This window comes from Tasmannia lanceolata, unplaced genomic scaffold, assembly GCF_043159265.1.
Source record: "Tasmannia lanceolata isolate RefF3 unplaced genomic scaffold, GAP_Taslan_0.1 ptg000009l, whole genome shotgun sequence".
Taxonomy (NCBI): Eukaryota; Viridiplantae; Streptophyta; class Magnoliopsida; order Canellales; family Winteraceae; genus Tasmannia; species Tasmannia lanceolata.
Genome location: NW_027518686.1, coordinates 1 through 68,102, shown reverse-complemented (window position 1 = coordinate 68,102; position 68,102 = coordinate 1). Strand labels below are relative to the sequence as shown.

General features: G+C 40.3%; 2 protein-coding genes and 2 pseudogenes across 2 annotated transcripts; 2 read left to right on the top strand and 2 right to left on the bottom strand.

Annotated features, from left to right (window-relative positions):
• The first annotated feature begins 16,628 nt into the window (after positions 1-16,628).
• On the top strand, positions 16,629-17,381 carry LOC143885759 (uncharacterized). Its single transcript, XM_077389830.1, has one exon. The coding sequence runs from the start codon at positions 16,629-16,631 to the stop codon at positions 17,379-17,381; it is 753 nt and encodes a 250-aa protein (XP_077245945.1).
• A 107-nt stretch (positions 17,382-17,488) lies between these two features.
• On the top strand, positions 17,489-22,267 carry LOC143885758 (malonyl-coenzyme:anthocyanin 5-O-glucoside-6'''-O-malonyltransferase-like). The gene is made up of 3 exons (XM_077389829.1): positions 17,489-17,542; positions 19,273-19,453; positions 21,198-22,267. Exons 1-3 carry the CDS (start codon positions 17,489-17,491, stop codon positions 22,265-22,267), a joined length of 1,305 nt encoding a protein of 434 aa, XP_077245944.1.
• A 3,556-nt stretch (positions 22,268-25,823) lies between these two features.
• Positions 25,824-37,150, bottom strand: LOC143885757 (uncharacterized; annotated as a pseudogene).
• Positions 37,151-41,793: 4,643 nt separating this feature from the next.
• LOC143885756 ((S)-canadine synthase pseudogene) lies at positions 41,794-43,268 on the bottom strand (annotated as a pseudogene).
• Positions 43,269-68,102: the final 24,834 nt, after the last annotated feature.

The window sequence follows — 68,102 nt, the reverse complement described above, 5'->3', positions numbered from 1 at the left end:
CCGGTTATTTGGTTATAACCGAATTGTTAATCGGTTCAGTTTTAGGAATTTCGGTTCGGTTTCGGTTATCGAAATTTGATAACCGAAATTATTTCGGTTATCAAATTTTGGTTTATTCGGTTCAGTTATAACCGAATAACCACCCCTAGTCGGGTCGGGTCAACCCACGTGTTTTTGGATTTATTTAGGGCGATGATATTGTCACCCCCCCTAAATTACGCATTCGCTCCCCTTTTGGCTTGATTTGACGTCAAAAAGCTTTAATAAGGGGGGCGAATGCGTACGCAGGGGGGGTGACAATATCATCGCCCTTTATTTAACGTTTTTTAATTTTAAAAGAGAAAATGAGTGTAAGGATGCCTTTTTTTCACGTTTGAACTCATCTGACAAGTCAAATAAAGAATGCCCTTATTTCCTTCATATTTACAACATCTGCCTCATTTAAGTATGAGAATATACTTGAATACCTCCATATTTATAAATGCATGCCATTGAGCCCTAAAACGAGCTCTTCTTCTTTCCACTGTATTTTTTCCCCAAAATTTCCAAGAACCCATTTTTCCCTCAAATTCCTTCCGCAAATGGCCGAATCTCGCCAAAGACCCCAAATCCCTTGTCACCCCTCAAGAAATATCATATTTACAACCTGATTTTCCATAAAAGAAAACCCAAAATCCCCTTTGATTGATACGCCCTAACGTCTATTTTTCCTTCTCTATAAAAACCAACCTAAGCAATCCTCCAGGGACATCAAATGGACGGTTTGGATCATCCTATGGTGTACTATGTACCGTCCATTTTGAAAATTAGGGGGTGAATTCATACTTTTGGAAAAATATTGTTTTAGAAAATATTGCGGGTCAACCCGTGGGTCGACCCGACCCACCCGCACTGGGTACGGGTCACCGGCTGCTGACCCGTAGGAATGCGGGTCATTTTGACCCGCAAACCTGCGGGTCAACCCGACCCAACCCACCCGTTTGCCAGGTCTACATGCTGGGCTACTTTATTCTCACATCTTCCATTTTCCAAGTGGTTATCATCCACCTTCCCACGATTGGCACCTGTAGTGCCACATCCTTGAATCAGTCCAACCATATGGTATTTTGATAATTCGGTCCCACTCCACCGATTGACTTTAAAAATAAGCATGCTCTGATGGGAAAATCTTCAAAAGCTGCCCACCCTTCTAGGCTTCAGTATATCCATGTTGCTCTTCACGTCCATCAAATGCCAGCGTGGCAGATAGTTTCGTTGACCAAGTCCAAATGATCTGATAGTCAATAACTCGGTCTTTCTATGACCGACTAAACCCAAAATTGAGTGTAAAGACTACAAGAGGAAATCAAGAAGGGGTTGTGGAAAGATTTACAAGGAGAATAGACTAGTGTCACGGGAAAACAGTTGAAGCCACAATCGGTATTAAAATCCAAACTTACCTTGTCTCGTTGTGTTTTGGGAAGTCGTCATTTACAACACCTTTGGTTGCCACTGGTGGTTGAGAGGGTTGTTTGGCCAAACTCTATAGGGAGAGTTGGCCCCGTGACCTGTTGACTCCTCCCCCGTTAGCCCTAGAAGGTGTGGGCCGGAACCTTAGCGGTTTGCCTATGGGTTGCAAGAGGACTTGTTTGTGCATGGACGCACACAGCAGGAAATCATACTTCAACTCGTAGGCGTGCCCTAAGGGAGCTTTGGGTGCGGACTGCGAGCTATCTACAGGGATGCTCCAGTTTCTTTGGTCGAGGATGAGGGTCAAAGACAGTGCATGTTGAGTTGGGTTTCCACATGCATTGCGCGTACGGACCGGTGCAAGGGGCTAGCTATACTGTTTGCCTCCTACACCGCGGTACGTCTTGTGGGCAGGCCAATCTCTGGGCCTTTTATGAGTTCGTGCCGGGGTGACCTTGGTTGTCCTCGCGAGATGTACACCTTGTGGATCAGTCCATGGGGCATCTTGCTCCTTGGATGACCAAGCCCCAGCGCTTGGCGGATTGGTGCGTGGCATCGTCATGCCTCGTACTCGATGGACTTTGCATTGGGCTCCAAAGCCTTATATTTGATGTACTCGTGATGCAGGCTGATCATGAGTGTGGGTATCTAGAAGCGCATGTCAAGATCTGAGCCAAGTAGCCTGTTAAATAGCTTAGAGTTAGTGTGCACAGTCGAAACATCAAGGGGTGTTGGCGTGTAAGGCCTTTAAAGCCTTTCAAGATTGAAGGCTTGCCTTAGCATTCGTGAATGTTGGGGCGCCGCATGGGTTATTCCGCTGCTCAAACATTTGGCCCGTGACAGTTGATATCAGATGGTATCAAGTGTCAGATCAGAGCAGGTTGTGAATGCAAGTGTTTGTCAAGGAGCTATGATACAGTTGGTGTCTGTGCTGGCATAGTTGCAGCAAGTTGCAGTGTTCGCGGCTATGATTAATGCATCTCTAGTGCATGTTACTTTGCACAAAGGAACGGAAAATGCTTTCAGTTGTGGCAGAGTTGGAAGGAGCTTGAATGTTAGCACACCAAGTTGCAAGTGCTAAATCACGGATGTCTTTGAATCTAACACTCTGAAAGTCCATTAGTCAGCCGAAGAAGAGCTAAAATTGTGTGGGTATGTTCCTTTCTGTGAACTCTCCCCTATTGAAATTCCAAGGGTGGTCCCGAGTACGGCAACTATGAGGAGTGAAAATTATTAGGTTGCTAGCAAGTTTTAGCCTTTTGAAAAACTCAAACCTAAATTGGAAATTAAGAGATCATTAATGAAATTCAAGCACACAAGTTAAATCTAAAGGTGCAATGCAAAATAAAGAGCTAGAGTTCGAGAGAGAGTGCACCCGAGATTTAAAGTGATTCGGTCCTCAAAACGCGAGGCCTACTCCACTCCACCAACCAAACCCGTTGATGGCTTCACTATGTGATCTTCTTAACTTCGGCGAAGATCAATGCCGATTACAAATCCGATTCTCTTTAACCTTGGTGGCAATCTTCACCACGGAGAGTGGGCTACGCTTCTCCGAACACTCACCCAATACAAGTTCTTTGAGTAAGAAAGAAAGAACAAAAAATTCCTCACAAGGGTTTACAACTTTGTAGAAGATGTACAAATAGAGCTTATGATCCAAATCCTAATCTTGGATGATGAGAGGCATAAATAAGCTTTTGATTCACTCTTAGGATGTTCAAGTAGAGTTTAAGAGTGTTAGGATTGATAGTCTTGAAGTTTAGAATGCCCATATTTATAGAAAAACCCAAATATGACCGTTCAGGGGCATTGTGGTAATTCCTGCGAAAATTCCCAACGGCTATAATTCTGGCCGTTATAGTGTTCTCGGAGTTCCAAGAATATTTCTCGGAGTTCGGAGAAATTCTCGGAGTTCCAAGAAAAAATCTCGGAGCTCCGAGATCCGAGAAGCCTATCAGCAGCAGATTTTCAACTCTTGTTTCTGGGCTTCCAATATTTCACCAACTTGGGATTGTTATGAGGGTTCCAAAGTGTTGGAACACCACAAGTACAATCACTTATACATTTTAGGGGTGTGTGAGATTACTAATTTATGCCTCTAAAATCTAATTTAAGATTGGATATTTTACAATCTAAATTAACTTCGATCTTCAATGCAATTCTTCAAGTCTTCATTCGTCTTGGACTTCGATGACTTTGGCCTTCATGATGTGGTCCAATGAGATCTTCTTAGCCCCAATCCAAGCAATGTTGTCTTAGCACAATTAAGATCTACAACTTAAACAATCAAACACATTAGTGATCTTAAATCACTTGTGTATTGGAATCATCAAAATAAGATTGGAATGCCAAGGTGGGAACCATTGGGCTTACACCTATTCTACTTGAGTCGCGCAACAGAGGCGCGATGGTTTGGAAAGATACGTAACATCAGTGTCTGGTTAAGCATTGCTCAATGGATTTGCTCGAAGCTTGATACAGTGTCAGAGCAGCAACCGTCAGCAAACAGGTTGACATCATTCAGTGACCCACCGATGTGTGAGATCGGAAGTGGCAGTTAGGGAGTTGTGAATGCTCCATTGCAGTGTTGGCTAAACATCGATGTGTTTGCATATGGCCTCAAGGGCTTGCTATGACAAAGGGTTGGCTTACTGGTAGAACCCTTCCCCTACCAGATGAGGTGCTGAATGTGTCGGCACCAAAGCGCTCACCGAAGTGAAATTGCTTACTCAGTGTGATGGCATAACCAGTTTGACGAACTAGCAGTATGCTTTCAGGTGAAGAGGAAGCACCGACGAACCCGGGTCAAGATAGCACCCGCGAGAAGGGTGTCCATACTGGGGGCCAGCAGGGTGAAGGTGTTTGTGACCTCGACGAACTAGCAGACATGCTCAGGGTGAAAAGTTGGTCAATGACTAAAGTACTTGGATGGCAGTTCACAATCACAATCGAGCATGCGTGATGCTCATCTCAGAAAGACCTTGGAACGGACGCCAAGGCCGCTTAGATCGACAGTGGGTTTGCTAAGCTGATATGGGACAGTGTGGTGAGCTCAGATGACATATAGGTAGACTGTGTTAGTATGGGACGACATGGTATGCTTGTGTGTTTCTTGGTGCTTTAGAATCTCTGTATTTGTCGAAATTGAAAGGACAACTCAATCTGAATGATGGAAGATTTGGGTGGTTAGCAGTGTGAGTACTAGCCGCGAGTGCCCAAGGAGACCATTTGTGGCATAAGGGTTGATTGTTCAAATCAAGTACTATGGCGTTGAACCGAAGCAAGCAAGACTAAGCGTCACAGTTGGGGATGTGGTTGGTTCCCCCTAAGATATTTGCACCTAGAGAAGTAGCGGGTGCGTTGTGCTGATCGATCCCACCAGGGATGTGTAGACACCCCATTTTGACTATGCCCTAAACCTTCCCGGCTCGTGCCAAATCCATCTGAATCTCAGCATTAGGGTCCCGAACTTCACCCTAGGCTGGATGAGGGTCTTTTCTACCCCCCTGCAAAATTTCATTGAGATCGGAGCTCGTTTGCCCAGTAAATGGACCGAAATAGTGTGTGTAGTGCAAATGAGGGGGTGGCCCACTAGGTTTTTCATTTTACCCTAAAATCCGTGTATTTGAAAGAAAATTCCAGTCATCCAAAGATCCTAAGTGCCATGAATACATTTTTAGAAGCCTTAAGACCCCAGAAAAATCCCTGCAAAATTCCAGAAAGATCCGACGAAAAAATTCGAAAAAGACAAGTGGAGTTAGTGCAGTTATCAAGCGTGGGGAGGGTGATTTAGCTAGTCAGGATCGCGCATGTGTGCGCTTATCAAATGGGAGTGCCGATATCATCACCCCAAATTCCCTTTAAATACCAACTTAAGCTTTGTTTTTAAAAAAAAAAAGAAAAAAAATCGCAGAGAGAGAGATTAGCGAGAGAAACCCAAACCCTTTTTCTTCCGATCTTCTCCGATCAACCTATTCTTCTCCGGCGAATCCTTGCCAGAAGTCATCCATCTCTTTCAACCTCCATCATTTTCTCTACTAGATCATAGATCACAGATCGCGGATCCTTCAGATCTCGTTTTACCCTAACCATCTTTTTCCCGATCGTCTTCTCCGACAGATCTCCAGCAGATCCACCAGTGCTCTGGCTAGATCTGTAACTTCCGATCGTATTCTTCATCTCTTCTTCTTTCAGCCTCACCTACTCTTATCCCTGCTGTCCCAAACAAGAGCTTGCATCCTTTATTCAAACTAAAACCGAGTTCATCTTCTCCGATCGGATCTACCGGAGCTCCGACTACCTTTCAATTGCTTGCTACGGCTATTTTTTCTTTTAGCCTTGATATACCTCTTGAAACCCTAACTTAGGGCCTGATAGATTGGATCTGTGATTCAAAAGAAAAAAAAAGATAGAAATTCCAGCGAGAGAGAGTTTTTCTTCCTCATTTTTCCCCAAATTTCTTCCCCAATTCCATTTGCTATCCTCTGCGGTTAGAATTCTAGTTCGATCTCTTGCCAGAATTTTACTTATCTCTTATCCTAGTTTTACAGTCGTCTTCTCCGATTATCTCCGGTGGAATTCCGATCAAATTCTGAGCACATAGATCTTCACAGATCTGGATGCTCTGTGTAATTGACGGAAATTTTAGAGAATATTGAAGATCTAATTTTGATTAAAAAAAAGAAAAAAAAGAGAAGGAAGATCTTTTAAGCTCTGTTTTGTTAGCAAATCAGGTATTTTATTTTTCAGAGTGTGAATGTGCTTGTGCTTGTGTGCTTGTTAAAATTTTGAGTTTCTTTTCTTTTCTCATGTTTACATTCATTTCCTGAGGATTACATGTTTGTGCGTAGAAGAGACTTTATGCTGGAATCAAATAGACCGACTCATTTTCATTTTTATTTTTTATTTTTATTAAATTTGTGACTACTTGAAATGATATTTGATGAATATTGTTTGAACATGTATGGATAGTTCAATTTGTTTTCTTCTAGGTTGATGGACTCATAGTGTTTTGTTGATAATTTCTGTCATATCCATCAGACTACTCTGGATTTGCATGAGTTGAGCTAAAAGATAGTGGATATGTGTTTGGTTTAATGCTTGCACGGTTATACTTGATCTGTATTTCCTACTAGAAGAGAATTGAGCTTTGTAGTTTTTTTTTATTTATTTTTTTTTATTTTTAAATCGTCAAGAAGATCCAATTCTCAGATTTTTGTGAATAATTTGTGTTAAATCTTGATTCTCTCAGCTCCCTGTTAATAAATATGTCGCAAGTCTTGTTGTCATATGTGTACATAACAAAATCTGTACATGAAATATAGTAATGCACCACAGCAGCTCCTATCCCATTTTCTGCACAATTTCTGCACTATATTGACACTAGTTTGGATTATTTTCTGCACATTTTTGCCCTGTGTTACCATTGGTTTGGCTCTTTTTCTGCACACAGCAGCCCCTATTCCATTTGTATATGCGCAGCCTTCATACCTTTTGATGATAGCAGCCCTCACATCCCATTTGATATGCACAGCAGCCATCCCATTTGATATTAACAAGCCTTCATACTCTCATTTGTAAATGCACAGCCCATATTCATTTATAAATACATAGCCCTTACTTCTTTTGTAAATGGCTCAGAACCTGTTGACTCTTGTCACTAGTTTGAATATATTAGTAAATAAAATATATGATGACTATTGGTTGGAAATATGAGATGTGTAATGTGGAAATGTTGATGTTGTTTCTCTTTTAAATATTTCAATTCCTCGTAATGCAAATCTAACAACTAGTTTGTTGTTCTTTATTATAATCTGTTGCACATCAATTACATGTCTGTTGCACATCAATTGATATCTGTTGCTATCTGTTGCACATTAATTGCTATTTGTTGCACATTTGTTGCACATCAATTGCTAACTGTTGCATATCTGTTGCACATCAATTGCATATTTATTAAATAGCCTGTTCGTGTGGGTTATAGAAATTTAGTTAGTTTTCTTCTTTAAATATTATACCCAATTTATGGAATCAAATTTACTTAAGGTTCTCAAATTAAATATTATCAAATCTTTTCTAGCTTTTCTTTTTAGTCCTTTAAGATTGATTTAATTTCATTGGTCACATCTTCTTATGGTTTCCATTTTACTAGAAATTAGAATTCCATTTTCATATGTTTAATAGGAAGAAGGAGATCAGATGACTACTCTATTCGATATTATCGACATGAGTACTGTCTGATCTCAAGGCGGGATTAGAAATATTATCATGTGTATTTGATATCAGATGATTACTTTGGCATCATCTGATTTCATTGGAGTCCCCGTATTGGGGTTTGTGGTTGGTTTTGAAGTGTTTGATATTGTTTTTTTACTTTATTAGGCTATCCAGCGGCTGGTCTGGACTAATTAATGTTGTTTATCATTTTATAATTGCTATAGATCGTATATTTTTTTTTTTATTGAAAATTCTTCTTTGCTTAGCACTTGATTTATTTTTATAAGAATAGAGTGGAATTTGCGATTATCTGGTAGCCTTTTCTTCTCTCTTTGATAGACTAACACAGTCTTATAGATTGCTGCTAATTTTCTTTAGATACTAGAATCCCCTTTTCTTGTAGGGCGATGAAGGTGATAGCCCAAGCCCATCCTAAGAGACTTGCCCAGTCTTGCTAGCATTTTTCTCTATCTCATCTCTGTGCCTAGGAGACTTGCCTAGTCTTGTTAGCATTTTTCTCTATCCTACCTCTGTGTCTAAGAGACTTACCCAGTCTCATTCTCTTACTAAACCTTCTCTTTGTGCGTCTTTTGGTTTTGGGAGAACACCCTACTCGGCTTGGCATCATACCCTTACCCTTATGGGTATTGGGTTGCACATTTGTTGCACCCTAGGGCTAGGTAGCTGTCCGGCCCAGCTGGGTGTTTTACCTTTGCCAAATATGCACAAGGTCTCTTTTTTCCTTGTTAGCATTTTTCTCTATCTCATTCTCTTACTAAACCTCCTCTTTGTGCGTCTTTTGGTTTTGAGAGAACACCCTACTCGGCTTGGCATCTTACCCCTACCCTTATGGGTATTGGGTTGCACATTTGTTGCACCCTAGGGCTAGGTAGCTGTCCGGCCCGGCTGGGTGTTTTACCTTTGCCAAATATGCACAAGGTCTCTTTTTCCTTATTACTTGTGAGCTTTATCTTAGTTTGATAGTCCACTAGCATAGGAATCCGTCCTTAGTCTAGAGAGTCAGTCCTCTTGTTCAAGAATCAAATTCTATCATCATAGGGGTTAGGATTTTATCCAACCTTTCATCAGATCATGTTCTTCTATCCGCTCTTGTAAGGTATAGGATGCTGTCCAACCCTTGCAGAGTCGTGTTTCTGTTCATTCCCCCCGCAAAGCATAGGATGCTGTCCAACCTTTGCGGGATATCAGGAGTCTATCTTCCCCTTATGATGATAGGATTCAGTCCTCTCGTGTCAAAAACATCTAAAAAACCAAAAATCTCAAAAATCTTGAGTCATTAGGAGAGTAGTTAGGAATTCTGTTCCGAACTACGTTGGCTTGATCCCTTTCAACAGGGTACGTAGTGCAGCTTGGGATCCACATCCCAAGTCCAGCCAAACCTTTAAAAATAAGCATTTTAAATCTTTCAAAATTACAAAAATCTTTCAAAATATTGTTTTTCGAAAGGATCTTCCTCTAGAGTTAGGAGGTTGTCCTAGTTAGAGAGTTTTTGAGTCGGGAGTTGCTCCCTCGTTCGTTGTTTGTTTGTTGTGTGTTTTATTTGTTTGTGTTAGAGTTAGGAATGAGTCCTAGCTAGGAGTTTTACGCCTCCGTCCAGTCAGTTGACGATCCACATCGCCAATTGATGACTAGGTCTAAGATGCGATAGATCCTACTGTTTTCCTTAGGATATACAGCCTAGCTACACATAGATTATAGGAACCACCTGCATTAGCTTAGGGCTAACCTGCATTTAGTTAGGGCATATAGGGTGTCCTAAAATCTACAATCCATTGGAATTTAAATAATCACACAAGAAGCTTTAAGAACTAGTCCGGTCTTTTAGATCAAGTCTAGGATAGAGGTCTAGATGTCTTAGGCATCATAGATTAGAATAGGTGCGAAGAACTACGTTGCCTTGATTCTCGTGGAGGCGGGGATACGTAGGCTTCTTTGGATGAACATCAGATCATCTAAAGACTCGGGCCTAGGTATAGATTAGAGTCATAGGGTTATATGGTATCGAGTCATTTTCTATGTTTTGCAGTGTTTTCTTAATTTATTGCGCAGACCTTATGCTTTTAGCTGTAGCATGCATGTGTTTGCACACCAGAACTTAGACACCAATTTAGGATTGACATTCATAACCTAGTTATTCTCAGGTGACACTTTTATTTCTTTTATGTGTGTTTATTATTCCTCCGAGACATGCATGATTAGATAGACGTCTTCTCGGAGATTTGTGTTCCCATTTCATATGATTTTCGCCCAAAACTCTTCAAAATTATTAAGTAAATGGCATAAGAGACCAGGTGTTTGCACTTGGGCGGATGAGGTGCTCTTTAGACCTTCCGAATTCGTAACCAGGCACGAACCTTTTTTTATAATCTCTGGTTATCCGTTGCAACAGAGCATAGCTACTTCCCTGGATGGCGACTCTTCTTTGTATAAGGTACGCCTCGAATTTGGGCTAGTCCCCGAATCGAGAGGTATCTCACATTTGTATCGCCACTCATGCTGTGAGAGGCATTTCTTCTTTCGAGAGTTATTTGGTAGAGCTCTCCATTCACGTGGATGATCCATATGAGACTGCTGTAGCGCGTGGGGCTCGTCCCTCACCGCCGCCCCTCTCTCGGATCGGGGTCCACAGGATGCTTTGCCTCACCAGGAGGCGGGACCTATGATGGTCCCTCACCCAGGAACATAAGCTACTCCTGGAGCTCATCATGCTTGACCAACCAGTGGCAAGCGTCGTGCCGGGAGTGATGGCACTCTCTCAGCGTTTGTATGTATCGATACAAAACCTTCCGCAGCGTTTGTAGGCACCGTCAGAAAACCTTCGCTAGTTTGATGGAGTCCAAGAAAAGCATCGTTGTTGAAGATAACTCCAGCAGAGCTACAAAGTAGTGGTTGGCAGAACTTGAGGCAGTGTGGTATGCAGTAGAAGTCAGAATGTACTGATTGTTGAAGTACTAGTGGTAGCTGTTTTCAAGATTGAGAAGTCATTGTTATTGTGGAACTGAGCTTCACAGAGCGCTCAGTGTCGACGAGGGTGTCGACGTTATCAGGTAGGGGAGTGTCACGGGAAAACAGTTCAGGACACAGTCGATATTAAAATCCAAACTTACCTCGTCTCGTTGCGTCTTGAGAAGTCGTCATTTACAGCACCTTTGGTTGCCACTGGTGGTTGAGAGGGTTGGTTGGCCAAACTCTATAGGGAGAGTTGGCCCCGTGACCTGTTGACTCCTCCCCCGTTAGGCCTAGCAGGTGTGGGCCGGAACCTTGGCGGTTTGCACATGGGTTACAAGAGGACTTGCTTGTGCATGGACGCACACAACAGGAAATCATACTTCAACTCGTAGGCATGCCCTAAGGGAGCTTTGGGTGTGGACTGCGAGCTATCCACAGTGATGCTCCAGTTTCTTTGGTCGAGGATGGAGGCCAAAGACAGTGCAAGTTGGGCTGGGTTCCCACATGCATTGCGCGTATGGACTAGTGCAAGGGGTTAGCTATACCATTTGCCTCCTACACTGCGGTACGTCTTGTGGGCAGGCCAATCTCTGGGCCTTCCATGAGTTCGTGCCGGGGCGACCTTGGTTGCCCTCGCAAGGTGTACACCTTGCGGATCAGTCCATGGGGTATCTTGCTCCTTGGATGACCAACTCCAATGCTTGGCTGATTGGTGCGTGGCATCGTCATGCCTCGTACTCGATGGACTTTGCATTGGGCCCCAAGGCCTTATGTTCGATGTACTCGTGATGCAAGCTGATCATGAGAGTGGGTATCTAGAAGCGCATGTCAAGATCTAAGCCAAGTAGCCTGTTGAACAGCTTAGAGTTTGTGTGCAAATTCGAAGCATCAAGGGGTGTTGGGGTGTAGGGCCTTTAAAGCCTTGCACGATTGAAGGTTTGCCCTAGAATTCGTGCATGTTGGGACGTCGCACGGGTTATTCCGCTGCTCCAACATTTTGCCCGTGACACTAGTCTTTCGTTCTTTTCACTTCCTCCTCTGTTCTTGTCTTTTGGGTTACCACCTAAAATATTCTGAATGGGCCCCATATCTTGGAAAACTAAAGTCCTCAATTTCTTTACAACTAAAACCTCCTTCCTTCTGTCACATCAAAACACAACCAAGTTTCCTAATCTCATATCCCCCCCACCCACCCACCCACCCAATTCGTTTTATATGGATATAATTTAGTTGAAGGATTTTAAAAATATTCTAATTGGAGGAAACTTCTCAAAAGCTTAAATCCTTGCTACTTATCTCCAAAAGCCCAAAGTAATCTAAGGTCTTTTTTATAATAACACCCCATACAAGTTTTATAAACTTAAGCTTAGTTTGATAATGGCACTCTATACACAGTTTTTAAATTTTATTCCCATTTTTTTTATAAGGACACCCATTTAGAGAAAAAAAACTTCCCAGTGGTAGGGCTGGGTATTACAGCCCATGATGAGCTCCCTGATTCTCATGTCCTCCATTTTTCACTTGGTTATCATCCACCTTCCCACGATTGGCACTTATAGTGCCGCATTCTTGAATCAGTCCAATCAGATGGTGTCTTGATAATTCGGTCATCTTGATAATTTGGTCTAACTCGATTGATTAGAATTAAAGATAAACATGCTCTGATGGGAAAATCTTCAATAACTGCCCATCCTTTTAGGCTCCAGTATATGCACGTTGCTCTACACGTCCATCAAATGCTAGCATGACATATAGTTTTGTTGACCAAGTCCAAGTGATCTGATACTCAACAACTCAGTCTTTTATGACCGACTAAACCCAAAAGTGGGTGTAAACACTACAAGAGAGGAAATCAAGAAGGGGTTGTTGAAATGGTTGTAAGGAAATGATTTGGAGGATCAAGTGTTGGATCGATTGAGGTGCCTATTGTAATCTTTACTTCTTGATAAGTGAAATATGTATCTGGATCTCCCCTGGATATAGGACTTTATGTCAGATCACGTAAATCGAATGTGTGTTCTTTGTGGGTTACTATTGTGTGCTTGTTTTACTCTGCTCTTGATTTCGGGTTTTGGTCGAACCTTTGTTCGTCAATTTTCTAAAAGATGCAATTATTTGCTGATTCAAATCAACTTTTTCTGATTAAAACCATTTTCATAAATAATTAAAATCATATTTTTTTCAATATAAACTTCCACAATTATTTTAGTTTAATATGATTATTTAGGGTTTAAACCTAAATGGATAAAATCCCCACCTTCAACGGTTTGACGGCTTCTGTGAGAATGGTTCACTGCTTGAGCATAAATTCACCCCCTTTTTCTCTGCCTTTAAAACTTAATGGATAAAGTTAAAGGGGGGAATTTTATCTGTCAGAAGGGGGGCGCGGGGAATATCACTTCCCTTTTTTTCCAAATAAAAGTTAATGAAGGCTCCGCCTTTCGAAGACAAGGACCAATTCACCAATCCTTGAGTAGAATCGACCTTGAAATTATAAAAGTTCACGAAGGTCCTCTTTTTCTTCGTGGGATCACCCATCTGTAGTCTTAAAGTGTAGTCATAAATACACTAAAGTGGGGCTTACCCAAGGAAGAAAAGGGGGACAAAAATATGACGTCAAGGACCGCGTCCTTGGTCCCCTAGTTCACATTATCCTCCCACCAAAGGAACAGGTTACTAAGACAAAAAAATTCAAAGGGCCGACTAAGCAGTCCCCAAGTGCCAACTAAGCGGTGTAAGACCAAAAATTCAAAGGGCCGACTAAGCAGTCCCCAAGTGCCAAAAAAGCGGTGTCATCCTACGCCGAAGCACTCTCTACTTATAAATACCCCTCATTACCCCATTCCAATAGCTCGCTCTCCAACATAAGAATACCTCACTCTCTCCAACACAGGAAAGAAAGAGAGCAATGAGGAAAGGAAAAGGCAAATCAAAATCAACCACCAAAAGGCTCAAAAGATCAGAATCTTCAGAAACACAAGGGGAAACATCATACTCTCGCTTTCCAATCTCCAGCGAGCGTGAAGCAGAGATCATGGTATCTGCCTTCACCCGGGTAATCTCCGACGGAGATAATGCCGGAAGATCTACTAGTCTTTTGCCATTTTCCGGCATAGCCGAGACTTGTGAACAATGTGGTATAAATGGTTGCTTGGGGTGCCATCTGTTCACAGCCCAAGCGGAAAATAAGAAGAAGTATCGGGGCGTTCGACAGAGGCCGTGGGGCAAATGGGCTGCCGAGATTAGAGACCCCCGAAGAGCGGTACGAGTCTGGTTGGGCACATTTGACACCGCAGAAGATGCCGCTAGGGCTTATGACAATGCCGCGATTGAATTCCGTGGGCCACGTGCAAAGCTCAATTTTCCTTTCCCTGAAAACCCACCACAAGAATTGTATAATCAGACATTGCCTAATGAACATCCAAATATTGAAGTATCTTTTCCTTTTCAGATTGACTTTCCGGTGCCAGAACCAGTGGTGCCGGCACCGGTAATACTTGAAAGCCAGATAGAAAATGAGTTTCCTGAGAGAGATGAATTTGAGGATTGGATGAGAACGGAAGTGGACGAATTTCTTATATTCACTACTACTGCTACTGCTACTACTACTTTTACTACTGCAACTAGTGTAACAACTACTAGTTCTAGTTGTAGTACTGGAATGGTCTTTCCACCTCCATGACAGAGCTTCCATTTTTAAATTTCTTAACGGTCCATCATCCTCCGTGAGATGCCATTTATTTATTTATTTTAGCCCGCATGAGAACTGTTTCACTTATGGGAACATAGTTCCATTCATTTGATTTTTTCTGAATGTTGCAATGCGTTTCTGAATACGTAATAAAGAGAATAAGTTTTTTTTCTTTTCTTGTCTTTTTGGGTCTTGAGTATAAATTCGCACCCCCTTTTACCAGTAAAAAAGGGTCAAAGTTCCCATTAAAAGGGGTGTAAATCATCCTACAGACGTACGGGAGTGCGAATTTATCGTCACCCTAAGTAAATATTTTTTTGAAGGAATGATAGAATGAAGAGCGCCCTTGCAAAAATAGCTTCAAGGGTGCCCCTATTGCTTAATTTCTACAAAAGTGCATTTATGGTGGCGCCTAAAAACACGGAAACCGAGTTGACTTTGCCGAAATTAACCAACAGAAGCGCCCTTGAAACTGATTTTTGAAAGGGCGCCCTTCATTCTGTCATTCCTCCTTTTTCGCACTTCAAAAACAGTTTCTTTGACATTTATCTATGGTCTTCTCTTCCTTTTTTTTTTTTGGAATGAAGTCAACAAATGTTAGGAAGATAATTAACTTTCTAAAGACAATTAAATATTAACCTTCCTCGTCATAAATTAGGGATTTAATATTATTAGCCAAAGGGTTCATGCCATCAGTGGACATAAAACAGAAAAGACAAGATAAGTTTGTGCACTTATCAAAACATGGTAGGGCCAATATCTTTAGCCAAAGCTTGTATGCCAACAGTGGTTGTAAAGCTGTAATTTTTTATGAAACGGTATTTTCGTCATTATAAGATATGTAAATAATCTATTATAAAATGATGAAGCAGAACACAATTAACAATTATAAGGAAAACGATTGTGAGCTTGAAGCTCATATAGCTTATATGAGCTTGAAGCTCATATAGCTTATATGAGCTTGAGGGCCCAAACACATGGGTCCCACATTTTTTGTGGTGATCCAAACCATTCATTTACAAGACCCCATCATAGATAGGGTGTGAACAAAAAATCAGCTCTATTGGATCATCCTAACCTCTCCAAAAGCGGAGGGCAAAAATGGGCAAATTTGTGGCAAACGGTGTCTGTCCATTTTGCCCTCCACTTTTGGATGGGTTAGGATGATCCAATAGAGCTGATTTTTTGTACACATCCTATCTATGTAAGGGCCTTTCAAATGAAAGCTTTGGATCATCCTAACAATGTGGGGCTACATGTGTTTGGGCCCTCAAGCTCATATAGCTTATATGAGCTTCAAGCTCACAATCATATTCCTCTTATGCTATAATAGATTATTTTTATAATTAGAGATTGTCACAATCAGTTGCACTAATTGCAATCAGCTGTCCAATAATCTTAAACGAACAGGGCCTTAGAAAACTGTCGGTAATTAAACAGTTTTAGTGACGTTCACGGAACATTGGTAAAATACCCGAGGCATATTCTTTTTGGGCGGGGCCCGGGAATAATTCGTCACTGTCGTTCCATGTACGAACGTCTGTGCATATAACCGTTTTTTCTAAAACGCCGGAATAAGAACGTAGGTAATAGTGCTTTTCCTCGTAGTGTGTAGGATGACACTCCTTATAATAAATTCACCCCCTTTTTCTCTGCTTTTAAAACTTAATGGATAAAGTTAGAATTTTATTTGTCATGGGGGGGGGGGGGGGGGGGAGGGGGCAGAGAATATCACTTCCCTTTTTTTCCAAATAAAAGTTAAAGAAGGCTCTGCCTTTCGAAAACAAGGACCAGTCCACCAATCCTTGAGTACAATTGACCTTGAAATTATAAAAGTTCACGAAGGTCCCCTTTTTCTTCTTCGGATCACCCATCTGTAGTCTTAAAGTGTAGTCATAAATACACTGAAGTGGGGCTTACCCAGGGAAGAAGAGGGGGACAAAAATATGACGTCAAGGACCACGTCCTTGGTCCCCTGTTCACATAATCCTCCCACCAAAGGAACAGGTTACTAAGACAAAGAATTCAAAGGGCCAACTAAGCAGTCCCCAAGTGCCAACTAAGCGGTGTAAGACCAAAAATTCAAAGGGCCAAGTAAGCAGTCCCCAAGTGCCAACTAAGCGGTGTAAGACCAAAAATTCAAAGGGCCAAGTAAGCAGTCCCCAAGTGCCAACTAAGCGGTGTCATCCTACGCCGAAGCACTCTCTACTTATAAATACCCCTCATTATCCCACCCCAATACCTCGCTCTCCAACATAAGAACACCTCACTCTCTCCAACATAAAAAAGAAAGAGAGCAATGAGGGAAGTAAAAGGCAAAGCAAAATCAGCCTCCAAAAGGCTCAAAAGATCAAAATCTTCAGAAACACAAGGGGAAACATCAAACTCCCCCTTTCCAATCTCCAGCAAGCGTGAAGCAGAGATCATGGTATCTGCCTTCACCCGGGTCATCTCCGGCGCCAATAATGCCGGAAGTTCTACTTGTCTTTTGCCACTTCCCGTCGTAGCCAAGACATGTGAACAATGTGGTATAAATGGTTGCTTGGGGTGCCATCTTTTCACAGCCCAAGAGGAAAATAAGAAGAAGAAGTATCGGGGCGTTCGACGGAGGCCGTGGGGCAAATGGGCTGCCGAGATTAGAGACCCCCGAAGAGCAGTGGGAGTTTGGTTGGGCACATTTGACACCGCAGAAGATGCCGCTAGGGCTTATGACAATGCCGCGATTGAATTCCGTAGGCCACATGCAAAGCTCAATTTTCCTTTCCCTGAAAACCCACCACAAGAATTGTATAATCAGACATTGCCTAATGAACATCCAAATCTTGAAGTATCTTTTCCTATTCAAATTGACTTTCCGGTGCCAGAACCAGTGGCGCCGGCACCAGTAATACTTGAAAGCCAAATAGAAAATGAGTTTCCTGAGAGAGATGAATTTGAGGATTGGATGAGAACAGAAGTGGACAAATTTCTTATATTCACTACTACTACTACTTTTACTACTGCAACAACAACTACTAGTTGTAGTACTGGAATGGGCTTTCCACCCCCATGACAGAGCTTCCATTTTTTAATTTCTCAACGGTCCATCACCCTCCATGACAAGTTGTTTACTTGTTTATTTTAGACTGCATGTAGATAAAGATTCCAAACTCTTACGCTATGCGGGTAGTCTTGGACTTTAGTGCAGAGTACGAACAAATCTTGAAAAATGAGGTAGAAAAACCTTTTTGCCCTTTCTGACACCAGTGTCTCTGTATCAATAAGAAATTTCGGTTGTGATTGGGTCATGGATCTCGTTGTGACCCCACAAATTAAAATAGAACAAACAAAGTCCAAAAACCCACTTTATTGAACGAATGGAAGCCAGAAATATCTCAAAACTACTTAGAAAGATATTGCGTGTACTTTCGTGGTCGTGTAAAGGTTATATAAATTATTTTTGGTCCACGGTGTAATTATGTGGTTTAAAACTTATACTCCCTTGCTAGAACTACTGTACGGCCTCCACCATAGGATGATCCAAACCGTCCATTTGATGGGCCATAATATAAATAGGTTGTTCCAAAATAAATATTTCCAAAAGATGATCATAGCCCTTCGATCTATTAGAGGAAATGCATATTGTGTAAACCTCCAAAGGCAGGGAATTATCATGCGTAAATATATTTTTTTGGTACAACTTAAAAAAAAAACAAAAAAAACCAATTCATTCATTACGAGAAAGAAAATGATTGCGCGGTGAATTCATTGCCGAGTCAAAAAGAAAAATTATAAAAATACTGCAGATATGATCTTTTATCATGTAAATATATTAATTATGAGGATAGGAAGGCCCATCGAATGGACGGTTTGGATCATCCAATGGTGAAGGCCGTACAGTACTTTTAAAAAAATACGGAACTATAAGGGCTTAAACCATATAAAATCTCATGATTTAGAAGCAGATAATGTTTAAAAAGAGTTTATTTCTTTTCTTTTTTTTCAAATCAAGGATAAATCAGTCTTTTTTTGTGCTTTAAAAAGAGTTTCTTTGACAATTATTCATGGTTGGAGTCACAGCTCGCTTCTTCTCTACTCTTTTATTTGTTTCAAGTCAAGTTTCTAGATGAAGTCAACAAAGTATAGGAAGAAAATTAACTTTCTGAAGAAAAAGGGGATTTCTTTCGAATGAAAGGAACCTAAGAATCTGGATCATGGGTGTGATCCCTCTCCTTAGTTTTACCCAAAAATTTATTTCCACAGGATGATCATAGCACTTCGATCTATAGAGGAAATGCATATTATGTAAACCTCCATATGGCAGGGTTGAAATTATCATGCGTAAATATTTTTTTAGCCTCCAAGCGTAAAAAAACTCCGGCATCCAAACAGAGCAGGCTCAAAAGGTCAGAAGCTTCACAAACACAAGGAGAGACATCAAGCACTCCTTTTCCGCTCTCCGGTGAGCAAGAGGCGGAGATCATGGTATCCGCCTTCACCCACGTCATCTCCGGCCGTGACATCACCAAAAACACCCCATTCCAATTCCAATTCCAATTCCAATTCCGTCCGAAGGAGAATGGCTTGAGCTGTACTTTAAAAGAAACTAGTCTTTCATCTATTCCTACTTGTCAATATTGTGGTATCAATGGTTGTTTGGGGTGCAATTGTTTCATGTCCAAAGCGGAAAATAGTAGGACCATGGCGAATAAGAAGTATAGGGGTGTCCGATAGAGGCCGTGGGGTACATGGGCTGCCGAGATTAGGGACCCCCGTTGAGCGGTTCGAATCTGGTTAGGCACATTTGACACCGTGGAAGATGCCGCTCGGGCTTATGACAAAAAAGCAATTGAATTCCGTGGACCTCGTGCGAAGCTCAATTTTCCTTTCCCTCAAAACCCACCACTAGAACATATAATCAACAATATAGACACCCAAATCTTGCAGTTTCATTTCCCTCTCAGATTGATTTGGTGGCACCCGTGGTACTTGAATACCAACAAGAGAATGATCCCTTTGATTTGGTCGGGATAGAAGAATTTAAGGATTGGATGGGAATAGACTTAGACCAATTTCCTATATTCACTTCAACAGCTACTACTATAATTACAACAGCTACTACTATAATTGCTCTTCTGCACCGCGGTACGTCTGGTGGGTAGGCCATTCTCTAGGTCTTCCATTGGTTCGTGCCGGGGCAACTTCGGTTGCCTTCGCGAGGTGTACACCTTGTAGATCAGTCCATGGGGCATCTTGCTCCTTGGATGACCAAGCCCCAGCGCTTGGCGGATTGGTGCGTGGCATCGTCATGCCTCGTACTCGATGGACTTTGCATTAGGCCCCAAGGCCTTATGTTTGATGTACTCGTGATGCAGGCTGATCATGAGTGTGGGTATCTAGAAGCGCATGTCAAGATCTGAGCCAAGTAGCCTGTTGAACAGCTTAGAGTTTGTGTGCACATTTGAAGCATCAAGGGGTGTTGGCGTGTAGGGCCTTAAAGCCTTGCACGATCAGAAGGCTTGCCCTAGCATTTGTGCATGTTGGGGCGCCGCACGGGTTATTCCGTTGCTTAAATATTTGGCCCGTGACAGTTGGTCGAGCTCCCATTTCGAAAGTTCCTAACGTTCCTGACCCTCCCAAAGAAACTATTTATTTATTTATTTAGCCTCCATGAGAACTGTTTCACTCATTATGGGTACATCTTTTTCATTCATTTTAAATTCTTGACTTTCTTTGATATGTATCTGACAGTTGAGAAGCGTTTCTGAATACGTAAAGAGTATAAATTAAGTATCTTTTTTGTCTTTATTGGCTCTTTGACTTCTTGAATTGGAAACCTCGGTCGACCATATTTAGCTCATATATATATGAAAGCTCTTAATCCAACGGTTTGGTTCATCCTTAGCCTCTTTCGGTCAGTGAATACAGAGAGAGCAAGTAAATAGACAGCTTGGATTGAATATACTTAGGGCAGCCGGTTGTAGGGTAAAAGGGTAGTTATAATTTATTTTCCAAAACAGACAAGTACGTAGACGGTTTGTAATGATTTTTAACTGGGCCCCACCTAAGTTCAATATGGAATTGAGGTTACTTCCCTGCAAGATACTACTCTCCTTTTAAGTGGTGCGAATTATCCTAAAGAGGGTGTGAATTTGTCGTTGCCCAAAAAAAATCACATGGCATATCCCGTAGCATATGAATACTGTTTTCCCATATTAATTGTTTGCCTCTCTTCCGTAAGTCTCACACCTTCTCCTTACTTTTATTAAGTCCTCTCTCTCTCTCTCTCTCTCTCTCTCTCACACACACACACACAGACATGGCTTCGGCTCCCACAGTCCAAATGCTATTTCCAAACCGTAACCGAACCGTTTGGGGGTCAAACCGAACCGAACCAAACCGATCTTGACCGGATCGGTTCGGTTCGGTTCACGGTTTATCCGATTTCCTTGAGTTGGATTGCTGCCTAAGTTATTCTTTTGATCTTTGGTGTTATATTTCCGCCCATTTATTTACTTGGAACCACCCATTTTGGTCGGTCTCTTCTCTTTCTAGTTAATTACATTAGATTTGGGCGTGCCAAGTAAAGAAAATTGATATATATATATATATATATATATATATATATATATATATATATATATATATATATATATATATATATATATGATTTATAACAAAAAATAAAAAAATGGCAAAAATACCATCGGTCCATCGGTTCGGTTCGGTTTTTCCGGTTGAAATTTTTCCTAGACCATGACCGAACCGATCCAAACGGTTTATGGAAAACCGAAACCGTGACCGAACCGAGGCCACAAAAAACCGAACCGAACCAAACCGAAAGGCCCGGTTCGGTTCGGTTTATCGGTTTAGGCGGTTAAATGTGCAGCCCTAGGTGACTCAGTCCCATTAACCATAGCCGAGTCAGATGCTGATTTCCATCGACTCACCCCTAACCTACCTCGAGATGTAACAGAATTCCATCATCTAGTCCCTCCTCTACCCACACCCGACCCCGAAAATATGCCCCTACTAGCCTTGCAAGTCACCATATTCCCCAACTCCGGGATTTGTATAGGAATGTCGTTACACCATGTAGGGGCAGATGGGTGCAGCTCTATCCATTTCATGAAATCTTGGGCATCCATTTGTAGGGCCGGCGGAGATCTATCGCTTATTAAATCGCTCCCGATCATCGACAGGACGGTGGCTAAAGGTCTCGAAGAGATCAAGAGAAAGTTCTTCATAGAGATGGAAAAAGTGAAAGTGGACAAGAGCTTGGAGGGATTGAAGGTGAAGAAGACTCAAGACGAGGATATGGTTCGGGCTATGTTTGTTCTAACTCGGGCCGACCTCGAGAGTCTCAAGCAGTGGGTCTCGGCCCGAGTTGACCCGAGTTGGGAAACCTCCCAATACTCGTCCTTTGTTCTAACCTGCACTTATGTGTGGATTTGCCTAGTCAAAGTTCGAAAGGTAGTGGGAGAAAAACGAGTCCATTTCGTTCTTGCTATGGATTTCAGAGCCCGCTTAGACCCACCTTTGGGTTCTGAATATTTAGGGAATTGTATCGGGGCATGTTTTGCTGAGTCAAATGGGAGCGATTTGAGTGGAGAGAACAGGTTGGTAGTGGGATTAGAGGCTATTAGGAGAGCGATTCGTGGAATGGAGGACAATGTTTTGAAAGATGCAGAGCTTTGGATACTGAAATTTTTATCTTTATCGGGTGAGTTGGTCATATCGGTGGCGGGTTCGCCGAGATTTCGAGTCTATGATACTGATTTTGGATGGGGTAGGCCGAAGAAGGTGGAGGTGATATCGATAGGGGGAACGGGTGCAATGTCACTTGCAGAGAGCAGGGATCAAGAAGGAGGGCTTGAGGTTGGGGTGGTTCTACCAAAGCATGAAATGGTTCAGTTTGCTAGTCTCTTTGAGGAAGGTCTCAAGGTTTGTACTTGTTAGGTGTAAAATCGGTATATCCGGCATCGAACGTCAAACGCCTTCTCCATTACTCAGTTGGATCGACACAGTCCCTGCAGCGACACTCGGTAACGAACTTTGATTGAACCTCCCTAACACTTCTCCCTTGGGCGGTACCGAGTGATCAAGGGAACCAAATACAATCGCGGGGATCCCGCCTCCAAGCAGAATATCCGGACAGCCGTTACGTATAAGATGCGGCCTTTGAATTCAAAACGTCCCGCCTAAATCTCCACTCATGATTTTCGCCCAGAATCATCGAAAATCATATCTCCACATACTTATTCGCCAGCTATCAAGCTCCACGTGGTTTAAATCTAAGATATGATTGATACCTCCACGATCTTATTCTCCCGCCATCACACTCCACGTAGGCGAAACCAAAGGCATGATTGATATCTCTAAGATCATGGATCTCCACCCCTATAAAAAGGGGACTACACACTCAAGCAGGAGAAGAAAAAAACTCACCCTCTCTTCTTCTCGTGTCTGGTAACTTGACCTAGTTCTCTCCCATTCCTCGTCTATTATCTGTGATTGCCCGTCTCTGACTTGAGTGTCGAAGTGGCCGTCCGGAGCCACAACTCCGGGCCCGCTGACGCTTTTTCTGTGATCACAGGATTATAGGTCCTGCGAAGTTAGTTCGTGCAGTCAGATTTTGGGCGTCATCAGTACTTAAATATGAAGCTTAGGATTTGATATCCACAATCTTATTGTTGTTTTCATGTTGTAGCAAAGACTTTGTTTTACCTTGTTTTTGTAAAAACATGCACTTACTTTGTTGGCAAATATCAGCTGTAGCATTTATCTTATGGGACTTTTGTAAAAGGAAATGATCCAGGACTAGATTTCTGAGGCCAGATCCAGTGTGATTGAGTTTATGAAAAACTGATCCTCCTCACTGGAAAGATAAAGAAAAATGCTATAGCTTCATAGATATATTAGTGTTAGGGGTTAAATCTGCCCACCTATAAACACATGACATGTGGACCCAGTCCGACCTTGGGACCGAACTTACTAATAATGAAACAAGGGTAATGAAGTCTTTTTGCAATCCCTTGACTAACACCTCTGCTCAAATGGGAGAGCACCTAAAGGACATCGAGCCTCTACAGGTCAACTTTTCTAAAAGCACGGATATACAAAGAAACCGAGTTCGATAAGGAAACTCGAGGATTGTTCAGATAAACATGGAAACCGACTCCAGAAAAATCTCCAAGAAAGGCAAGCTTCCTAAGTTGCCAAGGACTCCAACTCTATAAAAGGACCCCTATATTATAGTTAAGTAAGCTAAGCACTCATACTCCTTGTGTTACTCTGCTCCTTTGTTGCTCGCACATATGTATGAGGAAATGGTATTTCAACCCCTCTTTTTAGCATTTCCACTCCCTTTTATTTGCCTACCGTAAAGATGACAAGTTTTCCATTATCTCATTTTTAGGAAAAGAGCAACAATTTTGGGTGGAAATGCTAAACATTGTTTGATTGAATAGCCTTGCATGCCTGCGATGTAGGGTCACAGGTACAAAACACACGCGCTGGGTCGTGATTTGGTTCGGGCGTGACATATACTATCCAATATGTGTGAAAATGGTATTTCCTATTATTAGTAAGCTAGTTGGCACCCATAAATTCAGGCACTTCCATATAAGTTAGATTTCATTATTTGATATAGGGAAATGATGTTTCAACCCCCGTTTTTAGTATTTCCACTCCCTGTTATTTGCCTACACTAAAAATTACAGGTTTTCCATTATCTCATTTTTGGTACACAACCTATCCATGTAAGGGCCTTCCAAATGAATGCTTTTGATCCCCCAAAAAATGTGGGGCCATTATTTTAGGGTAGGCAAGAACCCATTATTTCATTTTTGGTACACACCCAAGAGCCCATTATTTTACACCCATGCATCCAAAAATGCTAATATATGTAGAAATGATATACCCACACCCTATTAAAAGATATCACTGAGCTTCAAGGGTATTTTATGTTTTTTTACAAGGTAATTTTGGTCTTTTTTATGAGAGAGAGGAAATACAGATCATCAAAAGAGCCTATTGATCTTTCCAAAAAAAGTGGTCCCCACGGACCCCACCTCCACATGTGAGGGTACGCAAGCACTAATTGTCTTGTACAGAGTTTTTATACAGTGGCCTACCGTCCAAATTACAAGGGCAAGGTGTCAAAACCCTGCTCATTGATAAAAAAAATCAATGGGCAGGGTTTTGACACCCTCCCGTTGTAATTTGGACTGTCGGCCACCATATAAGTTCTCGGCATGTACACACATTGCTTCTCCTTCGGTATATAAATATCATTTCCTCGTGGTGCACACACTGTAAATAAATGTTATTTCCACATGCTAGAACGTGTCTTTTATAACAAAAACCTGTTGCCCCATACTAGCCTTCTAAGTCAACCAAATATTATTTCCTCTACCAACTTCGGACAATGAAAAAATACCCATACTAGCCTTGCAACTCACCATATTCCACAACTCCGGCATATGTTTCGGGATGTCGATCGATACCCCATGCTGACGTGGTTCTAGCCATGTTCGTGCTGGCTCGGGCCGGCCTCAAGAGACTATGGCAGTGGGTCTTGACCCGAGTTGAACCGAGTTGGAAGCCATCCAATTACTCGTTATTCAAGGTAAATTACGTGTATGTATGGATTTTCCTGGGATTTACCTAGTCATAATTTAACAAATTTCGCGATTAAAGATACAATGGTCACCATCTCACGCACAACATGATAATCGATCTCAGTATGTTTTGTTCGGACACTCATTGGAGTAGAAATAGATTTGCAAGCTAGCCATCGTGTGAGCACATGCTAGGATATCCCGAGCATACATAAATTGAGACAAAAAAGACCTTTTGGATATATTGAGTGGCATTAGTAAAACTATAATCATTGTCAATGGAATTAATACCGTAACAAATTTTTATACATATACAACTCTTAATAATATGTGATGTACATATTTAGTGCTGGGAGGTTCTATTCGGTTAAGTGACCTTTTTTTTTTGTTTTTTTGTTTTTTTTTTATGGGTAAGCTGGGGTTAGGCAAGACCCCTACCAGGTTCATAGATGAATAAATAAGAACATTAGGAGGGCATTAAGAGCCAAAACAGAGGGAGGAAAATCCCAAAACAAGAACAAATGACATTTGCAACCGATGCTTACAATCTTAAAAACAGAGTTCCATTTCGGTCTTCGTCAACGGCCGAGAGAAGAAGGGGGGGAGCAAACAGCACTTGGGGGGGCAACCTTTCCATAGGAATGATCTTTGGGAAAGGAGGTCAGCAGTAGAGTTACCTTCTCGCCATATATGGGTGATGCGTCATTCATTGAAATGCGAAAGGAGGTCCCGGATATGAATAATCACATCCGGTTAAGTGACTTTTGGCCTCTCAATAAGTGCATGTTCTTGCAAAATAAGTCTGTTCTTCGAAAAACAACATTAAACATTGGTCTTTCCTACAGAACAACAATAAGGTTGTGGATATCAAAACCAAAAGTTGATAATTAAGTTCAAATCACGAGACCCCCCTCAAAGAGAGAAGCAAACTGAAGCATTTTATGCCTTGCTAAAGCCAACCCAATCTCAACCCCCTTCTTTGTCTCTGCTCTTTGCGAGTGACATTGCACCCGTTCCCTCTATCGATATCACCTCCACCTTCTTCGCCCTACCCCATCCGAAATCGGTCTCGTAGACACAAAATCTCGGTGAACCGGCCACGGATACGGCCAATTCGCCCGACAAAGCAAAACACTTTGGAATCCAAAGCTCAGCACCTATCAAAACATTTTTCTCTATTCCATGAATCGCTCTTCAAATCGCCTCCGATCCCACCACCAACCCGTTCTCTCCACCCAAATTGCTTGGATTTACCTCGGCGAAACAAATTCCTATACAGTTCCCAAAATATGCAAGGGGCAGGGGTGGGTCCAAGCGGGCCCTGCAATCCACAGCAAAAGCAAAATGGACTCTTTTGTCCCCGACGACCATACAAACTTTTACTAGGCAAATCCACACATAAGCACAGGTTAGCACGAATGAGGAGTAATGGGAGGGTTCCCAACTCGGTCCATGACCCGCTGCCGGAGACTTTTTAGGTCGGCTCGAGCTAGCACGAATGTAGCTCGAACCACATCTGGGTCCTCAGTCTTTTCCACTTTCAATTCCCCCATATTCTCATCAACATTCACTTTTTCCATTTCCATGTAGATCTTTCTCTTGATCTCTTCGAAACTTGCATCAAAGGTCCTGTCAATGATCGGGAGCGATGTAATAAGGTAGAGGCCTCCTCCGGCCCTACAAATGGACGCCCAAGATTTCATGAAATGGATAGAGCTGCTCCCATCAGCCGCTACGTGGTTTATAGACATCCCAATACAGATGCCAGAGTTGGGGAATAGGGTGACTTGCAAGCAGGGGCGATGCCAGAAATTTTGCACAAGGGGGGCAAAAATTATAGTAATTTTTTTATCTATCTTAAAATTAAGATAGAAAAAATTTCTATCTGAAATTTTGCACGAGAGGGCAAAAATTATAGTAAATTTTGCACAAAAAAGGGAGATAAAAATGGTAAAATTAAAATTTTAAACTTATTTTCTATCTTAGGGAGGATTGGAAAGGGGGGCAAATTTTTTAAAAAAGGGGGTAAAGATAAAAAAATATTAAAACATAAAGGTATTTTTTTTTTCCAAAATACTAAGGGGGGCAATTGTCCCCCTTTCCTCTCATGTGGCATCGCCCCTGCTTGCAAGGCTAGTATGGGCATTTTTTCCGCCTCGGACATGGATAGATGGGGGACTAGATGATGGAATTCGGTTACTTTTCGGGCTAGGTTTGTGGTGAGTAGATGGAAATCGGCATCCGACTCAGCAATGGTTAATGGGACCGAATCACCATTCATGTAACTGATCTCGCGATCACCTGTTTTCAGAGAGTAAGTTATGTGCCCAGCGAGAGGATAGAAGAGTTGGAGAGAGAGTGAGAGGGAGTGTTTAAGGTTAGGAAGGTGGGTGTGTAGGAAGTGAGTAGTGGGGTGGGGATATTGATAAAAGAAGAGTCGTTGGACAGGGGTTAGGGCTAATTTTAGCCATTGGACGTCGAAGAAGGTGAGAAGGACCGAGTTATCAGTGACCGAGCCGGGTGGGGGAGACACTTGAATCTGCTCGAGCACTTGCATTGTGTGAGTTGGAGCCATGGAGAGAGGACTAAGTCAGAAAAATAGGCAAAAGGTGTGGAGGCTTTTCTATTACCAAAACCTAAGCACGACCAAATACTATTTATATACTATGGAGGGGGGTAGGGCTGCAACACGGTCGGGTTGGGTCGGGTTTTTCAAAACCCTAGCCCAACCCTGAATCCCATTTTCAAAACCCTAGCACTTCTGTCTTATCTGGCAATTGACCGTCAGAAACTCTTATCCCTCCTCCAAAGGGAAGAAACCCCTTCTCCAACCCTACATTGCTTTCCCCACCATTCCCCCAAAACCTCTCGGGCCAAAAACTATAGGGCTCCTCCCACAACTTGGGGTCATGGTGCACTGCATAAATGTTCGCCATCACTTCCGTGCCGACCCTCACCGTCTCTCCCATCAACTTTGTGTCCTTCGCCACCATGTGAGGCATAGCCAATGGCGCTATCGGTTTCATCCTCATTGTCTCCTTCACCACGGCTTGTAGATAGTGCAACTTACTCATGTTGGGTATATAGTATAACCTAAATATGTTCTAATATGAGCCCAATAAGATAATGGACCGGTGTAGTGGGCCTACATGGGCTAGAATCCAATAACCAGTCAATAACCCTAGTGTATCTCTATATATAGGGGCTGGAGGCAACAAACTAGTTATTCCAAACTAGATACCTAGGGTGTAATGCTTCAAGCAACCTTGCTTGACTCTAACAACTCATCTCTTCAATCCTCACCACCCCCTCGTGGTTGCTAAGCAATTTTGGGGAAACCCACTTGGCGGCTCACTTTTTGCGGGAGAGAAAATCCACCTTAGATGAATTCAAATGAATTAGACAAAATCTACTTAAAAATGATTCTGTGTGGCTGTTCTATCCTTGTTTAATTGACCAATTGTAGAAGGGTTTAATTTAAAAAAGGAGGGTTTCTAGTTCAAAACATTCTAGACTTTAGTTTAGTGAATTGCTACGCAATTTCATGGAAAGTCATTTCCCGGCTCACTTTTTAGCAGATTTTGTCTTGTTCATTTAATTCGAGGAAAGTTATTAGAGCTTAAGCAACTGTTGTTGATTTAGGATTTAATGAAAAGAATGATTACGCAAAAAGTTACTTCTAATATCAATGGTCTAAGGATGTTTTGGGTCCCACAAGGGGGCATGATGACCATTGATCCTGTGGAAGATAAATAAGATATTGGTCATATCCTAAACAGACATCCCTTGCGTAAGATAATGGACTACATAATCCTTTCTTGGTTGAACCCTAAATGGTATTTGTTGGATCAAGGGCCTAGGCCATCCGATCAAGTTGTTCTCAATGGCATTTTGGCCCTACTTATGCCTGTAGTTAAGATCAACGGATTAGATCATATACAAGAAGCTGAGGTGGGCCCATGGGTATCTTTTATGAAGGTTGGTAACAATTGCGGCAACAACATTTTTTTTTATTGCAGGACATTTACCGACGGTCCCTAAAATGTGTTGGTATGATTTTTACCAGCGGATTTTATGGACTGCCGGTATATATTCGCTGGTAAAAAAAAAGTGGGTTTATACCGATGGTCCCTAAAACCAGGTGGTATATAGTGTTTTTACAGGCAGACAATAAGAGCCACCGGTATATGTCCCCGGAAAATACTACAAGAAAAAAGCATAGAAATTTAGTAATTTTATTCACTGGAGATCTATTTATGAGTAATTTCAATTACCGGCAGTCTATTTTGTGTGTGTGAGAGAGAGAGAGAGACTAGTTGTACCAATGTAGTACCGGTCAACAACTGGCAAATGTGAGGGATCAATTTATCCTGGAAGGGGCGAATTTATCACAGCCCTAAAAATATTTTAAAAATATTATAAGCGTATATCAAAATTCGTTCCTAAAATTATAATTTTTGGTATATTAAAATATTTTAGAAATATTGTTAGTGGCGGATTTCTAAATCCATCCCTAAAAATGTAATTTTTGTATATTAAAAATATTATAAAAATATAAAAATATATTGTTAGCGACGTCGCTAATACTATATTTTTTGTGACAGATTTCAAAAGCCGTCCCTAGATGTCTACTAATGGAGACAGTACTAATTTCCTACACAGTAAATCTTTTAGGGACATGATAAATGTGTCCCTTTTCATCACCAGGGACACCCAGCAACAGTGTATCAATGACTGCAAAGGGGCTAATGTACTTCATGTCAGAGGATTCAATGGATTTGATTTCCACGTACACTGCAGTTAGGTATCCCTGGTGATGAAAAGGGGTGCATTTATCATTTCCCATCTTTTATTGTGATTGATTTTGGGGGAAGGTTATAAATCCGTCCCTAAAACGGGTTCAAGGGTTTTTCTTTTAGTGGTTAGATTTTCCTTCAGAATCAAGCCAAGAGAAAAACAAACGAAAAGTAAAGGGCAGTTTTTACTCTCACTCTTTTTTTTTTTGCTCGGTATAGGCTACTGATATTGGCACTACCCTATTTTAATAATTGCACAAGCTCAGCTTGTCTTTTCTTCTTTAAAATAGCTGTCAATTCCCAAAAAGCTTTCAAAAGCGAATTTAAAAAGAAAAGACAATCTGACTGTCTCCCATTATTAAAACATGGTACTGCCAATCATGGTTTTAACATGATTTGACGTCAAAAAGCATTAAGTTGCCCACTGTTCACATTTTAAGGGGCGTGAATGCGTACTCCAGGGAGAGTGAAAATATCATTGCCCTTTATTTATTACAAAATTTTGGCCGAAATTTTAGTCATTTCGAAATTTCAGTAATTTCGGTTGAAATTTTGGGGAAATAATAAAAAATAAAAAGAGAGATTTTTTTTGTTGAATTTCCTAAAATTTCCTAAAATTTTTGATAAAGTACTATTTCGGGTATGTTTGATTTTGGTTTCGGTTCGACCGTAACCCGACCAAAACTGGAAATTTCGGACTAAAATTTCAGATTTCGGTCGAAACTTAAAACCATCGTGCTAATATCAATAGCCTTCTTTAAATTATGTCATTTAACTTATAGCTACATCTACTCAACTTTCATCCAAACGGAGTAGTTGTTAGTTATCACCTAATGACTCCCATGTTGGAAACAATCCATATTCTGGAAAAATTTGTTGCTATATTTATTAATGTTAAATGAAAAACTAAAAGGGACATGTTTCCACTATGTCATGAGTACAAGATTAGAACTTTCTCTCATCACCCTTTCTCTCTCCTAATACCAATTCATATCTAACTAAATCAATCTAAACAATAATTGGAATACATTAATTTGTAAATATCTTCTGATGTTCTTCAAGTACCTTCGATGTTCCCTTCTGTCGCTTCGGCTCATGATTCTGACCATTAGGAACCTGTTCATTGCCAAGGGATATAAAGAAAGAGATGGGATCTCTAGAAGGATCCATCAGTACAAGTATATATGTAATAAACTGAATCAAAAGAATAAAACAAGATTAAATGATAACATGAAAATGTCTTGAAGCAAATAGTGCCATTTACTAAACAAAAGATGCATGAAAGCACCCTCTACGAATCATCCACAAGCGATTCACCTGCTCCGCTGACTTTGGAAGAGCTTGTATAGGCGTCGCCGGTGAGATACGCAGGAGAGGATCAGAAGTCTTCTGCAATCCTCAACTTCAAAGCACTTGAGTGTCTCTCCAAAGCTTGGACACCAAGTATTCCTACGAAGCTCTAAGGAATAAGAGACCTGACTTGCTTGAGAAAACTAAAAGAAATCTTTTGAAAAACTTTAATTGGGATCATTCAAGAGAACTTAGAAAGAGAACCAACGAGAGCACATAAGAGAATACCAAATGAGGCTTGGGGGTGTGCTATTTATAGAGTTCCAAATATATCTCTTGAGTTAAGAAATAATGAATGTTAGTTAAGGGTGAGTTATCTTCACACGGGTTAATGGTGAGTTTAATGATAGAGAAAATGAACCATGCACATGTCCATTCGTGTAATAATTACGTTGAACAAAAATCGAACATGTGCTTTACATATGCATATATGCAATAAGTGCATACATTGAACATAAAATATAATCCCCGGTTTACATGTGCACAATGCTCTCTAAATAAATACCATTAACCAATTACCTTTTAACCCTTAATTTTTGTCATTTATGCCCCTTCTCTTGATTCCAATTCCCAAGTTTGTCCTTCATTAATTTTTGACAAATTCAAACATGTTTGACTTTAAGAATATTAAATTATATAAGTTCTTATTTATATACTTTATATATATATATATATATATATATATATATATATATATATAATCTTTCATATGAGGGCAAACTTAGGATAAAATAAACATTTTTGAAACCAAATATTTGTTACAAAAAACATGGCTTTAATAACCAAGGCTCCGGGACTTTCTCAAGCTTGTTAGGTCATATCCCAAAGTTCTTCACTATGTCTTGCTCATAGCGTGCTCAGAGGTGCATTAGAAGTATGACAGCATCCTGATTCACACATGGGCTGCACTGGCCTGTCACTAGCAACTAAGGGAGTTAATCTTATCACTCCCATAAGCCTGAGCTCATTTTGGACATACCTAATGTGTCCACACTTTACCCTAGGATCTCTATCCCAGTGTGGTAGGTGGTCCATAGGTAAGTAGCATGCACACTTGCTACTAACGGCTCTATTGTCATCAAGTATTTTCATGCTTGGTTAGAACATGTTCTTTAAATATCACAAATATTGAATTACCAAAATACTATTTTATTAATAAGAGCAAGTAAGGCGACTAAATCTTACATCCCACCCACCAATAGTTTTTATAGTTTATTTATATTTATATTGAAAATGGCATTTCCACCACTTTCTCAACATTTTAGCCCCTCTTTCTTACTAAGCTTAAAAGCCTTTGGGGGTGACCACATCATGTTCAGTTGTTTCGAGGCAAGATGGGGGCTACTAGCGGGGTCTTCATCACCACAACAAAGTTTAGAACCTCGGTCATATTTGGCAGTTGACCGTCAACAGCTCTTAACCAGCTAAAAGCGTTGACCAAATTAGCAACGACAAAGGGAACTTGAAGCTTAGCCAACTCCATTCCTGCACAAACTCTCATCCCTCCTCCAAAGGGAAGAAACCCCTTCTCCAATCCTCCCTTACTCTCTCGTCCATTACCCCAAAACCTCTCGGGCCAAAAACGGTAGGGCTCCTCCCACAACTTGGGGTCATGGTGTACCGCGTAAATGTTCACCATCACATCTGTGCCGACCCCCACCGTCTCTCCCATCAACTTCGTCTCCTTCGCTACCTTGTGAGGCACCCCCAATGGCGCTATCAGTTTCATCCTCATTGTCTCCTTCACCACGGCTTGTAGATAGTGCAACTTACTCATATCTTCAATCCTCACCACCCTCTCTTGGTTGCAGCTTTCGTTGTTTATATTTGTAATCTCTTTGTAGAGCTTATCTTGGATTTGCGGATTGTGAATTAGGAATGCGAGTGCCCATAGAGTAGTGGAAGCGGTGCTATCCACGCCAAGAAGGAACAGTTCAAACAAGCTGAAGATCGTGACTTGTTCCGGAAAGTTTTTTGACAGGAGGAAGTGCAGGTAGGAATTCGGAGGTGGCGAGGAGAGGTGTGGGCGTATCAGTTTTTCAATGTTTAGCTTCACTTCGGTGAGCTGTTTGGAGGCTCGGTTGAGAAAAGGGATGTGCCGAGCGATCGGAAATGCATCCACGATATGACCATGGCTGCTTAATCCGATAACATCTTCCACTGCTTTATCCTTCCCAACCAAGAATGATTCATCTTTGAAATCAGATCCAAAACAAAGGCGACTCAGTAGTCAGACCGACGTTAGCCTTATATGATGGAACGACTTGACGATGCCGGAATTCCTGTTGGCTTTCTCTTTCATGTTCTGAATCATGAGGCGTATGTCGCTTTCTTGCAACTAGGTTTGGGATGAGATGTTGAGAGGGCCAAGAGGGCCGTTTTGAAGGCCTCGTCGAAGTGCCTGCCAATGAGAGCCGGCATCGGAGGAAGAAATTGTGTTCCCATTTGCAGTGAGAAGTCTAATGGTGAATGGAATGCTACGAGCTGCATAGTCACCCGATTTGTTGACTAGCACTTCCCAAGCGAGCTCGATATCGCTTACTATGATCATCGGCCACCAACTTCCTAACCAAATTGTCATCACATCGCCATGGATTTTAGCTAGTTTGGCCAGTGTGACATGGATCAAATCTCCACCATTGGATAGCTGGTGCATATTTCCGATTATCGGCAGTTTCTTCGGTCCTCCCGGCCATTTCATTGTGTTTCTTGCCGGCGATCTGAACAGTAATCTTGTCAATAAGAGGGAGATTGCCACAGTTGTTGTTAGGACTCCAATCCATTTCTCCATGTCTTCTTGGTTTCTTGATCTTTCGCTAGATCATCTCCTTACAACTTTCTTTTATATTACGTAAGCTTACCTAACATGTTGTCCAGACATCAAACTTTTGCTAGGCAATTTTGGGGAAAGCTTACCTAACATGTTATTCAGATGAATTCAAATGAACAAGACAAAATCTACCTAAAAATGACTGTGTGGCTGTTCTCTCCTTCTTTTAAATGAGCAATTGTAGAATATTTTAATTTAAAAAGGGATATTTTAAAAATCTATATTAGCAACCGTCCTTTTTTAAATGACCAATTGTAGAATATTTTAATTTAAAAAAATTATTTTAAAAATCTATATTACAACCCTCCTTTTTTAGATGACCAATTGTAGAATATTTTAATTTAAAAAAGGAGGGGGTTGTAATGTCAAAACATTGGAGACTTTAGGGTAGGGTCGGGCCGGGTTAGGGTACCCGAGGCATTAACCCAGAACCCGACCCGATCTGAGTCAGGGTCTAAAAAAATGAACCCCGACCCACCCTCAGGGTTGGAAAATCCAGCCCTGACCCTGTTCGGGCTCAGGGCGGGTTAGGACTGACAGAGCCAAACTTGCACCCCTAGTGGGGGATCCTTGCACCCCTAGTGTCTTGTACAGAGTTTTTATACGGTGGTCTACCGTCCAAATGACAAGGGAAAGGTGTCAAAACCCTGCCCGTTGATCAAATATCAATGGGCAGGGTTTTGACACCCTCCCCTTGTAATTTGGACTGTCGGCCACCATATAAATTCTCGGCATGTGCACACATTGCATCTCCTTCGTATATAAATATCATTTCCTCGTGGTGCACACACTGTAAATAAATGTTATTTCCACATGCTAGAACGTGTCTTCTATAACAAAAACCTGTTGCCCCATACTAGCCTTCTAAGTCAACCAAATATTATTTCCTCTACCAACTTCGGACAATGAAAAAATACCCATACTAGCCTTGCAAGTCACCATATTCCACAACTCCGGCATATGTTTCGGGATGTCGATCGATACCCCAGCTGACGTGGTTCTAGCCATGTTCGTGCTGGCTCGGGCCGGCCTCAAGAGACTATGGCAGTGGGTCTTGACCCGAGTTGGAAGCCGTCCAATTACTCGTTATTCAAGGTAAATTACGTGTATGTATGGATTTTCCTAGGATTTACCTAAATTGAGACAACAGATTCTAGCATGTGGGCCTTAAGAACATACATAAATTGAGACAAGCTAGAATATCCCGAGCATACATAAATTGAGACAAAAAAGACCTTTTGGATATATTGAGTGGCATTAGTAAAACTATAATCATTGTCAATGGAATTAATACCGTAACAAATTTTTATACATATACAACTCTTAATAATATATGATGTACTTATTTAGTGCTGGGAGGTTCTATTCGGTTAAGTGACCTTTTTTTTTTTTTTCCTTGTTTTTTTTTATGGGTAAGCTGGGGTTAGGCAAGACCCCTACCGGGTTCATAGATGAATAAATAAGAACATCAGGAGGGCCTTAAGAGCCAAAACAGAGGGAGGAAAATCCCAAAACAAGAACAAATGAAACTTGCAACCGATGCTTACAATCTTAAAAACAGAGTTCCATTTCGGTCTTCGTCAACGGCCGAGAGAAGAAGGGGGGGAGCAAACAACACTTGGGAGGGGCAACCTTTCCATGGGAATGATCTTTGGGAAAGGAGGTCAGCAGTAGAGTTACCTTCTCGCCATATATGGGTGATGCGCCATTCATTGAAATGCGAAAGGAGGTCCCGGATATGAATAATCACATCCGGTTAAGTGACTTTTGGCCTCTCAACAAGTGCATGTTCTTGCAAAATAAGTCTGTTCTTCGAAAAACAACATTAAACATTGGTCTTTCCTACCGAACAACAAGAAGGTTGTGGATATCAAAACCAAAAGTTGATAATTAAGTTCAAATCACGAGACACCCCTCAAAGAGAGAAGCAAACTGAAGCATTTCATGCCTTGCTAAAGCCAACCCAATCTCAACCCCTTCTTGTCTCTGCTCTCTGCAAGTGACATTGCACCCGTTCCCTCTATCGATATCACCTCCACCTTCTTCCCCTACCCCATCCGAAATCGGTTCGTAGACACGAAATCTCGGTGAACCGGCCACGGATACGGCCAATTCGCCCGACAAAGCAAAACACTTTGGAATCCAAAGCTCGGCACCTATCAAAACATTTTTCTCCATTCCATGAATCGCTCTTGGAATCGCCTCCGATCCCACCACCAACCCGTTTTCTCCACCCAAATTGCTTGCATGTGCCTTGGCGAAACAAATTCCTATACAGTTCCCAAAATATGCAAGGGGCAGGGGTGGGTCCAAGCGGGCCCTGCAATCCACAGCAAAAGCAAAATGGACTCTTTTGCCCCGACGACCTTACGAACTTTTACTAGGCAAATCCACACATAAGCACAGGTTAGCACGAATGAGGAGTAATGGGAGGGTTCCCAACTCAGTTCGACTCGGTCCATGACCCGCTGCCGGAGACTTTTTAGGTCGGCTCGAGCTAGCACGAATGTAGCTCGAACCACGTCTGGGTCCTCAGTCTTTTCCACTTTCAATTCCCCCATATTCTCATCGACATTCACTTTTTCCATTTCCATGTAGATCTTTCTCTTGATCCCTTCGAAACTTGCATCGAAGGTCCTGTCAATGATCAGGAGCGATGTAATAAGGGAGAGGCCTCCTCCGGCCCTACAAATGGATGCCCAAGATTTCATGAAATGGATAGAGCTGCTCCCATCAGCCGCTACGTGGTTTATAGACATCCCAATACAGATGCCAGAGTTGGGGAATAGGGTGACTTGCAAGGCTAGTATGGGCATTTTTTCCGCATCGGACATGGATAGAGGGGGGACTAGATGATGGAATTCGGTTACTTTTCGGGCTAGGTTTGTGGTGAGTAGATGGAAATCGGCATCCGACTCAGCAAGGTTAATGGGACCGAGTCACCATTCATGTAACTGATCTAGTGGTCACCTGTTTTCAGAGAGTGAGTTATGTGCCCCGCGAGAGGATAGAAGAGTTGGAGAGAGAGTGAGAGGGAGTGTTTAAGGTTAGGAAGGTGGGTGTGTAGGAAGTGACTAGTGGGGTGGGGATATTGATAAAAGAAGAGCCGTTGGACAGGGGCTAGGGCGAATTTTAGCCATTGGACGTCGAAGAAGGTGAGAAGGACCGAGTTATCAGTGACCGAGCCGGGTGGGGGAGACACTTGAATCTGCTCGAGCACTTGCATTGTGTGAGTTGGAGCCATGGAGAGAGGACTAAGTCAGAAAAATAGGCAAAAGGTATGGAAGCTTTTCTATTACCAAAACCTAAGCACGACCAAATACTATTTATATACTATGGTGGGGGGTAGGGCTGCAACACAGTCGGGTTGGGTCGGGTTTTTCAAAACCCTAGCCCAACCCTAGATCCCATTATCTCGGCCCTGACCCGCTCTGACCCTAAGTCAGGGCCGAAAAACCTCAACCCATTGCCCGCCCTACAGGGCTCAATGCTGGCCCGGCCCGCCCTGACTGGCCCTGATTGGGCAGGGCCGGCCCGGCCGTAATTGACCCCAGTGCAAATACCTGTTAAGAGTGCCAAAAGTAAAGCAACCACTTATCATATAGAACAAAATGATCAATAAACAGAGAAAGGGAACAAAATAAGACAATATTAATTCAACAACATGACGGGCAACCGAGACAATTAATAATAATAATCTAAAGAAACATCAATCCAAGATAATAGAAAACGTTAGCAAAAGAAACATGCACAGATGGTTCAATTCTATAATAGAAAACATAAGGTCGGGCCGGGTTAGGGTACCCGAGGCATTAACCCAGAACCCGACCCGATCTGAGCAGGGTCTAAAAAAATGAACACCAACCCGCTCTCAGGGTTGGAAAATCTAGCTCTAACCCTGTTCGGGCTCAAGGCGGGTCAGGGCTGACAGGGCCAAACTTGCACCCTAAGTGGGGGATCCTTGCACCCCTAGTGGGGGGATCCGATGGATGCACATAAAAGCAAACTATAAAAAGATTAAAATAATCTAGCATACATCCCTCCACACTAGAACTCTATGATCAAAATAAACAACAAGAGATCATATCTTTCCAACCGTTTCTAAACAAGAAATAGGGATTGTTTTTTCACTAGTTTTTAAGGATTTTTTTATGGTTGCCAAATATACCAATTGGGCCCAAGAGTATACCAAGGAATAACTTTTCATGGTTGCCAAAGCTAGGGCTGTTCACTATACGGTTAAACCCGGTTAAACCCGAAATAACCGATCGAACCGAATTTGGTCGGTTATTTCGGTTCAGTTATGTGATGCTTCAGTTAGGATCACCCCCCAATGGCCCCACGCCCCTGGTTCTATGCTCAAGTGCGGCTAAGCCGTGACCAAGGCGGTCATGAAGGCAAACAAGAGAGAGAAAAGGCGGAAGAAGCAATTACAAAGAGACCTTAAGGGGGGAAGAAAATCGAAAACCACTAGCTACTCATGCTCGAGCAAGATGGTCCGCTCTCCATTTGCTGATTTCCTAACATATTGCTTCCTCACTGACACCGAAATTCAGGTCAAAATTTCGAAATTTGGGACGAAATATGACGAAATCAACATAACGCCTATTTTATCTTGTATAGAATTTCGGCCGAAATTTTGAGAAGATATTAAATAATTATAAAAAAAAATTAGACTTTCAGGTGAAATCCCTTAAATTTCGGGATAAGCAAAATTTGTATCCTGAAATTACTTCCCATTCTATGTTACTTCCCATTCTATTCTACATTTTTTTGTCTTTACCTAAAATTCATCAATAAAATATTCCTATCTTATCAGTTTTCACCAGACGAATATTTTGATAATTTCCTATGAGATACTAGTACTTTCATTATTTTTTATAAGATAAGTATATGTTAATAATTTCTTACAAATATGAGAAACATTTTTTGTGGCATTATTTATTTATTTTTTTCAATTTTTTTCCTATTTTTTTCAATATTTTCAAATTTTCCTCAAATTGGACGTAGATAGACAAATTTACCAATGATACACAAACATCAAAACCCTACTTCGCTTGCAGGGAAAGGAACCAACACTACATGAGGCTTCTCTACTGCCAAAGAAGCCATGTTTTGTTTTTGGCTTCACTTTGGTTTCGTTTTAGGTGGGTCTTATGTATGGTTTGGAAGAATGGGTAGAGACTCTTTGGTTTGGGTGATGGGCTCCTTTAAAGAAGTGACTTTGGACAACTTTTTTCAACCTAAGAACTTTCACCTAATTGGAAAATCACAATCCAAGATCAATTGTAAAAATATTTTAGGTTCTAAACTTAGAGGTTGCACTTTAGGTTCCCCAATAGAATCTTAGAGCCCAAACTTCACAAATATACTGAAAATGCAACTTAGGTCCATTGCATTAGATCTAGGTTCATATAGCATAGGTCATTTTAAGTCAAATCAATTAATCAAATTCAACTTAAATTAAATCTCATCAAATCTCATCAAATGTCAAATCACTCATATAGGCATCTAAGCATTCTAGCTAGGCATTTAGGATCATCACTCCTGGCCCGCATGAGTCTAAACTGTGAACGGCCAAATCATTAGTAATATTTAGACTTTTCAAATAAAACTCACAATTACCCCCTTTAGTTAAAACTTAAACAACTAAGGTATTTAAAAGGTAAAGTCTGACTTTCGTCAAGCAAGATCGGTGATGTACACTTCGTGCGGTATACCTTCCGACCTCGTAACCAGGTAACTTACCCAGAACTCAAAACGTAGACCAAATTAACAGAGTTAATCATGGGTCCTAGATCCTTAATCTAGGTGGCAACTCTGGTCAGTTGCTTCTTTCGTGAAGTTAGGATTTTTAACCTAAATTTATGGAAAAAGCAACCATATTCAAATCCAATGGACAAAAGCGCTATCATCATAAAAATACACACCCTCGTGGGACCGACCTCCGGGATGGGATCCACACAATAGCCTTCTTTAAATTATGTCATTTAACTTATAGCTACATCTACTCAACTTTCATCCAAACGGAGTAGTTGTTAGTTATCACCTAATGACTCCCATGTTGGAAACAATCCATATTCTGGAAAAATTTGTTGCTATATTTATTAATGTTAAATGAAAAACTAAAAGGGACATGTTTCCACTATGTCATGAGTACAAGATTACAACTCTCTCTCATCACCCTTTCTCTCTCCTAATACCAATTCATATCTAACTAAATCAATCTAAACAATAATTGGAATACATCAATTTGTAAATATCTTCTGATGTTCTTCAAGTACCTTCAATGTTCCCTTCTGTCGCTTCGGCTCATGATTCTGACCATTAGGAACCTGTTCATTGCCAAGGGATATAAAGGATCTCTAGAGGGATCCATTAGCATAAGTATATATATGTAATAAACTGAATCAAAAGAATAAAACAAGATTAAATGATAACATGAAAATGTCTTGAATCAAATAGAGCCATTTACTAAACAAAAGATGCATGAAAGCACCCTCTACGAATCATCCACAAGCGATTCACCTGCTCCGCTGACTTTGGAAGAGCTTGTATAGGCGTCGCCGGTGAGATACACAGGAGAGGATCAGAAGTCTTCTGCAATCCTCAACTTCAAAGCACTTGAGTGTCTCTCCAAAGCTTGGACACCAAGTATTCCTACGAAGCTCTAAGGAATAAGAGACCTGACTTGCTTGAGAAAACTAAAAGAAATCTTTTGAAAAACTTTAATTAGAATCATTCAAGAGAACTTCGAAAGAGAACCAACGAGAGCACATAAGAGAATAACAAATGAGGCTTGGGGGTATGCTATTTATAGAATTCCAAATATGTCTCTTGAGTTAAGAAACAATGAATGTTAGTTAAGGGTGAGTTATCTTCACACGGGTTAATGGTGAGTTTATTGATAGAGAAAATGAACCATGCACATGTCCATTCGTGTAATAATTACGTTGAACAAAAATCCAACATGTGCTTTACATATACATAAATGCAATAAGTGCATACATTGAAAATAAAATATAATCCGTGGTTTACATGTGCACAATGCTCTCTAAATAAATACCATTAACCAATTACCTTTTAACCCTTAATTTTTGTCATTTATGCCCCTTCTCTTGATTCCAATTCCAAAGTTTGACCTTCATTAATTTTTGACAAATTCAAACATGTTTGACTTTAAGAATATTAAATTATATAAGTTCTTATATATATATATATATATATATATATATATATATATATATATATATATATATATATATATATATAATCTTTTATATGAGGGCAAACTTAGGATAAAATAAACATTTTTGAAACCAAATATTTGTTACAAAAAACATGGCTTTAATAACCAAGGCTCCGGGACTTTCTCAAGCTTGTTAGGTCATATCCCAAAGTTCTTCACTATGTCTTGCACATAGCGTGCACAGATGTGCATTAGAAGTATGACAGCATCCTGATTCACACATGGGCTGCACTGGCCTGTCACTAGCCACTAAGGCAGTTAATCCTATCACTCCCATAAGCCTGAGCTCATTTTGGACATACCTAATGTGTCCACACTTTACCCTAGGATCTCTATCCCAATGTGGTAGATGGTCCATGGGTAAGTAGCATGCACACTTGCTACTAACGGCTTTATTGTCATCAAGTATTTTCATGCTCGGTTAGAACATGTTCTTTAAATATCACAAATATTGAATTACCAAAATATTATTTTATTAATAAGAGCAAGTAACGCGACTAAATCTTACATCCCACCCACCAATAGTTTTTATAGTTTATTTATATTTATATTGAAAATGGCATTTCCACCACTTTCTCAACATTTTAGCCCCTCTTTCGTACTAAGCTTAAAAGCCTTTGGGGGTGAGCACATCATGTTTAGTTGTTTCGAGGCAAGATGTGGGCTACTAGCGGGGTCTTCATCACCACAACAAAGTTTAGAACCTCGGTCATATCTGGCAGTTGACCGTCAACAGCTCTTAACCAGCTAAAAGCGTTGACCAAATTAGCAACGACAAAGGGAACTTGAAGCTTAGCCAACTCCATTCCTGCACAAACTCTCATCCCTCCTCCAAAGGGAAGAAACCCCTTCTCCAATCCTCCTTTACTCTCTCGTCCATTACCCCAAAACCTCTCGGGCCAAAAACGGTAGGGCTCCTCCCACAACTTGGGGTCATGGTGTACCGCGTAAATGTTCACCATCACATCTTTGCCGACCCCCACCGTCTCTCCCATCAACTTCGTCTCCTTCGCTACCTTGTGAGGCACCCCCAATGGCGCTATCGGTTTCATCCTCATTGTCTCCTTCACCACGGCTTGTAGATAGTGCAACTTACTCATATCTTCAATCCTCACCACCCTCTCTTGGTTGCAGCTTTCGTTGTTTATATTTGTAATCTCTTTGTAGAGCTTGTCTTGGATTTGCGGATTGTGAATTAGGAATGCGAGTGCCCATAGAGTAGTGGAAGCGGTGCTATCCACGCCAAGAAGGAACAGTTCAAACAAGCTGAAGATCGTAACTTGTTCCGGAAAGTTTTTGACAGGAGGAAGTGCAGGTAGGAATTCGGAGGTGGCGAGGAGAGGTGTGGGCGTATCAGTTTTTCAATGTTTAGCTTCACTTCGGTGAGCTGTTTGGAGGCTCGGTTGAGAAAAGGGATGTGCCGAGCGATCGGAAATGCATCCACGATATGACCATGGCTGCTTAATCCGATAACATCTTCCACTGCTTTATCCATCCCAACCAAGAATGATTCATCTTTGAAATCAGATCCAAAACAAAGGCGACTCAGTAGTCGGACCGACGTTAGCCTTATATGATGGAACGGCTTGATGATGCCGGAATTCCGGTTGGCTTCCTCTTTCATGTTCTGGATCATGAGGCGTACGTCGCTTTCTTGCAATTGGGTTTGTGATGAGATGTTGAGAGGGCCAAGAGGGCCGTTTTGAAGGCCTCGTCGGAGTGCCTGCCAATGAGAGCCGGCGTCGGAGGAAGAAATTGTGTTCCCATTTGCACTGAGAAGTCTAATGGTGAATGGAATGCTACGAGCTGCATAGTCACCCGATTTGTTGACTAGCACTTCCCAAGCGAGCTCGATATCGCTTACTATGATCATCGGCCACCAACTTCCTAACCAAATTGTCATCACATCGCCATGGATTTTAGCTAGTTTGGCCAGTGTGACATGGATCAAATCTCCACCATTGGATAGCTGGTGCATATTTCCGATTATCGGCAGTTTCTTCGGCCCTCCCGGCCATTTCATTGCGTTTCTTGCCGGCGATCTGAACAGTAATCTTGTCAACAAGAGGGCGATTGCCACAGTTGTTGTTAGGACTCCAATCCATTTCTCCATGTCTTCTTGCTTTCTTGATCTTTCGCTAGATCATCTCCTTACAACTTTCTTTTATATTACGTAAGCTTACCTAACATGTTGTCCAGACATCAAACTTTTGCTAGGCAATTTTGGGGAAAGCTTACCTAACATGTTGTTAAGATGAATTCAAATGAACAAAACAAAATCTCTCTTTTGACTGTGGGTTCCCTCCCTGGGGGGGGGGGGGGGATCCTTGCACCCCTAGTGGGGGGGATCCGATTCATGCACATAAATACATAATATCAGCTTATCCAATTACGGGATGTCTATGGATCCGTGCAGTGAACAAGGAAATTGACTGTGGGTTCCCTCCCATGTGCACTTTGCATTGGGAAAAAGCTTTATGTCCTTTTCCCAATGTGGTTGCAATAAACACCAAATCCTTCTCTATTTGTTTTCTTTTGATTTTTGTAGCTGGAATGAACTTATAATACATAATAGTCAACTAACTCTGACGGCGTGTTATAAAAAGCAAACTATAAAAAGATTAAAATAATCTACCATACATCCCTCCACACTAGAACTCTATGATCAAAATAAACAACAAGAGATCATATCTTTCCAACCGTTTCTAAACAAGAAACAGGGATTGTTTTTTCACTAGTTTTTAAGGATTTTTTTATGGTTGCCAAATATACCAATTGGACCCAAGAGTATACCAAGGAATAAATTTTCATGGTTGCCAAATATAGCTAGGGCTGTTCACTGTACGGTTAAACCCGAAATAACCCATCGAACCGAATTTGGTCGGTTATTTCGGTTCAGTTATGTGATGCTTCGGTTAGGATCACCCCCCAATGGCCCCACGCCCCTGGCTCTATGCTCGAGCACGGCTAAGCCGTGAACAAGGCGGTCATGAAAGCAAACAAGAGAGAGAAAAGGCGGAAGAAGCAATTACAAAGAGACCTTAAGGGGGGAAGAAGATCGAAAACCACTAGCTACTCATGCTCGAGCAAGATGGTCCGCCTCTCTATTTGCTGACTTCCTAACATATTGCTTCCTCACTGAAATCGAAATTCAGGTTGAAATTTCGAAATTTGGGACGAAATATGACGAAATCAACATAACGCCTATTTTATCTTGTATAGAATTTCGGCCGAAATTTTGAGAAGATATTAAATAATTATAAAAAAAAATTAGACTTTCAGGTGAAATCCCTCAAATTTCAGGATAAGCAAAATTTGTATCCTGAAATTACTTCCCATTCTATGTTACTTCCCATTCTATTCTACATTTTTTTGTCTTTATCTAAAATTCATCAATAAAATATTCCTATCTTATCAGTTTTCATGAGACGAATATTTTGACAATTTCCTATGAGATACTGGTACTTTTATTTTTTTTTATAAGATTAGTATATGTTAATAATTTCTTATAAATATGAGAAACATTTTTTGTGGCATTTTTTATTTATTTTTTTCAAATTTTTTCCTATTTTTTTTCAATATTTTCAAATTTTCTTCAAGTTGGACGTAGATAGACAAATTTACCAATGATACACAAACATCAAAACCCTACTTCGCTTGCAGGGAAAGGAACCAACACTACATGAGGCTTCTCGACTGCCAAAGAAGCCATGTTTTGTTTTTGGCTTCACTTTGGTTTCGTTTAAGGTGGGTCTTATGTATGGTTTGGAAGAATGGGTAGAGACTCTTTGGTTAGGGTGATGGGCTCCTTTAAAGAAGTGACTTTGGACAACTTTTTTCAAGTGTTAGCTGCCCTTGAATTGTTTGATGCTGCACATATTTCCCTTACATCTTACTCATCTTCGCATTAAAAGCGTTTCGTAACTGGCCATATCCCATTTTTTGGGCTTTGCCTTTGTCTTCTTGCGCTTGTGTTATGATTTGGGCTTTATTTTCCAATGAAATCCCTTTTTAAGCAGCCCTCATTAAAATATAAGATAAGATTAATTAGTTCCTCTTAGAAAACTCTACACAAATAAAATAGAGAAATTATATGATGCCTGACCGTCAAGTCACGTGAAGGTGATACTTCCAAAGTAGCACCCTTGATATTTGATCCAACAGCAGCATCTTAAAAAGTGGGCTGGGAGATATTGAGATCCCCTCTTCTCTTTTTTAGGCTCTATTCACTTCTTTTCCCTGGTGCTGTTTTCCTTGGAAAACAGCCTTTTTTTTCCCTGGCAAGACCTTGACAAGACAGAATTTCTGTGTTCACTTCTTTTCGAAGGAAAAATATTATCAGATGTGGAATTCCATATTTAATTGCTAAAAATGACGTGGAAATTGACTTTTTCCCTGTTACTCGAGATTTGGTTTCAAATTAAATATATCGGAAATAGGCTTTCCAAGGAAAACAAAACATTTTCCTTGACAGTTTTCCTAGATTCCTTTTCCTTCTGCCATGTCACCTGGAAAGGAAAGGAAAACGAAATCCTTTCATTTCCTTTTCGGGGAAGAAAAGAAGTGAACAGAGCCTTAGGGAAATAAGAGAGAGAAAGAGTAACTCCCCTTATTCATTTTATTTTGTAAAATAAAGGTTAGAAACTACCTAGTCAACTAAAAATTTCCCCCATACTTTTTCAAACCATCTCTTTTGGAAAATATCATTTCCCTGGGCTCTGTTCACTTCTTTTCCCCGGAAAGGAAAGGAAAGGATTTCATTTTCCTTTCCTTTCCAGGTGACATGGCAGAAGGAAAAAGAATACAGAGGAAAATGCTTCGTTTTGCCTGGAAAGCCTCTTTCCGATATATTTAATCGGAAAGCAAATCTCAAGTAACAAGGAAAAAGTCAATTTCCACATCATTTTTTAACTTTTAAATAAGAAATTCCACATCTGATAATAGTTTTACCTGGAAAAGAAGTGAGCACAAAAATTCTATCTTGTCAAGGTCTTGTCAGGAAAAAAAAGCCTGTTTTCGAGGGAAAACAACACCAGAGAAAAGAAGTGAACAGAGTATAAAACCCTGTAATTGGATATGCAGATTGGGAAGTGATATTATATTCTCCCTTTTTTTTTATAAGGAACATCCCACGTGGTGGAATAGAATTGTAACAAATACAATAGACGGATTCACACTTAGAAATGAGTGTACCCAAATAGCGCCTACCGCAGCCTATAAATTTTATTTCCTCCTGTTGCACGTCCCTTCAATAAAGACACCTCTTGCTTGGGTTTAAGTACTATAAAACCCTCACCCCTCCTTATTTTTTTTCAAGCCCTCTCTCTCTCTCTCTCTCTCTCTCTCTCTCTCTCTCTCACACACACACACACACACAGACAATGAAAGTGCTCGAGCAGATTCGAATTTCTCCACCACCTAACTCGGTGAGTGACAAATCGGTCCTCCTCACCTTTTTGGACATGTTTTGATACTGGGTACCCCCTGTCCAACGCCTCTTCTTTTACCAATATCCCCACCCAACAACTTGTTAATGATTTTGCATTTTTAAAATCATGTATATTACATGTTTTAGTGTTTTGGAAAATGTTTTATCAAAAGCGTTTGGGAAAAAGAAAAAGTTTTCTTGGAAATATTTGCTTTTACAAAAGGATGTAGAAGTGTAGTTGAAAAAGATAGTTCCACATCGGATGAGAGAAAAGAAAGAGAAGGGCTTATAAAGCACTACCTTTTCTAACTCTTGTTGATTGCACATTGGGTTGAACCCATGGTTGGACCCGCGGGACGGTGCAACGCACCGTTCGCACACGCGCACGCGCACGCGCGCGCGCGGCGTGGGCAATGGGCTATAGGGCGCATAGTGGCGCTTTATTGGCGCTTTTTTAGGCGCACTTTGCACTTTGCACGTACGCAACGTCGCGAGGAGCGATTGGAGCCTTTAATTTTTCCAGATTTGATCTGCACCGTTGGATCAAGATGAAGATGGACCGGTCGGATGGGTGGGTCAAATGGTTCGCAGGCCCATCAAGCCGAATGGTTCAGTTGGGTTGGGCTTCGGTTCGGGCCTAACGGTGGGCCCGTTTCGGTTCGGGCCTAACGGTCGGCCCAACGGGCCCATGACTCCAACGGTCAAAGGGTGTGATCAAATGGGTTGTGTCCCTTTCCCCAACGGTCATGTGCCAAGGGGGTGCGATCCACACCATAGATGATTGATCTAACGATGACTGGGTTGGAAAGAGGATTTTACTCAAGCCAACAGTCACATCTAGGATCGATCAGGACCGTTCAATATCAATGGGTGCGATCTAACGGTCAGATTTCAAACATTCTGGAAAGGTGCCCTGTAGAGGTGTTTTTCACACTGAAAAGACACCAGATGGTCTATAAAAATGTGCAAACTTCAGTCATTTGAAATAGAAATCGAATTGGCAATTCTGACTGACTTTACACTCTCTTCTACACTCCTACTAAAATCCCCAAGTATTTCTACATACTGTTTTTCTTTTGTTTACTGTTCTAGATACTGTTTTTCTGCAGAAACAGAATCTAGAGATTTCTCTAAGGCTTGAAATTTCGGAAGGGCATTTCGGGTTTGATTCCGCTAGTGCTACGCGTCATCAAACATTAGTAGGGCTTCCCTACTAGGCTTCATTGTATCTTAGAGGCAATTCGCGGATCCCCTTTGCACACTACTAGTGGGGGCGAATCTTGTCTTAAGGAAAGTGATATCACGCCTTGAAGCAACAAGTTTCTGTTTTCTATCATCAACAGTACCCTCAACAAATTTTCCAACAATCTTAAGACAATATTTACTACTGTTGTTTCAATGGCACTTTATTCAGTTCGTCAAATGACCCAAGACTTTGTCAAACTCGAACGTTTCGACAAAGGAAATTTCAAGCGCTGGCAGAAAAAGTTGCACTTCATTTTGACATCACTCAAAGTGGTCCATGTTCTCACCACTCTAAAGCCGTCAGCAAATGAAAATGAAACTTTGGCGGAGGCTCGTGCAAGGATGAAGTGGGAACAGGATGACTACATTTGCAAAGGGCATATCCTTAATGCTATGTCAGATACACTATTTGACATATATCAAGGCATGGGATCAGCAAGTGAAATCTGGAATGCACTTGAAGCCAAATACTTGGCGGAAGATGCCAGTAGCAAGAAATTCACTGTGAGTCAATTTTTAAATTTTAAAATGGTAGATGATAAGTCTGTTATTGATCAATTACATGAAATACAACATGTAATTAATCAAATTCATTTGCAAGGCATCCTTCTTGATGATTCCTTCATTGTCCCGTCAATTATTGACAAACTTCCACCAAATTGGAAAGACTTTAGAAAAAGTCTAAAACACAAGAAAGAGGAAATGTCTATTGAAGACTTGGCTCAATGCCTCAGGATTGAGGAAGAGTCAAGAATCAGAGACAAGAAAGAAAATGAAACTGTATCCTCTAAGATCCATTTGGTGGAAAATGTCAAGAATTCGAACCAACAAAGAAAAGGCAATTGGAAGAGAAACAAACACCCTGAAAAGAATACTAATAAGAATAAGAAAAGAAAGGGTGCTTGTTTCAACTGTGGCAAACCAGGCCATTACAAGAGTGAGTGCCGACTTCTTAAGGATAAGAAGTCGGGTGCACCAACAGACAAAGAAAAGTTTGTCGCCATGATTTCAGAGGCAAATATGCTTGAAGATGGCAATGATTGGTGGATTGACTCTGGTGCGACGATGCATGTCTGTAAAGACAGGAACCTGTTTTCAACTTATGAAACAGTTGAAGATGGAAGCGTGTTATACATGGGAAATTCGTCGACAGCAGAAGTCAAAGGGAAGGGCAAGGTGGAACTTGAGTTCACATCCGGCAAGCGACTCACTCTAACCGGTGTCTACCATGTACCAGAAGTTAGAAAGAACTTAGTGTCTGGAAGCATTCTCAACAAGAATGGCTTCAAACTTGTATTTGAATCTGACAAGTTCATTCTTTCTAAGGGGGGTACTTTTGTTGGGAAGGGATATATGTATGAAGGGATGTTCAAACTTAATATCAATAAAGTGAATGTCTTTGCTTATGTTTTGGATTCTTCTTTATCTTTATGGCATAATCGTTTAGGACATGTAAATACTAGGAAAATGAATGATATGGTTAAGTTAACCTTAATTCCTAAATATGAAAATGACTTAGTAGATAGATGTAAAACATGCATGCAAACCAAGATAATTACTAAGTCATTTCCTAAAGTAGATAGAACTTCTAACTTGTTAGATTTAATTCATAGTGATGTATGTGACATTCATAGTGTTCCCACAAAGGGAGGTAAAAAGTACTTTGTTACATTTATTGATGATTATTCTAAGTACTGTTATGTTTATCTACTTAGTCATAAAGATGAGGTTTTAGAAAAATTTAAGATTTATAAAACTGAAGTAGAAAACCAATGTATAACAAGCATTAAATGTCTCAGATCAGATAGAGGTGGTGAATATCACTTTCCTCATTTCTGTGAATCAGTAGGCATAGTCCATGAAACTTCTGCCCCTTATACACCACAACAAAATGGTGTAGCAGAAAGGAAGAATAGGACACTTACTGAAATGATTAATGCTATGCTTGTTAATTCTGGTTTAAATAAAAGTTTTTGGGGTGAAGCCTTACTTACAGCTTGTCACATTTTGAATAGGGTACCAAGTAAGAAATCTAATATAACCCCTTATGAATTGTGGAAGAAAAGGAAACCAAACTTAAGTTACCTTAAAGTTTGGGGTTGTAGATCTATAGTTAAAGTCCCTAAACCTAAGTTAAGGAAATTAGGTGAAAAGGGTATTGAGTGTATCTTTTTGGGATATGCTAGTCACAGTAAGGCCTATAGGTTCTTAGTTATAGAACCCAATGATTTTATAGATGTCAATACCATAATTGAATCTAGAGATGCCTTTTTCTATGAAAATAGGTTCACTTCAATTCCTAAAGAAATTGAACCTACAACTTCTGTAGATCATCATTTAGAATCACAAACAGAAGTTGGTGAACCTAGTGTACAACCTAGTAAAATAAGAAGAAGTTCAAGAGATAGAAGGGATAGGAGTTTTGGCCCTGACTTTGTAACCTACCTGGTAGAAGGGACAAGGGAAAAACTCCAAGGTTCTATCTTGTTAAACTTTAGCATAGAAAGTGACCCTCAAACCTATGGAGAAGCCATAAAGTCACAAGATGCTGCTTTTTGGAAAGAAGCAATTAATGACGAAATGGATTCTATCATGGGTAATAAAACTTGGATTTTGGTTGATCTACCACCTGGGTCTAAACCTATAGGATGTAAATGGATCTTCAAGAAGAAGATCAATGTAGATGGGACCATAGAAAAGTTTAAGGCAAGGTTAGTTGCCAAAGGGTTTACTCAAAAACCCGGTATTGATTACTTTGATACATATGCACCTGTTGCTAGGATTTCTACCATTAGAGTGTTGATTGCCCTTGCTTCCATATACAAACTTCACATTCACCAGATGGATGTTAAAACCGCATTCTTAAATGGTGAACTTGATGAAGAAGTGTATATGGAACAACCTGAGGGATTTATTCTGCCAGGCCAAGAGCATAAAGTATGTAAGCTTATCAAATCTTTGTATGGGCTTAAGCAAGCCCCTAAACAATGGCATGAAAGATTTGATAAAGTCTTAGTGTCAAATGGTTATAAGATACATGAATCAGATAAATGTATATACAGTAAATTTAAGGGCAGCAAAGGTGTTGTTATTTGTTTATATGTTGATGACATGTTAATTTTTGGTACTGATATTGCAAGCATTCAAAGTACTAAATCATATCTTTCTCAAAACTTTGATATGAAAGATATGGGTGAAGCTGATGTGATTTTGGGTATTAGAATCATAAGACAGGACAATGGTCTTATTCTAACACAATCACATTATATTGAGAAAGTTCTTAAAAAGTTTAACCATTTTGAATGTTCACCCATTTCAACACCTTTTGACCCAAATATAAAGTTGTATCTTAATACTGGCAGGACTATCTCTCAACTAGGGTATGCTAGTGTAATTGGTAGTCTTATGTATGCTATGACTTGTACTAGGCCAGACATAGCATATGCTGTAGGTAAACTTAGTAGGTTTACCAGTAATCCTAGTTTTTCTCATTGGAATGCAGTCTATAGAGTTTTAAAATATTTAAAGAAAACTATAGACTATGGTTTATGTTATAGTGGGTATCCAACTGTAATAGAAGGATACTCTGATGCTAGTTGGATAACTGAGCGTATAGACCATTTATCAACCAGTGGGTGGATTTTCACCCTTGGTGGGGGAGCAGTCTCCTGGGCCTCTAAGAAACAGACATGCATAACAACTTCAACTATGGAAGCAGAGTTTATAGCTCTGGCAGCATGCTGTAAAGAGGCGGAATGGCTTCGGAATTTGTTATTGGAAATTCCGTTATGGTCTAAACCAATGCCATCGATTTATGTCCATTGTGATAGTCAGGCCACACTATCAAGGGCATATAATCATGTTTATAATGGTAAGTCCAGACATATAGGACTTAGACATAGTGCTATAAGAGAGTTACTTACTAATGGAGTAGTAACTATTGATTTTGTGAGATCGAGCCAAAACTTGGCCGATCCATTCACTAAAGCTCTTGCAAGAGATCTGGTGTGTAAAACATCATTAGGGATGGGGTTAAAGCCATTAACCAATAGTCACCAATGATGGAACATCAACTCAACACTTGAATAAACATCAAGTCTTGAGTTCAATGAGTCCAAGTACATCATATGGAGTGACTGCAAGCACTATAATCTGTATTATTTGCCATCCCAAGGTAAAGTGCTTGGTACCTGTAATGTTTAAAAGGAGAAGGCTGAGTATTTAAACTCTTAATAGGCTTATAACATAGTGTTGGAGTGTTTTAGTTACAGGGGCACTCTTGATAAGCCTACCTATGTGAGTGTGGAAGTGGTGCCGCTTCCTATGAGACCTGGCTAGTCTCTAGAGCGCTCATGAAACCAAGATATAGACACAAGGCCAGTACATGTGTCGGTTTTAGAAATTGCCCAAAGAGGTGAAATCTTGTGTGTGAGACGTATCCGGTTAACCAAATAGAATAGCTAGTTCAAAGATACGTCTACTATGCAATTCTGGTTAACTTTGATATGTCCTCACTAAGTGAAGGTTCAAATCGAGAGATACCTTCATCTATGCATAAGATTTCCAAGCCTGATGAGAAAATTTTCTTTGATTTTGAAAATGGTGGGGGATTGTTAATGATTTTGCATTTTTAAAATCATGTATATTACATGTTTTAGTGTTTTGGAAAATGTTTTATCAAAAGCGTTTGGGAAAAAGAAAAAGTTTTCTTGGAAATATTTGCTTTTACAAAAGGATGTAGAAGTGTAGTTGAAAAAGATAGTTCCACATCGGATGAGAGAAAAGAAAGAGAAGGGCTTATAAAGCACTACCTTTTCTAACTCTTGTTGATTGCACATTGGGTTGAACCCATGGTTGGACCCGCGGGACGGTGCAACGCACCGTTCGCACACGCGCACGCGCACGCGCGCGCGCGGCGTGGGCAATGGGCTATAGGGCGCATAGTGGCGCTTTATTGGCGCTTTTTTAGGCGCACTTTGCACTTTGCACGTACGCAACGTCGCGAGGAGCGATTGGAGCCTTTAATTTTTCCAGATTTGATCTGCACCGTTGGATCAAGATGAAGATGGACCGGTCGGATGGGTGGGTCAAATGGTTCGCAGGCCCATCAAGCCGAATGGTTCAGTTGGGTTGGGCTTCGGTTCGGGCCTAACGGTGGGCCCGTTTCGGTTCGGGCCTAACGGTCGGCCCAACGGGCCCATGACTCCAACGGTCAAAGGGTGTGATCAAATGGGTTGTGTCCCTTTCCCCAACGGTCATGTGCCAAGGGGGTGCGATCCACACCATAGATGATTGATCTAACGATGACTGGGTTGGAAAGAGGATTTTACTCAAGCCAACAGTCACATCTAGGATCGATCAGGACCGTTCAATATCAATGGGTGCGATCTAACGGTCAGATTTCAAACATTCTGGAAAGGTGCCCTGTAGAGGTGTTTTTCACACTGAAAAGACACCAGATGGTCTATAAAAATGTGCAAACTTCAGTCATTTGAAATAGAAATCGAATTGGCAATTCTGACTGACTTTACACTCTCTTCTACACTCCTACTAAAATCCCCAAGTATTTCTACATACTGTTTTTCTTTTGTTTACTGTTCTAGATACTGTTTTTCTGCAGAAACAGAATCTAGAGATTTCTCTAAGGCTTGAAATTTCGGAAGGGCATTTCGGGTTTGATTCCGCTAGTGCTACGCGTCATCAAACATTAGTAGGGCTTCCCTACTAGGCTTCATTGTATCTTAGAGGCAATTCGCGGATCCCCTTTGCACACTACTAGTGGGGGCGAATCTTGTCTTAAGGAAAGTGATATCACGCCTTGAAGCAACAAGTTTCTGTTTTCTATCATCAACAGTACCCTCAACAAATTTTCCAACAATCTTAAGACAATATTTACTACTGTTGTTTCAATGGCACTTTATTCAGTTCGTCAAATGACCCAAGACTTTGTCAAACTCGAACGTTTCGACAAAGGAAATTTCAAGCGCTGGCAGAAAAAGTTGCACTTCATTTTGACATCACTCAAAGTGGTCCATGTTCTCACCACTCTAAAGCCGTCAGCAAATGAAAATGAAACTTTGGCGGAGGCTCGTGCAAGGATGAAGTGGGAACAGGATGACTACATTTGCAAAGGGCATATCCTTAATGCTATGTCAGATACACTATTTGACATATATCAAGGCATGGGATCAGCAAGTGAAATCTGGAATGCACTTGAAGCCAAATACTTGGCGGAAGATGCCAGTAGCAAGAAATTCACTGTGAGTCAATTTTTAAATTTTAAAATGGTAGATGATAAGTCTGTTATTGATCAATTACATGAAATACAACATGTAATTAATCAAATTCATTTGCAAGGCATCCTTCTTGATGATTCCTTCATTGTCCCGTCAATTATTGACAAACTTCCACCAAATTGGAAAGACTTTAGAAAAAGTCTAAAACACAAGAAAGAGGAAATGTCTATTGAAGACTTGGCTCAATGCCTCAGGATTGAGGAAGAGTCAAGAATCAGAGACAAGAAAGAAAATGAAACTGTATCCTCTAAGATCCATTTGGTGGAAAATGTCAAGAATTCGAACCAACAAAGAAAAGGCAATTGGAAGAGAAACAAACACCCTGAAAAGAATACTAATAAGAATAAGAAAAGAAAGGGTGCTTGTTTCAACTGTGGCAAACCAGGCCATTACAAGAGTGAGTGCCGACTTCTTAAGGATAAGAAGTCGGGTGCACCAACAGACAAAGAAAAGTTTGTCGCCATGATTTCAGAGGCAAATATGCTTGAAGATGGCAATGATTGGTGGATTGACTCTGGTGCGACGATGCATGTCTGTAAAGACAGGAACCTGTTTTCAACTTATGAAACAGTTGAAGATGGAAGCGTGTTATACATGGGAAATTCGTCGACAGCAGAAGTCAAAGGGAAGGGCAAGGTGGAACTTGAGTTCACATCCGGCAAGCGACTCACTCTAACCGGTGTCTACCATGTACCAGAAGTTAGAAAGAACTTAGTGTCTGGAAGCATTCTCAACAAGAATGGCTTCAAACTTGTATTTGAATCTGACAAGTTCATTCTTTCTAAGGGGGGTACTTTTGTTGGGAAGGGATATATGTATGAAGGGATGTTCAAACTTAATATCAATAAAGTGAATGTCTTTGCTTATGTTTTGGATTCTTCTTTATCTTTATGGCATAATCGTTTAGGACATGTAAATACTAGGAAAATGAATGATATGGTTAAGTTAACCTTAATTCCTAAATATGAAAATGACTTAGTAGATAGATGTAAAACATGCATGCAAACCAAGATAATTACTAAGTCATTTCCTAAAGTAGATAGAACTTCTAACTTGTTAGATTTAATTCATAGTGATGTATGTGACATTCATAGTGTTCCCACAAAGGGAGGTAAAAAGTACTTTGTTACATTTATTGATGATTATTCTAAGTACTGTTATGTTTATCTACTTAGTCATAAAGATGAGGTTTTAGAAAAATTTAAGATTTATAAAACTGAAGTAGAAAACCAATGTATAACAAGCATTAAATGTCTCAGATCAGATAGAGGTGGTGAATATCACTTTCCTCATTTCTGTGAATCAGTAGGCATAGTCCATGAAACTTCTGCCCCTTATACACCACAACAAAATGGTGTAGCAGAAAGGAAGAATAGGACACTTACTGAAATGATTAATGCTATGCTTGTTAATTCTGGTTTAAATAAAAGTTTTTGGGGTGAAGCCTTACTTACAGCTTGTCACATTTTGAATAGGGTACCAAGTAAGAAATCTAATATAACCCCTTATGAATTGTGGAAGAAAAGGAAACCAAACTTAAGTTACCTTAAAGTTTGGGGTTGTAGATCTATAGTTAAAGTCCCTAAACCTAAGTTAAGGAAATTAGGTGAAAAGGGTATTGAGTGTATCTTTTTGGGATATGCTAGTCACAGTAAGGCCTATAGGTTCTTAGTTATAGAACCCAATGATTTTATAGATGTCAATACCATAATTGAATCTAGAGATGCCTTTTTCTATGAAAATAGGTTCACTTCAATTCCTAAAGAAATTGAACCTACAACTTCTGTAGATCATCATTTAGAATCACAAACAGAAGTTGGTGAACCTAGTGTACAACCTAGTAAAATAAGAAGAAGTTCAAGAGATAGAAGGGATAGGAGTTTTGGCCCTGACTTTGTAACCTACCTGGTAGAAGGGACAAGGGAAAAACTCCAAGGTTCTATCTTGTTAAACTTTAGCATAGAAAGTGACCCTCAAACCTATGGAGAAGCCATAAAGTCACAAGATGCTGCTTTTTGGAAAGAAGCAATTAATGACGAAATGGATTCTATCATGGGTAATAAAACTTGGATTTTGGTTGATCTACCACCTGGGTCTAAACCTATAGGATGTAAATGGATCTTCAAGAAGAAGATCAATGTAGATGGGACCATAGAAAAGTTTAAGGCAAGGTTAGTTGCCAAAGGGTTTACTCAAAAACCCGGTATTGATTACTTTGATACATATGCACCTGTTGCTAGGATTTCTACCATTAGAGTGTTGATTGCCCTTGCTTCCATATACAAACTTCACATTCACCAGATGGATGTTAAAACCGCATTCTTAAATGGTGAACTTGATGAAGAAGTGTATATGGAACAACCTGAGGGATTTATTCTGCCAGGCCAAGAGCATAAAGTATGTAAGCTTATCAAATCTTTGTATGGGCTTAAGCAAGCCCCTAAACAATGGCATGAAAGATTTGATAAAGTCTTAGTGTCAAATGGTTATAAGATACATGAATCAGATAAATGTATATACAGTAAATTTAAGGGCAGCAAAGGTGTTGTTATTTGTTTATATGTTGATGACATGTTAATTTTTGGTACTGATATTGCAAGCATTCAAAGTACTAAATCATATCTTTCTCAAAACTTTGATATGAAAGATATGGGTGAAGCTGATGTGATTTTGGGTATTAGAATCATAAGACAGGACAATGGTCTTATTCTAACACAATCACATTATATTGAGAAAGTTCTTAAAAAGTTTAACCATTTTGAATGTTCACCCATTTCAACACCTTTTGACCCAAATATAAAGTTGTATCTTAATACTGGCAGGACTATCTCTCAACTAGGGTATGCTAGTGTAATTGGTAGTCTTATGTATGCTATGACTTGTACTAGGCCAGACATAGCATATGCTGTAGGTAAACTTAGTAGGTTTACCAGTAATCCTAGTTTTTCTCATTGGAATGCAGTCTATAGAGTTTTAAAATATTTAAAGAAAACTATAGACTATGGTTTATGTTATAGTGGGTATCCAACTGTAATAGAAGGATACTCTGATGCTAGTTGGATAACTGAGCGTATAGACCATTTATCAACCAGTGGGTGGATTTTCACCCTTGGTGGGGGAGCAGTCTCCTGGGCCTCTAAGAAACAGACATGCATAACAACTTCAACTATGGAAGCAGAGTTTATAGCTCTGGCAGCATGCTGTAAAGAGGCGGAATGGCTTCGGAATTTGTTATTGGAAATTCCGTTATGGTCTAAACCAATGCCATCGATTTATGTCCATTGTGATAGTCAGGCCACACTATCAAGGGCATATAATCATGTTTATAATGGTAAGTCCAGACATATAGGACTTAGACATAGTGCTATAAGAGAGTTACTTACTAATGGAGTAGTAACTATTGATTTTGTGAGATCGAGCCAAAACTTGGCCGATCCATTCACTAAAGCTCTTGCAAGAGATCTGGTGTGTAAAACATCATTAGGGATGGGGTTAAAGCCATTAACCAATAGTCACCAATGATGGAACATCAACTCAACACTTGAATAAACATCAAGTCTTGAGTTCAATGAGTCCAAGTACATCATATGGAGTGACTGCAAGCACTATAATCTGTATTATTTGCCATCCCAAGGTAAAGTGCTTGGTACCTGTAATGTTTAAAAGGAGAAGGCTGAGTATTTAAACTCTTAATAGGCTTATAACATAGTGTTGGAGTGTTTTAGTTACAGGGGCACTCTTGATAAGCCTACCTATGTGAGTGTGGAAGTGGTGCCGCTTCCTATGAGACCTGGCTAGTCTCTAGAGCGCTCATGAAACCAAGATATAGACACAAGGCCAGTACATGTGTCGGTTTTAGAAATTGCCCAAAGAGGTGAAATCTTGTGTGTGAGACGTATCCGGTTAACCAAATAGAATAGCTAGTTCAAAGATACGTCTACTATGCAATTCTGGTTAACTTTGATATGTCCTCACTAAGTGAAGGTTCAAATCGAGAGATACCTTCATCTATGCATAAGATTTCCAAGCCTGATGAGAAAATTTTCTTTGATTTTGAAAATGGTGGGGGATTGTTAATGATTTTGCATTTTTAAAATCATGTATATTACATGTTTTAGTGTTTTGGAAAATGTTTTATCAAAAGCGTTTGGGAAAAAGAAAAAGTTTTCTTGGAAATATTTGCTTTTACAAAAGGATGTAGAAGTGTAGTTGAAAAAGATAGTTCCACATCGGATGAGAGAAAAGAAAGAGAAGGGCTTATAAAGCACTACCTTTTCTAACTCTTGTTGATTGCACATTGGGTTGAACCCATGGTTGGACCCGCGGGACGGTGCAACGCACCGTTCGCACACGCGCACGCGCACGCGCGCGCGCGGCGTGGGCAATGGGCTATAGGGCGCATAGTGGCGCTTTATTGGCGCTTTTTTAGGCGCACTTTGCACTTCGCACGTACGCAACGTCGCGAGGAGCGATTGGAGCCTTTAATTTTTCCAGATTTGATCTGCACCGTTGGATCAAGATGAAGATGGACCGGTCGGATGGGTGGGTCAAATGGTTCGCAGGCCCATCAAGCCGAATGGTTCAGTTGGGTTGGGCTTCGGTTCGGGCCTAACGGTGGGCCCGTTTCGGTTCGGGCCTAACGGTCGGCCCAACGGGCCCATGACTCCAACGGTCAAAGGGTGTGATCAAATGGGTTGTGTCCCTTTCCCCAACGGTCATGTGCCAAGGGGGTGCGATCCACACCATAGATGATTGATCTAACGATGACTGGGTTGGAAAGAGGATTTTACTCAAGCCAACAGTCACATCTAGGATCGATCAGGACCGTTCAATATCAATGGGTGCGATCTAACGGTCAGATTTCAAACATTCTGGAAAGGTGCCCTGTAGAGGTGTTTTTCACACTGAAAAGACACCAGATGGTCTATAAAAATGTGCAAACTTCAGTCATTTGAAATAGAAATCGAATTGGCAATTCTGACTGACTTTACACTCTCTTCTACACTCCTACTAAAATCCCCAAGTATTTCTACATACTGTTTTTCTTTTGTTTACTGTTCTAGATACTGTTTTTCTGCAGAAACAGAATCTAGAGATTTCTCTAAGGCTTGAAATTTCGGAAGGGCATTTCGGGTTTGATTCCGCTAGTGCTACGCGTCATCAAACATTAGTAGGGCTTCCCTACTAGGCTTCATTGTATCTTAGAGGCAATTCGCGGATCCCCTTTGCACACTACTAGTGGGGGCGAATCTTGTCTTAAGGAAAGTGATATCACGCCTTGAAGCAACAAGTTTCTGTTTTCTATCATCAACAGTACCCTCAACAAATTTTCCAACAATCTTAAGACAATATTTACTACTGTTGTTTCAATGGCACTTTATTCAGTTCGTCAAATGACCCAAGACTTTGTCAAACTCGAACGTTTCGACAAAGGAAATTTCAAGCGCTGGCAGAAAAAGTTGCACTTCATTTTGACATCACTCAAAGTGGTCCATGTTCTCACCACTCTAAAGCCGTCAGCAAATGAAAATGAAACTTTGGCGGAGGCTCGTGCAAGGATGAAGTGGGAACAGGATGACTACATTTGCAAAGGGCATATCCTTAATGCTATGTCAGATACACTATTTGACATATATCAAGGCATGGGATCAGCAAGTGAAATCTGGAATGCACTTGAAGCCAAATACTTGGCGGAAGATGCCAGTAGCAAGAAATTCACTGTGAGTCAATTTTTAAATTTTAAAATGGTAGATGATAAGTCTGTTATTGATCAATTACATGAAATACAACATGTAATTAATCAAATTCATTTGCAAGGCATCCTTCTTGATGATTCCTTCATTGTCCCGTCAATTATTGACAAACTTCCACCAAATTGGAAAGACTTTAGAAAAAGTCTAAAACACAAGAAAGAGGAAATGTCTATTGAAGACTTGGCTCAATGCCTCAGGATTGAGGAAGAGTCAAGAATCAGAGACAAGAAAGAAAATGAAACTGTATCCTCTAAGATCCATTTGGTAGAAAATGTCAAGAATTCGAACCAACAAAGAAAAGGCAATTGGAAGAGAAACAAACACCCTGAAAAGAATACTAATAAGAATAAGAAAAGAAAGGGTGCTTGTTTCAACTGTGGCAAACCAGGCCATTACAAGAGTGAGTGCCGACTTCTTAAGGATAAGAAGTCGGGTGCACCAACAGACAAAGAAAAGTTTGTCGCCATGATTTCAGAGGCAAATATGCTTGAAGATGGCAATGATTGGTGGATTGACTCTGGTGCGACGATGCATGTCTGTAAAGACAGGAACCTGTTTTCAACTTATGAAACAGTTGAAGATGGAAGCGTGTTATACATGGGAAATTCGTCGACAGCAGAAGTCAAAGGGAAGGGCAAGGTGGAACTTGAGTTCACATCCGGCAAGCGACTCACTCTAACCGGTGTCTACCATGTACCAGAAGTTAGAAAGAACTTAGTGTCTGGAAGCATTCTCAACAAGAATGGCTTCAAACTTGTATTTGAATCTGACAAGTTCATTCTTTCTAAGGGGGGTACTTTTGTTGGGAAGGGATATATGTATGAAGGGATGTTCAAACTTAATATCAATAAAGTGAATGTCTTTGCTTATGTTTTGGATTCTTCTTTATCTTTATGGCATAATCGTTTAGGACATGTAAATACTAGGAAAATGAATGATATGGTTAAGTTAACCTTAATTCCTAAATATGAAAATGACTTAGTAGATAGATGTAAAACATGCATGCAAACCAAGATAATTACTAAGTCATTTCCTAAAGTAGATAGAACTTCTAACTTGTTAGATTTAATTCATAGTGATGTATGTGACATTCATAGTGTTCCCACAAAGGGAGGTAAAAAGTACTTTGTTACATTTATTGATGATTATTCTAAGTACTGTTATGTTTATCTACTTAGTCATAAAGATGAGGTTTTAGAAAAATTTAAGATTTATAAAACTGAAGTAGAAAACCAATGTATAACAAGCATTAAATGTCTCAGATCAGATAGAGGTGGTGAATATCACTTTCCTCATTTCTGTGAATCAGTAGGCATAGTCCATGAAACTTCTGCCCCTTATACACCACAACAAAATGGTGTAGCAGAAAGGAAGAATAGGACACTTACTGAAATGATTAATGCTATGCTTGTTAATTCTGGTTTAAATAAAAGTTTTTGGGGTGAAGCCTTACTTACAGCTTGTCACATTTTGAATAGGGTACCAAGTAAGAAATCTAATATAACCCCTTATGAATTGTGGAAGAAAAGGAAACCAAACTTAAGTTACCTTAAAGTTTGGGGTTGTAGATCTATAGTTAAAGTCCCTAAACCTAAGTTAAGGAAATTAGGTGAAAAGGGTATTGAGTGTATCTTTTTGGGATATGCTAGTCACAGTAAGGCCTATAGGTTCTTAGTTATAGAACCCAATGATTTTATAGATGTCAATACCATAATTGAATCTAGAGATGCCTTTTTCTATGAAAATAGGTTCACTTCAATTCCTAAAGAAATTGAACCTACAACTTCTGTAGATCATCATTTAGAATCACAAACAGAAGTTGGTGAACCTAGTGTACAACCTAGTAAAATAAGAAGAAGTTCAAGAGATAGAAGGGATAGGAGTTTTGGCCCTGACTTTGTAACCTACCTGGTAGAAGGGACAAGGGAAAAACTCCAAGGTTCTATCTTGTTAAACTTTAGCATAGAAAGTGACCCTCAAACCTATGGAGAAGCCATAAAGTCACAAGATGCTGCTTTTTGGAAAGAAGCAATTAATGACGAAATGGATTCTATCATGGGTAATAAAACTTGGATTTTGGTTGATCTACCACCTGGGTCTAAACCTATAGGATGTAAATGGATCTTCAAGAAGAAGATCAATGTAGATGGGACCATAGAAAAGTTTAAGGCAAGGTTAGTTGCCAAAGGGTTTACTCAAAAACCCGGTATTGATTACTTTGATACATATGCACCTGTTGCTAGGATTTCTACCATTAGAGTGTTGATTGCCCTTGCTTCCATATACAAACTTCACATTCACCAGATGGATGTTAAAACCGCATTCTTAAATGGTGAACTTGATGAAGAAGTGTATATGGAACAACCTGAGGGATTTATTCTGCCAGGCCAAGAGCATAAAGTATGTAAGCTTATCAAATCTTTGTATGGGCTTAAGCAAGCCCCTAAACAATGGCATGAAAGATTTGATAAAGTCTTAGTGTCAAATGGTTATAAGATACATGAATCAGATAAATGTATATACAGTAAATTTAAGGGCAGCAAAGGTGTTGTTATTTGTTTATATGTTGATGACATGTTAATTTTTGGTACTGATATTGCAAGCATTCAAAGTACTAAATCATATCTTTCTCAAAACTTTGATATGAAAGATATGGGTGAAGCTGATGTGATTTTGGGTATTAGAATCATAAGACAGGACAATGGTCTTATTCTAACACAATCACATTATATTGAGAAAGTTCTTAAAAAGTTTAACCATTTTGAATGTTCACCCATTTCAACACCTTTTGACCCAAATATAAAGTTGTATCTTAATACTGGCAGGACTATCTCTCAACTAGGGTATGCTAGTGTAATTGGTAGTCTTATGTATGCTATGACTTGTACTAGGCCAGACATAGCATATGCTGTAGGTAAACTTAGTAGGTTTACCAGTAATCCTAGTTTTTCTCATTGGAATGCAGTCTATAGAGTTTTAAAATATTTAAAGAAAACTATAGACTATGGTTTATGTTATAGTGGGTATCCAACTGTAATAGAAGGATACTCTGATGCTAGTTGGATAACTGAGCGTATAGACCATTTATCAACCAGTGGGTGGATTTTCACCCTTGGTGGGGGAGCAGTCTCCTGGGCCTCTAAGAAACAGACATGCATAACAACTTCAACTATGGAAGCAGAGTTTATAGCTCTGGCAGCATGCTGTAAAGAGGCGGAATGGCTTCGGAATTTGTTATTGGAAATTCCGTTATGGTCTAAACCAATGCCATCGATTTATGTCCATTGTGATAGTCAGGCCACACTATCAAGGGCATATAATCATGTTTATAATGGTAAGTCCAGACATATAGGACTTAGACATAGTGCTATAAGAGAGTTACTTACTAATGGAGTAGTAACTATTGATTTTGTGAGATCGAGCCAAAACTTGGCCGATCCATTCACTAAAGCTCTTGCAAGAGATCTGGTGTGTAAAACATCATTAGGGATGGGGTTAAAGCCATTAACCAATAGTCACCAATGATGGAACATCAACTCAACACTTGAATAAACATCAAGTCTTGAGTTCAATGAGTCCAAGTACATCATATGGAGTGACTGCAAGCACTATAATCTGTATTATTTGCCATCCCAAGGTAAAGTGCTTGGTACCTGTAATGTTTAAAAGGAGAAGGCTGAGTATTTAAACTCTTAATAGGCTTATAACATAGTGTTGGAGTGTTTTAGTTACAGGGGCACTCTTGATAAGCCTACCTATGTGAGTGTGGAAGTGGTGCCGCTTCCTATGAGACCTGGCTAGTCTCTAGAGCGCTCATGAAACCAAGATATAGACACAAGGCCAGTACATGTGTCGGTTTTAGAAATTGCCCAAAGAGGTGAAATCTTGTGTGTGAGACGTATCCGGTTAACCAAATAGAATAGCTAGTTCAAAGATACGTCTACTATGCAATTCTGGTTAACTTTGATATGTCCTCACTAAGTGAAGGTTCAAATCGAGAGATACCTTCATCTATGCATAAGATTTCCAAGCCTGATGAGAAAATTTTCTTTGATTTTGAAAATGGTGGGGGATTGTTAATGATTTTGCATTTTTAAAATCATGTATATTACATGTTTTAGTGTTTTGGAAAATGTTTTATCAAAAGCGTTTGGGAAAAAGAAAAAGTTTTCTTGGAAATATTTGCTTTTACAAAAGGATGTAGAAGTGTAGTTGAAAAAGATAGTTCCACATCGGATGAGAGAAAAGAAAGAGAAGGGCTTATAAAGCACTACCTTTTCTAACTCTTGTTGATTGCACATTGGGTTGAACCCATGGTTGGACCCGCGGGACGGTGCAACGCACCGTTCGCACACGCGCACGCGCACGCGCGCGCGCGGCGTGGGCAATGGGCTATAGGGCGCATAGTGGCGCTTTATTGGCGCTTTTTTAGGCGCACTTTGCACTTCGCACGTACGCAACGTCGCGAGGAGCGATTGGAGCCTTTAATTTTTCCAGATTTGATCTGCACCGTTGGATCAAGATGAAGATGGACCGGTCGGATGGGTGGGTCAAATGGTTCGCAGGCCCATCAAGCCGAATGGTTCAGTTGGGTTGGGCTTCGGTTCGGGCCTAACGGTGGGCCCGTTTCGGTTCGGGCCTAACGGTCGGCCCAACGGGCCCATGACTCCAACGGTCAAAGGGTGTGATCAAATGGGTTGTGTCCCTTTCCCCAACGGTCATGTGCCAAGGGGGTGCGATCCACACCATAGATGATTGATCTAACGATGACTGGGTTGGAAAGAGGATTTTACTCAAGCCAACAGTCACATCTAGGATCGATCAGGACCGTTCAATATCAATGGGTGCGATCTAACGGTCAGATTTCAAACATTCTGGAAAGGTGCCCTGTAGAGGTGTTTTTCACACTGAAAAGACACCAGATGGTCTATAAAAATGTGCAAACTTCAGTCATTTGAAATAGAAATCGAATTGGCAATTCTGACTGACTTTACACTCTCTTCTACACTCCTACTAAAATCCCCAAGTATTTCTACATACTGTTTTTCTTTTGTTTACTGTTCTAGATACTGTTTTTCTGCAGAAACAGAATCTAGAGATTTCTCTAAGGCTTGAAATTTCGGAAGGGCATTTCGGGTTTGATTCCGCTAGTGCTACGCGTCATCAAACATTAGTAGGGCTTCCCTACTAGGCTTCATTGTATCTTAGAGGCAATTCGCGGATCCCCTTTGCACACTACTAGTGGGGGCGAATCTTGTCTTAAGGAAAGTGATATCACGCCTTGAAGCAACAAGTTTCTGTTTTCTATCATCAACAGTACCCTCAACAAATTTTCCAACAATCTTAAGACAATATTTACTACTGTTGTTTCAATGGCACTTTATTCAGTTCGTCAAATGACCCAAGACTTTGTCAAACTCGAACGTTTCGACAAAGGAAATTTCAAGCGCTGGCAGAAAAAGTTGCACTTCATTTTGACATCACTCAAAGTGGTCCATGTTCTCACCACTCTAAAGCCGTCAGCAAATGAAAATGAAACTTTGGCGGAGGCTCGTGCAAGGATGAAGTGGGAACAGGATGACTACATTTGCAAAGGGCATATCCTTAATGCTATGTCAGATACACTATTTGACATATATCAAGGCATGGGATCAGCAAGTGAAATCTGGAATGCACTTGAAGCCAAATACTTGGCGGAAGATGCCAGTAGCAAGAAATTCACTGTGAGTCAATTTTTAAATTTTAAAATGGTAGATGATAAGTCTGTTATTGATCAATTACATGAAATACAACATGTAATTAATCAAATTCATTTGCAAGGCATCCTTCTTGATGATTCCTTCATTGTCCCGTCAATTATTGACAAACTTCCACCAAATTGGAAAGACTTTAGAAAAAGTCTAAAACACAAGAAAGAGGAAATGTCTATTGAAGACTTGGCTCAATGCCTCAGGATTGAGGAAGAGTCAAGAATCAGAGACAAGAAAGAAAATGAAACTGTATCCTCTAAGATCCATTTGGTGGAAAATGTCAAGAATTCGAACCAACAAAGAAAAGGCAATTGGAAGAGAAACAAACACCCTGAAAAGAATACTAATAAGAATAAGAAAAGAAAGGGTGCTTGTTTCAACTGTGGCAAACCAGGCCATTACAAGAGTGAGTGCCGACTTCTTAAGGATAAGAAGTCGGGTGCACCAACAGACAAAGAAAAGTTTGTCGCCATGATTTCAGAGGCAAATATGCTTGAAGATGGCAATGATTGGTGGATTGACTCTGGTGCGACGATGCATGTCTGTAAAGACAGGAACCTGTTTTCAACTTATGAAACAGTTGAAGATGGAAGCGTGTTATACATGGGAAATTCGTCGACAGCAGAAGTCAAAGGGAAGGGCAAGGTGGAACTTGAGTTCACATCCGGCAAGCGACTCACTCTAACCGGTGTCTACCATGTACCAGAAGTTAGAAAGAACTTAGTGTCTGGAAGCATTCTCAACAAGAATGGCTTCAAACTTGTATTTGAATCTGACAAGTTCATTCTTTCTAAGGGGGGTACTTTTGTTGGGAAGGGATATATGTATGAAGGGATGTTCAAACTTAATATCAATAAAGTGAATGTCTTTGCTTATGTTTTGGATTCTTCTTTATCTTTATGGCATAATCGTTTAGGACATGTAAATACTAGGAAAATGAATGATATGGTTAAGTTAACCTTAATTCCTAAATATGAAAATGACTTAGTAGATAGATGTAAAACATGCATGCAAACCAAGATAATTACTAAGTCATTTCCTAAAGTAGATAGAACTTCTAACTTGTTAGATTTAATTCATAGTGATGTATGTGACATTCATAGTGTTCCCACAAAGGGAGGTAAAAAGTACTTTGTTACATTTATTGATGATTATTCTAAGTACTGTTATGTTTATCTACTTAGTCATAAAGATGAGGTTTTAGAAAAATTTAAGATTTATAAAACTGAAGTAGAAAACCAATGTATAACAAGCATTAAATGTCTCAGATCAGATAGAGGTGGTGAATATCACTTTCCTCATTTCTGTGAATCAGTAGGCATAGTCCATGAAACTTCTGCCCCTTATACACCACAACAAAATGGTGTAGCAGAAAGGAAGAATAGGACACTTACTGAAATGATTAATGCTATGCTTGTTAATTCTGGTTTAAATAAAAGTTTTTGGGGTGAAGCCTTACTTACAGCTTGTCACATTTTGAATAGGGTACCAAGTAAGAAATCTAATATAACCCCTTATGAATTGTGGAAGAAAAGGAAACCAAACTTAAGTTACCTTAAAGTTTGGGGTTGTAGATCTATAGTTAAAGTCCCTAAACCTAAGTTAAGGAAATTAGGTGAAAAGGGTATTGAGTGTATCTTTTTGGGATATGCTAGTCACAGTAAGGCCTATAGGTTCTTAGTTATAGAACCCAATGATTTTATAGATGTCAATACCATAATTGAATCTAGAGATGCCTTTTTCTATGAAAATAGGTTCACTTCAATTCCTAAAGAAATTGAACCTACAACTTCTGTAGATCATCATTTAGAATCACAAACAGAAGTTGGTGAACCTAGTGTACAACCTAGTAAAATAAGAAGAAGTTCAAGAGATAGAAGGGATAGGAGTTTTGGCCCTGACTTTGTAACCTACCTGGTAGAAGGGACAAGGGAAAAACTCCAAGGTTCTATCTTGTTAAACTTTAGCATAGAAAGTGACCCTCAAACCTATGGAGAAGCCATAAAGTCACAAGATGCTGCTTTTTGGAAAGAAGCAATTAATGACGAAATGGATTCTATCATGGGTAATAAAACTTGGATTTTGGTTGATCTACCACCTGGGTCTAAACCTATAGGATGTAAATGGATCTTCAAGAAGAAGATCAATGTAGATGGGACCATAGAAAAGTTTAAGGCAAGGTTAGTTGCCAAAGGGTTTACTCAAAAACCCGGTATTGATTACTTTGATACATATGCACCTGTTGCTAGGATTTCTACCATTAGAGTGTTGATTGCCCTTGCTTCCATATACAAACTTCACATTCACCAGATGGATGTTAAAACCGCATTCTTAAATGGTGAACTTGATGAAGAAGTGTATATGGAACAACCTGAGGGATTTATTCTGCCAGGCCAAGAGCATAAAGTATGTAAGCTTATCAAATCTTTGTATGGGCTTAAGCAAGCCCCTAAACAATGGCATGAAAGATTTGAT

Coding starts and splice junctions, on each gene's coding strand:
- LOC143885759 (XM_077389830.1), top strand. CDS start 16,629: ATGAGGGAAGTAAAAGGCAAAGCAAAATCAGCCTCCAAAAGGCTCAAA.
- LOC143885758 (XM_077389829.1), top strand. CDS start 17,489: ATGCGGGTAGTCTTGGACTTTAGTGCAGAGTACGAACAAATCTTGAAA. Junction 17,543..19,272: donor AACAAATCTTGAAAAATGAG/GTAGAAAAACCT, acceptor TTTCCCTCTCAG/ATTGATTTGGTGGCACCCGT. Junction 19,454..21,197: donor AATTGCTCTTCTGCACCGCG/GTACGTCTGGTG, acceptor TTAAATGTGCAG/CCCTAGGTGACTCAGTCCCA.